Source organism: Leptodactylus fuscus, chromosome 2 (assembly GCF_031893055.1).
Source record: "Leptodactylus fuscus isolate aLepFus1 chromosome 2, aLepFus1.hap2, whole genome shotgun sequence".
Taxonomy (NCBI): domain Eukaryota; kingdom Metazoa; phylum Chordata; class Amphibia; order Anura; family Leptodactylidae; genus Leptodactylus; species Leptodactylus fuscus.
Genome location: NC_134266.1, coordinates 258,615,071 through 258,687,159, shown reverse-complemented (window position 1 = coordinate 258,687,159; position 72,089 = coordinate 258,615,071). Strand labels below are relative to the sequence as shown.

Here is a 72,089-nt window from a genome sequence, read left to right as displayed (position 1 = left end):
ATGTTTGACTGTAGGGACCATGTGGGTAAGAAGTGGGGTCTTCCTGGGTCTCCTACCATACAGTCCCTTTACATTCAGACGCTGACGGATAGTACGGGGTGACACTGTTGTACCCTCGGACTGCAGGGCAGCTTGAACTTGTTTGGATGTTAGTCGAGGTTCTTTATCCACCATCCGCACAATCTTGCGTTGAAATCTCTCAATTTTTCTTTTCCATCCACATCTAGGGAGGTTAGCCACAGTGCAATGGCCTTTAAACTTCTTGATGACACTGCGCACGGTAGACACAGGAACATTCAGGTCTTTGGAGATGGACTTGTAGCCTTGAGATTGCTCATGCTTCCTCACAATTTTGCTTCTCAAGTCCTCAGACAGTTCTTTGGTCTTCTTTCTTTTCTCTATGCTCAATGTGGTACACACAAGGACACAGGACAGAGGTTGAGTCAACTTTAATCCATTTCAACTGGCTGCAAGTGTGATTTAGTTATTGCCACCACCTGTTAGGTGCCTCATGTAAGTAACAGGTGCTGTTAATTACACAAATTAGAGAAGCATCACATGATTTTTCAAACAGTGCCAATACTTATGTCCACCGCCCTTTTTTTATGTTTGCTGTGGAATTATATCCAATTTGGCTTTTTGACAATTCTTTTTGTGGTTTTCCATTGAAGACAAATTAAATGAAGATAATAATACCAAAGAATTTGTGATTGGAAGAAATTGAGTATTATCTGACAGAATTGCAGGGGTGCCAATACTTTTGGCCAACACTGTATAACTTCTTTCCAGTCTCCTCTCCTGTATTACTTCCCTATAGATACAATTCCCTATTCCGCCATACATTACACTTTTGGTGGCGGTGTTATTTCATCCCCGGAGCTATTGTTTATTTGCTCTGTCTTGGTCAGATTTCACAGATGGATAAATATAAACCACAAAAATGTTTCACTAACTAAAAAATAACAAAAAAGTCCAGGCAGCGAGTGAGATGTGCTGACTCCTGATAATGTGACTCTCCATGAATAGTGACTTCAGCAAAACGGACGGATGAATCTGAAGCGGAACCCACGTTTAGTACATAATGTACTCCATAAAAGAGTGTAGGATGTAAAGTCCGCCATGTTGTGAGTGGAGACAATAATCTTACTATAGACTATGGGATAGTGGTAACTAGCAGGGCTCAGATAATGGCTAAATATAGTAAGGGCTAGTTCACATGGGGCACGGAATGGTGTATTTTGGTCCTGACTGATGCGGCAAGCCGCATCAGAATTGGACCAAAATGTGACTGTTGCGGCCTCCTACAATCGCGGCTTCCCACTCTGGAGTAGGCTCAAATGAATGGGCCTAGTCCAGAGGGTGCGGTCGCGAGATGGACGCCAGGGCTGACTCAGCCACAGAAAAAAGAAAGCTAGCAGTCTATATAGAGCTCTATTGTGAGGGGGCAGATTCTGAGGTGGATTTGGCGTCAGAACGAGCCCTGTGTGAGCCCAGAACCCTGAGTGAACAAGCCCTTAGAGCGTCAGACTGAAGTTCCCTGGGCCCATCCTGCAACAAACTGTAGGAAATAGACAAAACAATCCAGTTCTCTTGACTGGTGGGGGTCCCAGTGATGGGGCTGATCAGCAAATTACAGGTTACCCCTGTAGCCTTGCAGCGCTGGAGTCCTGGATTCTAATCCAACCAAGGACAACATCTGCAAGGAGTTTGTATGTTCTCCCCGTGTTTGCATGGGTTTCCTCTGGGTACTCCGGTTTCCTCTCACATTCCAAAGACATACCGATAGGGGATTTAGATTGTGAGCCCTATATGGGACAGTGTTGGCAATATCTGTAAATCGCTGCAGAATATGATGGCGCTATATAAGTGAGCAAAAGAATTATTTGGATGATGGCTGAGGCATTTTCTTCAGACTTTGGTAAACATGATACAGAAAACCTTCCCACAGCTAAACAAAAAGGTTCCTTAAAAATCAGAGGAACTTCTCTTGTAGGATTTGCCCCGGAATGAGTGAGAGTCATAAATCACATGTTGAGTCTGCCCTGTCCAGACAGCCAATACACATGTGTGAGACGGAACAGTTTACATGTGCAAAGGAGAAGGACCTGGCCACACAGGGTTGGGAAAACAACAACATAGCGAGACCTATATATAGGGCATTATTTTTGTGTGTTTTCACGTGTTTTTGTTTGTGTGAAAATTTTCTAAACATTACAATTCAATTTAAATTTTTTCAAAAAAATGTCCAGAAATGTTATCTAAAATCTTATCTAAAATGACAATAAAACTTGACAGAAAAGAAAGACATCATTGTGTTTAAATGGCAATAAATTTGAAACCTGTGATTTTCTATCCAAAAATACTTATAAATATCTATAAAAACTTATTAGTGCATATTGAAATTCATCATACCTTGGTCATATTTAGAGATGAGTGAACCTCTAAGGATTTGTTTCCATTCGGGTTCGGATGGCTCAGGTCCAAGATTTGTTTTGGGTTGAACAAGTTTAATAGGAACTACACCGTAAGTTACCGGTGGTTTAAAACATAGTGTAGAACACTGTCAGGGCTCCTAGGAACCTATCTATAAAACATAGTGTATAACACTGTCAGGGCTCCTAGGAACCTATCTATAAAACATAGTGTAGAATACTGTCAGGGCTCCTAGGAACCTGTCTATAAAATATAGTCCTGAACACTGTCAGGACTCCTAGGAACCTATCTATAAAACATAGTGTATAACACTGTCAGGGCTCCTAGGAACCTATCTATAAAACATAGTGTAGAACACTGTCAGGGCTCCTAGGACCCTATCTATAAAACATAGTGTAGAACACTGTCAGGACTCCTAGGAACCTGTCTATAAAATATAGTCCTGAACACTGTCAGGACTCCTAGGAACCTATCTATAAAACATAGTGTAGAACACTGTCAGGGCTCCTGAGAACCTATCTATAAAGCATAGTGTAGTACACTGTCAGGGCTCCTAGGAACCTATCTATAAAACACAGTGTAGAACACTGTCAGGACTCCTAGGAACCTATCTATAAAACATAGTGTAGAACACTGTCAGGGCTCCTAGGAACCTATCTATAAAACATAGTGTAGAACACTGTCAGGGCTCCTAGGAACCTATCTATAAAACATAGTGTAGAACACTGTCAGGGCTCCTAGGAACCTATCTATAAAACACAGTGTAGAACACTGTCAGGGCTCCCAGGAACCCATCTATAAAACATAGTGTAGAACACTGTCAGGGCTCCTAGGAACCTATCTATAAAACATAGTGTAGAACACTGTCAGGGCTCCTAGGAACCTATCTATAAAACATAGTGTAGACCACTGTCAGGGCTCCTAGGAACCTATCTATAAAACATAGTGTAGAACACTGTCAGGGCTCCTAGGAACCTATCTATAAAACATAGTGTAGAATACTGTCAGGACTCCTAGGAACCTATCTATAAAACATAGTGTATAACACTGTCAGGACTCCTAGGAACCTATCTATAAAACATAGTGTATAACACTGTCAGGGCTCCTAGGAACCTATCTATAAAACATAGTGTAGAACACTGTCAGGGCTCCTAGGAACCTATCTATAAAACACAGTGTAGAACACTGTCAGGGCTCCCAGGAACCCATCTATAAAACATAGTGTAGAACACTGTCAGGGCTCCTAGGAACCTATCTATAAAACATAGTGTAGAACACTGTCAGGGCTCCTAGGAACCTATCTATAAAACACAGTGTAGAACACTGTCAGGGCTCCCAGGAACCCATCTATAAAACATAGTGTAGAACACTGTCAGGGCTCCTAGGAACCTATCTATAAAACATAGTGTAGAACACTGTCAGGGCTCCTAGGAACCTATCTATAAAACATAGTGTAGACCACTGTCAGGGCTCCTAGGAACCTATCTATAAAACATAGTGTAGAACACTGTCAGGGCTCCTAGGAACCTATCTATAAAACATAGTGTAGAATACTGTCAGGACTCCTAGGAACCTATCTATAAAACATAGTGTATAACACTGTCAGGACTCCTAGGAACCTATCTATAAAACATAGTGTAGACCACTGTCAGGGCTCCTAGGAACCTATCTATAAAACATAGTGTAGAACACTGTCAGGGCTCCTAGGAACCTATCTATAAAACATAGTGTAGAATACTGTCAGGACTCCTAGGAACCTATCTATAAAACATAGTGTAGAATACTGTCAGGACTCCTAGGAACCTATCTATAAAACATAGTGTAGAACACTGTCAGGGCTCCTAGGAACCTATCTACAAAACATAGTGTAGAACACTGTCAGGGCTCCTGGGAACCTATCTATAAAACATAGTGTAGAACACTGTCAGGGCTCCTAGGAACCTATCTATAAAACATAGTGTAGAATACTGTCAGGACTCCTAGGAACCTATCTATAAAACATAGTGTAGAATACTGTCAGGACTCCTAGGAACCTATCTACAAAACATAGTGTAGAACACTGTCAGGGCTCCTAGGAACCTATCTATAAAACATAGTGTAGAATACTGTCAGGACTCCTAGGAACCTATCTATAAAACATAGTGTAGTACACTGTCAGGGCTCCTGGGAACCTATCTATAAAACATAGTGTATAATACTGTCAGGGCTCCGAAAATGAAGGCCCAGGGGAATTAAAAAAAAACAATCGGGGATCCTCTTTACTGCATCACTGCATCACTGTGCTGTAATTCTCCATGGAGACACCACAAGGAGCCCCAAAGCAGATGAGGGAACTTGAGTATGAATGTTTTTCTTTATTTTTTTATTTTTTTTCATCTCTCCTTGGCCTCCAACTCAGAGTATAATGCAGCAGCCATTTTAGTTTGCTTAGGACAAATCTCCATTTGTTCAGTTATGTAATAAAAAAAACCAAAAAAAAAAACACCAAAATTATTTGGAATATTTGGGTCGAACTTGTCTAGGTACAAGTCAGTTTGCCCATCTCTAGCCATAGAAAAAATTCATAAAACTAAACAATATCTGCTGTAAAATTTAGATAAATATTTTGTTCTTTGGTTGTCATTCCTGGTTTTCTCGATGTAAGCATTTATGGCCTATCCACAGGATATCTAGGCATTCCTTGACCAAATTAATTTAGGTAGCTTCTATCTAGATCTCATAGTCAAGGTAGAGCGGCTTGTTGGCACCATCTTGGCATTCTGCACACAGGACACAAGCAGCAGGAGTCCCAATAAGCCGGTCACCAAAGTCATGGATTGAACTTTTCTCTCCGCATGATTCGTGCGGATACTGTGCGGGAAAAGTCACAGACCCCATTATAGTCTATGGGGCCCGTGTGCTTTCATCGCTCACCGCTTTATAATGCGTTCTGTATTCCGTTCAAGGGGTTCTCTGAATGGAATACCGAACGCAGATGTGAATCGGGTTGTCTTGGTGATGTGTTGATGGATAACTTAACGATATCTTAGTAGGATCTTCTAAACTCATGGGCTCAAGTTATCCCAAGTAAATAAATTATAAGGTGTGCGCCTTTATTGTGGTGTTGACTCAGCTTGGAGAAGATCACAGTTTTCAGTGTTTATCTACCAGTCATCTTTTCCTGTTTCCTTCACCAGGACTCCAGAACCAGACAAGGGCCTGAGATTTGAGGGGAAAGGCAACAGGAGATCACTATCTGTTTATCTTTCCCAGGTTCTTTACCTCCTCTCACACAATATATAACCCATTAAATCAACATGATGTTTGTGGAGAAGTCTAATCTCCTGGAGTGAGATTCAACATTTACTCGAATACTTCTCCAATGTCTTCTGAGATGTCCTCAATGCCACATTAGTGGGACAGCAACCTGGTGGGAACAGAGTTTAGTTCTGTCAATACACATAATGGTGCAGGATTTTACTGCCAGGAACCAGATGTTCTTTTGAGGACTTAGATTTTTTTAGACCCTGAATGTTGACCACAGGGAAGGTTGGCGTTATGTTAGCCATGTCTCCCAATTTCCAAGTTGATGATGTTTTAATGAAGATTACAACCCCACTGACTTCAGTGGAAGACAAAAATTATATGATGGGAAGATATAATGGATCACAAAACCATAGATACATTTTAGGGAACACTACGTGGACTATAGAGGGCAAGGTTGGCCTAGTGCACCAGTGGATGCTCTGGTTCTAACACAATAATCTAAGGTCCAGCAGAAGACAACCTTAGTTGAAGCTGATCTGGAGCCATTACTTGTTGATAAGGACCATTCTTAGGGCACTTGGATTTCCTACAAAAACATACAGGGAGGTTAATATGAAATTTATAACCCCAGTGGGGAAAGGGACCCAAGTGAATGATGACAATCTCTGTACACCCCAGCAGAATGTACTAGAGGTACAAGCAATGTCAGACCGGCCCACCAGAGTACCAGAGAATCCTCCAGTAGGCCCAGGCTCCAACATAACAATCTAGGGTGGACACCCAGAATCATTATGTCTAGTGGTCCCAAGGATACTCAGGGACGTAAAGTGAATAGTTTAAGAGGCAGCTAAAACTGAACAAGAATGTTTTCTACAAATTGATGATGGGTCCTCAGGATAAGGCTCAGGATGGGAGTCCACAATGGAGAATGACCAAGAGGGAGATCTTATAGTGATTTTGCTTTGGCTCCTCTGTTTAGAAAAATTCTGGTAGAAATCTATGAAGTTTGACATTAAACACAGGACCTAATATTAGATGGCAACTTGGTTATTATTTTTTATTGGACATCTTGCCCAAAGAGTCACAGATAGACATTTATTTTTGTAGAAGCATTGAAAACCCAGAATGAGTTGTAAGGATTCATCTCTGATATGAGCCCAAGTAAGGAAGATGACTGTTTGTCCCAGGGCCATTATAAAGTATTGATGTGCCCAATAAGGATGAAGATAGAGTTAAATTTGCTACCTGCTGTCCAGATTAGTGGGACAGCACCCAAAATGTGGAACTGTCCTGCTTGATCTGCGTCAGCTGAGGGGTCCCCACTACTATATGGCCCAATGGTTAAAGCAGCCCTGGTCTGTCCAACCCAATGATTTCATTGGGAATGGTGTATCTAATGTGAATGATGGTGTTCCACTTCCATCCGTATGTGACAAGAGACATGTTGGATTTCCCTTATAGGATAGAACTTGGACCGGACTTTCAACCTTAACAAGAAAGCCACACACAGGGTAGGATTAAAGGAAGCACAAGAAGGGCAATGGACTGGGGGCCGCCATCTGTCAGCTCCCTATGTCTATATTCCCAAGCAGTTAGTCATGGAAATGGAAGGTACCATTGTCATACAGACTGGGTCATCATATGGAGCCGCTGGGTGGTTGGATATTAGGCTGTCAATCAGCAGTCAGGTAGATGCGGCCCCAAACCATGAGAAGAGCATAGACCGATCCACAGTACAAAGCATGAGACAAGGCTGAGGTCAAGTCGGGTCAGAACGTAGGGCAACGATTACGTGAGATGGTTCTCCACACCATGAGTTAATGCTATAACTGGAACCATATTATTGGTGATTTTGTCAGCGTGCACATTATGTTTTCCATGCCGAGTATACTGAACCCCCCATTATTTATTAACCTTTTATTCACCATGTATATCATTTATTAACCCATAGATGATTGATACAATAACCTCTTTCCCTCCAGGGATATTATACTTTAACCCAGAGATCATAGGTTTATTAACCTCTTATAATCCCAGGATTTTATTTATTATCCCCCCCCCCCAATTAGATTTATTAACCTCTTATGTACCAGGCATATTCATTAGGAAATATATCAACAATACATTCATTCACCTCTTATCAGGAATATCTTTTATTCCATAGATTTAATAACGTTTCAACCATCATGGATATTGCCTTTCAACTTACACAGTATACAGTATATACTTACTAACCTACGAATTTAACCCTATATCACCAGAGATCATGTTCGCTTGCCCCTAGACCACCAGTGATAATCAGAAGCGATGACTGGATGTGACATCCATGTTAACACATACAACTCAATGCAGAGAATACCAAATCATGGCTTTATAAGTCACTATCTTATCTTATGTGTTTCTTGCAGGATAAGAATAATATGAAAGTAAAAGTGTTCCTGTTTGTTATGGACCAGATCCAAGAGTTTTATGTTTATTGTATGACTCACCGCAATATATCTTGGCAAAACCGTGTTCCTTCTTTGCTCTCAAGAGAGATTATCATCTTAGCACTAGTAATGCTAATTTGGTGCGGCATGGGAAAACTTTCTGCAAGTTCGCACTTTACCGCTCAACAAAAACCCAGAGATCTGAGCAATGACAGGCTAGACGCGGCCGGATCTCCCTTCTCTTGTGATTAACTAATCATTACCTGTGTACATGATGTAGAATTTTCGTAGAATTTTCGGTAGAATATTGTGACATCTATCTATCTATCTATCTATCTATCTATCTATCTATCTATCTATCTATCTGTGTTTCTCATCTATCTATCTCCTATCTATCTATCTATCTATCTATCTATCTATCTATCTATCTATCTATCTATCTATAATCTATCTATCTATCTATCTATCTATCTATCTATCTGTGTTTCTCTTCTATCTATCTATCTATCTATCTATCTATCTATCTATCTCCTATCTATCTATCTATCTATCTATCTATCTATAATCTATCTATCTATCTATCTATCTATCTATCTGTGTTTCTCTTCTATCTATCTATCTATCTATCTATCTATCTATCTATCTATCTATCTATCTATCTATCTATCTCTCTGTGTTTCTCTTCTATCTATCTATCTATCTATCTATCTAATATCTATCTAATATCTATCTATCTATCTATCTATCTATCTATCTATCTATCTATCTATCTATCTGTGTTTCTCATCTATCTATCTATCTATCTATCTATCTATCTATCTATCTATCTATCTATCTGTGTTTCTCTTCAATCTATCTATCTATCTATCTATCTATCTATCTATCTATCTATCTATCTATCTATCTATCTATCTATCTATCTGTGTTTCTCTTCAATCTATCTATCTATCTATCTATCTATCTATCTATCTATCTATCTATCTATCAATAATCTATCTATCTGTGTTTCTCTTCAATCTATCTATCTATCTATCTATCTATCTATCTATCTATCTATCTATCTATCTATCTATCTATCTATCTGTGTTTCTCTTCAATCTATCTATCTATCTATCTATCTATCTATCTATCTATCTATCTATCTATCTATCTATCTATCTATCTATCTATCTGTGTTTCTCATCTATCTATCTATCTATCTATCTATCTATCTATCTATCTATCTATCTATCTATCTATCTATCTATCTATCTGTGTTTCTCATCTATCTATCTATCTATCTATCTATCTATCTATCTATCTATCTATCTATCTATCTAATATCTATCTATCTGTCTGTCTATCTAATATCTCCTATCTATCCATCCATCTATCTATCTACCTATCCAGTCTTCAGTAGGTGATACCTTTTTTAATGGCTAACTCATAATGATGACATTATAACGTTTCGAAGCTCTCGGCTTCTTCTTCAGATATAACATCTGAAGAAGAAGCCAAGAGCTTCGAAACGTTATAATCTGTCATCATTATGAGTTAGCGATCAAAAAAAGGTATCATCTGCTGAAGACTCTCAAGTTTTTAGTTTTTTATATTTCCTACATCTAACACGGTACAAAAACAACATTTTCCTTATCCAGAGAAGAAAATTCAGACAGCACCTCCCAATGTGAACAGGTGCAAGCTACCGTGGTAAAATACATAAAAACAAAAAAATATAGCAGCCCTCTGACACAGCACAAAGGCTATATGGAACAAAGAAAAAAAAACTATAAAAATACTATAAACTAAATACATAAATAATAAATAAATACATTTGAGGTTCTTCGTTGTACATATTTGATCAAACAGTAGGACGCCCTGTACCTGCCCCGACAAGGCGACCTCATTAAGGTAGGACCCTACACTAATACCTCTCCTGGACCCAAGTATGGGTCTGCAGTGTGAACACAGGGCAATGAACATACCTCTCCCGGAACAGAATAAGTCTACAGTGTGAACACAAGGGAAGTAAGGTCCAGAGAACACTCACCTTAATTGGCCTTGGGGAGACGGGTTCTCTGTTCCAAATAAATAGGCCTGTGCAATTAAATGGGAGTGCAAGTCCTACTAAAGGGAACCACACCCCTCTTACTATATACATAGAAGAAAATTCAGACAGCACCTTCCAATGTTTTTTTTTAAAAACATTAAAATTAAAATTTTAATTTTGATCCCATCGGTGAGGTGAAGGGAACACCTTGTAAACAGGGTTGTAGAGGTTCCTATAGGCAGGACAATGGAAAAAAATTCAAGATTCAGGAATTTGAGTAAACTATTTTTCATTTTTTATCAGTTTTTTCCCGTCTGCCCTGGGGTATATGGATGGGTGGGCTAACAGGAATTTCCATATATATGATGTAATATTGATCTCATGCATGAAATATTTATTGTGTTGTCTATTGGGTTGTATCCTAGAGATACCAGTCAACCTTCTGTGTGGGCCGAAGTGCCAAAGCTGAACAATCCCTTTAATTTACACTTCCATGGGCCGCTATCTATGGGTAGAGGCCTACTGAGTCGAATGATGAATGTGAGGTCTGAAATTCTAATATGTGTGTCTTTGCTGACCTCCTCTTCTCTGAATGTAAGATAACATGGATGAGTAATGTCTTCTACAGCTCTGATCCCAGGTGTAGATACTCCTCTGCGATACATATCTGACATGATGGGAAGTAGATAGACTTCTGGAGAAGAAGGATGCATGTGATGGGTGATAGAGTAGCGCTATCCCAACCAGTGGCGTAACTAGGAATGGCGGGGCCCCGTGGCGAACTTTTGACATGCCCCCCCCCCCCCCCGACGACCTCAACCGACCCCCTCCCCCGCATTCCTGCGCGCTCTATTATGTCCCTTAGTGGCTCCTGCACACATTATTATGCCCGTTAGTGGCCCCTGCACACAGTATTATGCCCCTTATTGGCCCCTGCACACACTATTATGCCCCATAGTTGCCCCTGCACACAGTATTATGTCCCATAGTGGCCCCTGCACACAGTATTAATACCTTGGCCCCTGCACACAGTATTATGTCCCTTAATGGCCCCTGCACACAGTATTATGTCTCTTAGTGGCCCCTGCACACAGTATTATCCCCATAGTGGCCCCTGCACACAGTATTATGTCTCTTAGTGGCCCCTGCACACAGTATTATCCCCATAGTGGCCCCTGCACACAGTATTATCTCCCATAGTGGCCCCTGCACACAGTATTATCCCCATAGTGGCCCCTGCACACAGTATTATCCCCCATAGTGGCCCCTGCACACAGTATTATCCCCATAGTGGCCACTGCACACAGTATTATGTCTCTTAGTGGCCCCTGCACACAGTATTATCCCCATAGTGGCCCCTGCACACAGTATTATAGCCTATAGTGGACACCCATAAACAATTATTATACTGTGGGGTCTTTTCAGGCCCCAGAGTATAATAATCGGAGACCCGGGGGAATAAAAACATAAAAAACTACTGTTTCTTACCTGTCCCCCAGCTCCTACGCTGTCGGCCTCCGCTGCCGTCCTTCTTCAATGACGTCGGACATCACATGACCTGGGACGCAGGCCGGGTTCATGTGACGTCAGAGACGTCAGACAACTAGGAAGGAGGCCTGGCCAGGATCGTGGAGAGGTAAGTAACAGTGTTTTTTATGTTTCTTACCTCTCCCGGACCTCCAATCATTATACTCGGGGGTTTGCAAAGACCCCCGAGTATAATGATAGTGTTTGTGGGGCCCGTGGTGTCACTTGCCGATCCCGGCCCAGCCAGGATCGGTAAGTAAATAGGGCCCGTAACGGCCTATTGAAAAAAAAACAAAAAACGCAGCGTTAGTGGCTGTCACCGGGCCCCCTAATGTCCTGGGCCCTGTGGCAACTGCCTCTGCTGCTATGGCGGTAGTTACACCACTGATCCCAACCATCGTAACACACGTTCCAAAGGTCAACTCTCTTATTGGATCACCCGCTGGTTATCACTAATTTATAGATATATTCTATGTCATTGGAAGCAATGAGTCACGTATATCACAAAGACGTTTGACATAAACAAGTGATGTTCACTTCAGTTCATCCCGAGTATGCCCATATATGTTGTATCTATAGAGCGCTGAACTTAAAGAGAGCAAAATATCCCCTATCCATAGGATCAGTGAAGCAGTGGTCGGGCTGTGTGCGCACTGTTCTGTTCAGTTCAATGAATGCGCCGGAGATACAGTCAAAAGTACAGTGCTCGACTATCTCAGACTCTCACACTGAAGTGAATGGAGCGGTGTCTGGCCACCGCTCCATTTACAACGGTGGACGAACGATCCTATGGATAGGGTGTAACTTATTTTGTGGGAAAACTCCTTTTGAACTAATGGCACGTTGGAATAGCCCCTAAAAAGGAACACTGCTACCTACCATTCTCCTCGCCGTTTCTGTAAAAATCTGTTTATTGCAATATGCAAATTATGCTCAGGGACCACAGGGGGCGTTCCTTCTGCGCTCCGAGCACACCCCGCGTCATAATCTCTCACTGCCCCTTAGTTAATTCTGTTCACGTCCCTCTTCATTTTCTCCTGATCTTCTGTCTTGCGTAGACATATGATGATGAAATCTTGCACATGCGCAGTTTGCTCTGCCACTTCGGGTTAGTGCAGAGCTGACTGCACATTCTCGGTTCGCCATTTTGCAGTGGTCTGTTACACGAGCGTACTGCACCTGTAATAGACCACCGCAAAATGGCGGACTAAGCATGTGTAGTCGGTTCTGCCTGAACACGAAGTGGAAGAGACAACTGCACATGCGCAAGATTTCATCCCAGTATGTCTACGCAAGGCAATTCAAAAGGCGATTTTCTAATGATAGACTCCCTTTAAAGGGGTTTTCCGGACCCAGATCAAAGATTCATATTGACGACTTATCCACAGAATAGGTCATCAGTATGGGATCTGTGGGGGTCCAACAGATGGACCCCACACAGATCATCTATTTTAACAGCTTTCAGCACCTCTCCTATTCACGTAGGAGAAGCTGTCCCCTGTGCAGTTTTGCCAGGGATTAGGAAACCCGGCTGCTAGAACAGACCTGAACCCCAACAGATCAGATAATGATGACCTTCCTCTAGATAGGTCATTAGTATGACAACTCAATTTGGGGCCGGAGAACCCCTTTAATAGCTATTAGACAAATGCATGTCCAACTGACATCTAATATCCCAGCTTTTTTATACAAAGGCACACTTGGCTAGGCTGAGCATGCAGGTGCTGTCGATGTGGAGAGAGGAGTATACTGGTGACAATGCCTTAACTCCCCTGACAACAACAAAAACTGGATGTTGATCCTTCTTTTCCCTGACATCATTTGCCGGATAGTGTCAGCACCCCTTAAGCTAGTTGGCCGGTGCTGCCGAAAATATTTATGTGTCTTATTTTTTAGATGCTTCAAAGTGATTATCTCAAGCTTGTAAGTAGATAACACAAGATCTCCGGCCAAGTCTCAGCATCATCTCTTTTATTGGAATATGTAAGCACTGAGCCAGCTGGCTTTCGTGTCATTAGCCTATATTTTAGCTCATTGCTGCCTTATATGGGCAATAAAGTATATGAAACGCGTGAGCCTAGTGTAGTGCCCCATCACTGATAGAGTAAGGGCCACAATGGTGCCCAATAGATGACTTCCGAGGTCCTCACTCCTATGACATCATGAGAGAGAAGATGGGCTGCTCAGGATTACAAAAACCTGGTAGCAAAGTTGTGAGCAGCTGCCAATTTCAGCCTGACCTCCTACAGGAGGGCGCTATTATTTATAAGGGGTATTATATCTGATAGGAGGGCACTATTATTTATAAGGGGTATTATATCTGATAGGAGGAGGGCGCTATTATTTATAAGGGGTATTATATCTGATAGGAGGAGGGCGCTATTATTTATAAGGGGTATTATATCTGATAGGAGGAGGGCACTATTATATGTAAGGGGTATTATATCTGATAGGAGGAGGGCGCTATTATTTATAAGGGGTATTATATCTGATAGGAGGAGGGCACTATTATATGTAAGGGGTATTATATCTGATAGGAGGGCACTATTATTTATAAAGGGTATTATATCTGATAGGAGGAGGGCACTATTATTTATAAGGGATATTATATCTGATCAGAGGAGGGCACTATTATTTATAAAGGGTATTATATCTGATAGGAGGAGGGCACTATTATTTATAAAGGGTATTATATCTGATCAGAGGAGGGCACTATTATTTATAAGGGGTATTATATTGGATAGGAGGGCACTATTATTTATAAGGGGTATTATATCTGATTGGGAAGGGCACTATTATTTATAAGGGATATTATATCTGATAGGAGGAGGGCACCATTATTTATAAGGGATATTATATCTGATCAGAGGAGGGCACTATTATTTATAAGGGGTATTATATTGGATAGGAGGGCACTATTATTTATAAGGGGTATTATATCTGATTGGGAAGGGCACTATTATTTATAAAGGGCATTATATCTGATAGGAGGAGGGCACCATTATTTATAAGGGATATTATATCTGATCAGAGGAGGGCATTATTATTTATAACGGGTATTATATCTGATACGAGGGCACTATTATTTATAAGGGGTATTATATCCGATAGTAGGAGGGCGCTATTATTTATAAGGGGTATTATATCTGATAGAGGAGGGCGCTATTATTTATAAGGGGTATTATATCCGATAGTAGGAGGGCGCTATTATTTATAAGGGGTATTATATCCGATAGTAGGAGGGCGCTATTATTTATAAGGGGTATTATATCTGATAGTAGGAGGGCGCTATTATTTATAAGGGGTATTATATCTGATAGTAGGAGGGCGCTATTATTTATAAGGGGTATTATATCCGATAGGAGGAGGGCGCTATTATTTATAAGGAGTATTATATCTGATAGGAGGAGGGCGCTATTATTTATAAGGAGTATTATATCTGATAGTAGGAGGGCGCTATTATTTATAAGGGGTATTATATCCGATAGTAGGAGGGCGCTATTATTTATAAGGGGTATTATATCTGATAGTAGGAGGGCGCTATTATTTATAAGGGGTATTATATCTGATAGTAGGAGGGCGCTATTATTTATAAGGGGTATTATATCCGATAGGAGGAGGGCGCTATTATTTATAAGGAGTATTATATCTGATAGGAGGAGGGCGCTATTATTTATAAGCGGCACTAGGACAGATGAAGGGCCACTAAACTCTGTTATGGGACACTATTACCTATTATGCTGAACAATGGTTGGGGGAATAGGGTGTTGTTATTACCATTTTTTTTTTTGGGGGGGGGGGTAGATAAGGGGTTTGGTTATATTACTAATCCAACTAATCTGTCAGGTCACTGCTATGTATACTCTGCAGTGTACTATTATCACTATATAGAGGTATTATTATCTAGTATGGCGTTATTGGATTATTACAAGTCTTTCCTACAGACTCTTCCTTTGCCCTGTAACGCATCTGGAAGGCGCCCCGTGTGCACTGCAGCCTGCTCCCTGCTCGGTGACTTCCAGCTCTTCTACTATACAGGAGTGTGAGGGGCGTGGCTAACAGCAGAGTCTCCGCCCCCGGCCGGGACTTATCCCTATGCTGGGCGTGGCCTGTGGTTGATCACGTGTCCAGGGAAAAAGTTTTGCGGTCCCAGCGGGATGTGAGGAAAGTTTTTCTCGTTGTTGGAGCAGAAGCGGGAGCTGCGGCCGCGGAGAGCCGGGAGGACCGAGCGGGGCCCCGGGACTGGAGCTAGCAGGACGCGCTGCCCGTGTCAGTGACATGCCCGGACTGTGAGCCCGGAGCCCCCATACACTTACCCGGCTTTACCCCCCTCCCCCCTTCGTCACAACCATGGATACCGGAGCCCCGCAGCAGAACTCCTCGTCCGCCCCGCAGCCTCCTCCGGCCGGCCACCAGATCGTGCATGTGCGGGGGGACTCGGAGACCGACCTGGAGGCGCTCTTTAATGCGGTGATGAACCCCAAAACGGCCAACGTGCCCCAGACCCTCCCCATGAGGATGAGGAAGTTACCCGACTCCTTCTTCAAGCAGCCCGAGCCCAAGTCCCACTCCCGGCAGGTACTGGATTTAGAGGGCAGGAAGCTGGGGGGCGCTAGTGAGCCTGAACGGGGAGAGGGGGGACCATGGGGGAGGGGCGAGGGAGTCACCTAATAGTGCAATAGGGGGCGCTGTGTTCTAGTCATAGTGGGGTGAGGATTGGATTGTACAGATTGGGGGGGTAATAAGTTGTTGCCCCCCTTTTGCTATCTCCAGGAGCCCTGTCAGGTGGGGGATGGTGGTGTAATAAGTTTGTGCCCCCCCCCCTATCCATTTGTTCCCACACTAAACCCTATACATTATAGTGGCCCCTATGGCACTGGTCTATGGCTCAGGTCTATATAGAGTCGCCTTGCACTGCCCCTATAGCGCTATATAGTACAGGGCAGCGTATACACCAGGTATACGGTGACGTTATGGTGCACTGGTCGCAGCGATGGCGGTGACGTCTATGGCCTGTGCTGTGCAATCTCTGCTTTCCTCTGGGGTCAGTGCAACTTTTTTAACTTTGGGGGGAGGGTGGAGAAGTTACATGTAGAGTCCTGTTCACTCCCACATGTGAGAGTCAGGGTGTGGGGGAGGAGAGCGCCTCCGCTGTACACTGTGGGTCCTGTGTAGTAATGGTGATCTGGAAGTCATTTATTAATAGCTTTATATGGTTGTTCTCCAGCTGCCTCTGATCTTTTAGCTCAGCCTTGAAGACGTAACCCCTTGAGTGCCGGGACTCTTCCACAGCCACAACTCTCACCCCCCTCCTTTTTTTATTTAATACGTTTCATATGTCGCCAGGTCAGGACTTGTTTGTGCACTTTTTGGGTGCGCTTCTAAATTGGGCGAGCAGGCTGTGCTGGAAACGCGTCAAAAATTTGCAAAAATTCTATAAAGTTGCACTAAAGCCCCCCTGTACTTATGACGACCGGCCGTATCCTAGTAGGGGATATCGTACAACTAGGGGTCTGACTGCTGTAGGTATAGGGATATCGGTCACACCCGGTGCCCATAGGGGCCCCCAGCCACATAAGAAGACTCCCATACTATAAATAGCCTGTCGTCACTTAGGGAGGGGGGTAAGTAGAGATTTTTTTAGCAGGGCCCAGGAGCAGTTCTAGGAAACGTTCCTGGAAATGCTTCTATAGAAACCCTTGTTGTGGTGCGGGGGGCAATCCTTTGACGTCAATAGGAAATTCAGATGTGCTGATATTGCCAGGAGAGGGAATGCAATGGTGCAAAAAAAACTTTGGCGTGGATGAGACCCTTTATAGATTCTGGATTTTGTTGCCGCACCATGACCTGCGATCCTGCATTGCATTGCATGATGACCTATTGTCCATACTGACATGGTGGCGCCGGTCAGCCATTGCCTACCACAGTCATGTGACCAAGGCATAAACTGATTATCACTGCGGCCTCAGTCACTACCTGTTTTTCAGGTTACGTGTAGGTAACATCTGGATGTTACAGTCAAGTACTACAGGAGTAGCAACTATCTCCCCTGCTGTGTAAGGAGCTATTCAGACCTGCACGGAAATCTGCATTCTGTGCATGTGAATGGGGTTTGTGCAAGCCTGTTTGCATGCTATATGGGAAATTTGCAAGCAGGATAAATCTGCATCATAGGATGCATTGGATAGGGTTAATCCTTGCAGATTGGCACGATTGCAGCAAAAATTGGATTCTGTATTCGATACAAGTCTGATCTGCAATATGCAGATGTGTGTGCTATGCATTAGTAATATGGCATCCATAGGTCCTTGCTGTAGTGTTTTTACAAGGCTGCGGTGTGATAGATTACCGGTATGTAGGTATTTCCTCCTAAAGCATTGCCTGTAGTGGTTTAATACAGGGATCCTAGGTGGCAGTACATCTAAAGTCTATGGGAGAATAACACAGCCCTGTAGGGACTCTCTGCCGCCATATAGAGCCATGCACGTGACTTTACCATAATAGCAGACCCTGTTTTTGGTGCAGTTTTTGAGCCAGTCAAAAAGGGATCCAGCAGGGATAAGTATTCAGATATAAGGGCGACACGGTGGCTCAGTGGTTAGCACTGCAGCCTTGCAGCGCTGGAGTCCTGGGTTTGAATCCCACCAGGAGCAACCTGTACAGGGAGTTTGGATGTTCTCCCCGTGTTTGTGTGGATTTCCTCCCATTCTACAAAGACATACTGATAGGGAAATAAATGTACATTATGATTCCTATATGGGGCTCACAATCTACATTAAAAAAAGTATTGAGATATAAGACCTTATTCACACAACAGTGGAAAGTCTCATTGATGAAATGGATTGGCGTTCCAGTTGCTTCCTTTATAAACCAGTGGATCCAAAAAAAAACAACTAATATTCATCCCATTCAACCCATATACAACCAGGTCAAGAGCAAATTAAACCTAAAGGAAGGGCTTGGGCTACATTCACACAGCCGTGACAAATGGATATGTTTTTCAAGGCCTAGAACCTGGACACAGTTGTGTGAATATAGCCCAAGCCCTTACTTTCTATTCACTTTGCTTTTGGAGTCCACGTTTAGCTTCGGCCAAAGACTGCACCGAGACGGATTCTGCCTCAAATTCGGCTCTAAGTTCTGCCAATTTTGGAGGCAGACACCTATTGTTTTTTTTTTCCATCATTTACTTTTTTTAGGTTGCAGGAAAATAAATAAGTGTCATACTCAATCTTCAGGGGGATTCTACCCCATCACTCCTATTGAAGTAAGGCTGAGGCCCCACGTTGCGGAAACACAGCTTTTTTTGTTGCAGATTTTGTTGTGGTTTTTTGAGCCAAAACCGGGAGTGGATTGAGCAGAAGGGAGAAGTATAAGAACTTCTTATATATTTCCCATTCCTTTTGTAGCCATTCTTGGCTTTGGCTCAAAAAAACACAACAAGAAAAGCTGCGTTTCCACAATGTGGGGCCTAAATGGCAAAAACGCCACTTGGCAGGTGCAGAAATTGATCAAGTGGTAAAGTGTAGCCTTAGGCTGCGTTCATACAGTGCAGTTAAAAGTGTATTGGGGGGGGGGGGAGATGCAGTTTCTTAATTTTGTAAGTGAAACATTTTTAAGGCTTGGTTCACACCTGCGTAGGAGACTTTTCGCAGAGTCCACCTAAAAACGGTTGGAGAGAAAAGTTCTGCAGTATAAAATTGACAGAAATCCAGTCGGACCCCATTCTAGTCTAGGTTGGTAGAGGCCCGGTTCACATCTGCGTTCCGGGGGTTCGCTTGGGGACCTCTGAATGGAAACCTAATCTGTCCACAGACCCCATAGACTATAGTGGTGTCCACATGGTTCCCACACAAAAAATGCAGAGCGAAAAGTGCTGCTTAGGGTAAGTTCATACAGGGTTTTTTTGGACCGGAACCTGAGGCAGAGGCCGCCTCATGTTCCGGACCAAAATACGGATAGCCGTGACTGGATGCCGGTGCAGTTGTGCACTCCGCTACAGATTAGGCCCAAATGAATGGTCCTAGTCAGGAGGGAGTGTCTTCAGCCGGATGTTGCGAGGCGAATCCTCCTGATAGAATGAGCATGTCCGTTTTTTTTCCAGGTGCCGGAAGAGAGAACTGACCGGCTCCCATTGATTTCAATGGGAGCCATCTTTTTGGTCAGGATTTTGAGGCGGATACGGCCTCAAAATCCTGACCTAAAAACCCCATGTGAACTTACCCTTACAGGACTTTTCGTTTTGGAGGCAGGATCCTTGAAACGCAAATGTGAACCGGGCCTTAGCGAAGAGACTCTCCATCTTTCAGGTCCCCATGTGGACCCCGACGTTAGTGTAAACCTAGTACAACATATTCACCTCTCACATCAGAAAGCTGTATCAAAATCTCATGCAGTTTGTTTTTTTTTCTCTGCAATTTTAAAGGGATTCTACCATTAAAACCTCTTTTTTTGTGGATAAGACGTCGGAATAACCTTTAGAAAGGCTATTCGTCTCTTACCTTTAGATGTGATCTCTGCCGCGCCGTTCCTTAGAAATACCGTTTTTTCCTGGTATGTAAATTAGTTCTCTGGCAGCGATGGGGGCGGGCCTCAGCTCTGGAAATGCAATGGGGGCGTCCTCACTGCTGCTCAAGAACACGATCCTGCGACATCTCTATCTTCGGCTGGATCCTCCCCTTCTCTGTCGTCTTCCTCCTGTGTCACCTCTGACGCCTGCGCTGTTGGCTCTGCCAGTGACACACCAGCAGAGCCGAGTGCGAACGCTGGCCAGTGGCTATTTTTGGGAGGCCGCTCTTGCTCTTGTAGTTTAATGCAGGAGCGGTCTCCCAAAAATGGCTGCCAGCCGGCATTCGCATTCGGCTCTGCTGGTGTCTCACTGGCAGAGCCAACTGCGCAGGCGTCGGAGGAAGACAACAGAGAAGGGGAGGATCCAGCCGAAGATAGAGGCGTCGCAGGATCGTGTTCTCGAGCAGTGGGGGACGCCCCCATCTCATTTTCAGCGCTGGGGCCCGCCCCCATCGCTGCCAGAGAACTAATTTGCATACCGGTAAAAACCGGTATTTCTAAGGAACGGCGCGGCGGAGATCACATCTGAAGGTAAGAGATGAATAGCCTTTCTAAAGACTATTCCAACGTCTTATCCACAAAAAAAGAGGTTTTAATGGTAGAATCCCTTTAACCACAGTGTGTGACTACAGACTTAGTGACTGTCCCTTTAAGTATAATAGAAAGTGCTACAGTGTGGCCAGATACTAAATATTGACTTGTTACGTTACTTTGTATCACACGCGCAATGTCTTTGTTACTTTGTATCTTTTCCAAGCGAATTGACAAAGTGATTGAAATAAGAACCAATAATAATAAAAAGAAATCTTGCAATTGCTTTGCACAAGGCTCGTCGGCGCTGGCTGCTGGTTTTCCCCCCCAGTTGTTGGCCCCAGGGTGGAACGCAGGAGGGAACATATCCAGGGGGAGGGGCCGGCCCTTTAAAAGAACATGGAAGTATAGGAATGTTTCCAGAACCAGAAGGGAAGTGCTAGGCTGGGATCAGACTTCTCTAGTGTCACGGCCAGACTGCGAAATAAAGGCAGGGATCTTCCCGTATGTTATGGCGTCTGTAGTAGCAGAGCTGACTTTGTCGTTTAACCTTTTCCTTGATAGGAGTCGTTCTGCAAAGAAATACATTAACATTGAGCGGAGTGACCGACTCGGCTCTGCTGCATCTGTGTTTGTACTGGGACTCCTACACTAAGTTCTGGAGGTTGTGGATGGAGGAGGGAATGTTCCCTTCCCCCAATTCAGATCATCACACAAAACTTTTTTCCTCTCCCCCGGCCACCCAGGCTTCAGTCCTACAAAAGCAGAGCTGTGATTTGTCATCGCCCCCCCAGCCCCTTGTTAAAGCCCCCTCTCACGGATAAATACAACTTTAATCTGGGGCAGGACATTTCCATAACTATTCACACTATCCTAAATGGCAGAACTTCCAGGTTTATTGTTCGGGGTTTATTTCCCAAGCTGGATTTTTTTTTTTAGTCTAACTTGTAATGTAAAACTTTTTTGAAGCTGGAGATGGTCACTGACTAAATGTGACGGGAGTTTCACCGGATTTAAAGGGAGGAATATCCATCCCGATTATGGCACGGATCAGTCAGAAGTCCAGGATGGAAATAGTCTTGGAAGCCTGACCAATGATTTGGGGGAGGGAAACAGGCGCCCTACAGACCCAGTTATAGTCAGTGGGGGTCCTTGGGATCTGTTGTGTCTATAAGGCCGGGGCCCCCACTGGCTAGAAATGAAAAATCGCAACGTTTTACAGTAGCTGCAAAGTGGAAAACAAGTCTCCTACTTCAATGGCTTGCTTAAAGGGGCTCTATCAGCAAAATTATGCTGTATGAGCCCACCATAGGCGTGTAATTTAATATAACATTAGCAATGCCTGAATGGCCTATTCCTGCATATGTGGGGCTCATACAGCATAATTTTGCTGATAGAGCCCCTTTAAAAGGAACTCATTGAAGTCAATGGGAAGCTTTTTTTCCACACGGATTCAGTGCCAAAGAACTCCTTGTGAATTGACCCTCACGTTTTGGAACACTGAAAGAAATCGTAACAGAAATGCAAAGTTGTTTTTTTTTTTTTTTTGTCTTCCCTTAATAAATCTATAGGGAAACAGTAGAAATGACCGCATCGTTTTTCACAGAGTTTTCCTCTGCGGACTTTCTACTCCTAATATACCTATATAGAGGCCACAAGTGTTTCCGTAGGTATCATTGACTTGTTGTGATTTGCAAAAAATGGTAGCGTTTCTGAAATCGCTGCAATTCTACTTCTTTTTTTTTTTTCCGCATTGTATAGACTGGATTAGCCAGAGTCCCATGCAGGTAATGTAGAACGCAGCATGTTCGCAACGTGGGGCTGGCCACATTGAAGGGCATTTCCAGGGCTATACTGATTACCTCGTCACATGACCCTATTATATGGGGCTGTTACCAGCAATGAGTGTATATAGGCACGCGCCGCCGATCTGCTGACCAATGAGCGAACGTTCTGGTCAGCAGGTAATAGATGACGATTATCACCAGCACATCACCGGCGTTGGGGACCTGGAGAATGTCGTGTAGTGGCCGTGACATGATGTTAGAGCTCGGCTCCCATTCACTTGAATGGAGACCTATAATGCGACTTTTCATTTATTTTTAAAAGGGGGGGGGGGAAATCCCGTGTTGATCCCTATGATACTGTGCCGCCATATAGAGCCCCATCCAGTGGTTTACGGCGTTCTATATAAAATCTACTCTAGGTGAGAATACCGACCTAATGCTATATACAGTGGAGACGTCCACCATCTTATCCCTATGGGTGCTGAGATAATATCCTCCATAGGAAGACTATTTCATACGGAACCTAAATAGAACCGCATGCGTGATCCTTCAGTATATGCCACTCGGGTTATATAGGCCGTCACTTTGGACATGCCAGTGGCTAATACTTTGCATTGTACAGTAGCAGCAAATCTTGTCCACATGCAATGCAAAAAAACAAAGAAAAACTGCATTGCAAATTGACCCCGGTGTGAAGTTTATTCTTATATAATGTCAATTCAGACTTCATGACTTTAGCGTGCTGTCTGCGTTTTTCCACAGACCCCCATCATTAGAATAGACTGAGTGACCTGCAAAAACAGAATAGGGCCGGCTACGGTGTTTGCAACTTGTTCCTGCGGTGCCTGCGCAGATCTGTAAAAAAAAAAAAAAAAAAAAAAAACTACACGTGTGTATGTATTCAGATTTTTTTTATATTTTGCTGTTACCCAAACTTGGGCAACAGAAAATCAGCAGCGGACCCACACTCACATCCCGTGTCCCCTCAAAGGGGTGCTCCTACTAAGAGTCTTTAGGCTCGGGTCTATCAGGTTAGAGGAGTCCTGTGCCTACCCCTTTAATTCCCCGCAGCTATTTACATGAGTAAATTAGGAAATCATCACCTAAGTCCACAAGTAGGTGGCCACCATGGCTAGTAATCTCTCACTTTGTGTAACCAGCTGTATTTGATATTGACCTGTGAGCTCCAGAGCAGACCCCTGTAGTGCAGACTTGTATCTGTAGTGTGTCGTGTGGTCGCAGCGTATATTAAATACTCTCGAACTCTTCACAAGGACGGAACAGATCTCCTCCATATCCCGATCACCAATGGCCATAGAACCTGGCAGCTGGCTAACCTAATCTAACCTAAATTGTGATCTGAGCCTATTATTGGTCCATACATTAGACTTTTTCCTTGGTAGTACCCATACGCCATGGCTCTGGAGTCAGTAGGCCCAACTCTAACTCTTCTATATTTTTTACACCCTGCCTCCGACTCCATCACAAATGACTGTCAGCCATTATTAGATCCTAAACAAACTAGACTCAACGCGTAATTGCAATGGGTTGACTATAGCGAGCTCTCGGACAGGTAACCCACTGCACATTACAGTATCGACATTGTGGGTGAGATCAACACCCGCAACGCAGTGACCTATCGTGGGAGACCTGCAGAATTTTTTTTTTTTTTTTGAGGGACATGCTGCTGAATTTCTCCACCATGTTTGCCAGATTTAGGGGTGACACCATCTTGGTTGTGTTGTACAGGCGGTACCATCACGGCAGATAGCCAGGCTCCTTACAGAAGTAGACGAGGTGCGAGACACGTAGGGAGACATCTGAGATGAGCGCTTGTTCTAACATCGAAAAACCTAAACTAAACAGGCTGCAGGAAAGAAAAGAAGCAAGTCAGGACCTGTTGCCACCATCTTAGCGAGGCCTGCAGAATCATAGTGTTTGCCTACCCTGTATTAGAGCTGCTAAGATCCTTCTTCAGGCTGAAAACAAAGCCAGGTATAGGTTCTCCTTTAGCGCACGCGCTGCCATCCTTGAAGAACCCGATGCCGCCACTTTGGTGGGATTATGTGTAGTTTATTTGCAACAAGTCTATCTCTCTCTTGATTTTTTTAATTTTTTTTTAAGGGTCTGCACATCTGACCTACAACTTATAGGGCTATACCCATGAACATAACCAGATTAAATTTGCAGGAAAAATTGTAAATGTACGCATTTATGTATACATAAACCGTATCCTCTTTTATCTCGGATCGGTTGCCAATTGATACGACCAGGAATAACAGGGAATTTCTATGATCTGGGACTTGTCAGAAACCCACCCAGTGAACCTAGCCTTACCAGTAGGATTGAGCGATCGGGAAAGATCGGATCCCGATCGGCTGGAAAATGATCGGAAATCAGATTTTGAAAAATCAAAATCAGCTCAATCCCACTGTATATATAATATACAATGAGGGTTGAGTAATCAGGAAAGATCAGATCTCGATCAGCGATCGAGTAAATCTCACGATCGGGGATCGGCTGAAAAATGATCGGATTTTAAAATCAATCCAGCTCAACCCTACTTACCAGTTTAGTTAAAAATGCAGGATGACGCAGAGCGACCATCGTGTGTGATGATCACACGTGACACCCTCTTTCCCTTCTCAATAAGTACACCTTTAGTTTTCCGCAGTTCTGTAACTTGCAGTTATCACCCCGGGGCCCGGGCCTGTTGCAGAGTTCCAGATTTGCTACCTTTCATTACGTAAATTTTTATTTTTTTGCATAATCCATTTGTGAATCATTATATTCTCCCAGATGGCGGCAGGATTTGATGTCCCGCTGGTACTTTTAACTTGCTTCCTTCCCTTTGGTGCGATTTCCTGTTTGACGGTGTAGCTTGGATTGTGTTGAGTACTGCCGAAGCTATCGGGGGTTGTCCAGAACACTGGTAACTCTGTCAGCGAGGCGACTGTATGTGGACTCTTAATATGGGCTGGAATCCTTATTACTAGCACTTTCTGTTGTGTTCTAGGTGACCTAGGAATAGTCTTGGTCACCCCTAAATCCTTATGAGTAATCTACCGTACATACTCAAGTATAAGCCAAGTTTTTCAGCCTCCCTCGGCTTATACTCGAGTCAATAAGTTTTCCCAGTTTGTTGTGGTAAAATTAGGGGCCTCGGCTTATATTCGGGTCGGCTTATACTCGAGTATGTAAGGTAATTCCTCCCCAGTGTCTCCTCCATGGAGCCACATTTCCCATTTCTTGCCCCAATGAAGCCCGGACCAGCCTTATAAATGCCACTACCTCTGCTTTTTGAAGGCCACCCTGATGTGGACATCCTCTTTAGAATATTTTTGGATAAAGAGATTTTAGGAACGTTTTTTTGACCTCCCCATTAGCCAATGTCTTATTGTGAGCGATGGATATTCCTTGGAATACTTCTGTTTTCTTGACGGGGTCTAGATCACACTTGAGAGCCACAAAAATGTCTTAATGTACAGTAGACATCTTTGATGATAAAGGTCGATGACAGAGTTTGGCCTATTCCTCTCTCTCTAATGCAGTAACCTCAGTCAGTCCAAGTGTCCATGTTTCCGAGTTGTCAGATTCGGCGAGTGAATGAATCTATCGCCTATCTGGCCTTACAATCTGTATTGTACTCTGGAGCTGCATTCACAATTCTGCACTGATGACATTTCACAGTATTCCTTGGAGGAGGATAGTCTATACTTTCTTTGAAGTTGTCCTCTTCTCTTGCATCTTTCCATTCCTGCTTCAGTTTTATCACTTAAAGGGAACTAGTCGCGGTCCAGCCTACCGACAGCATGTTATAGAGCAGGAGGAGCTGAGCAGATTGATATATAGGTTTGTGGGAAAAGATTCAGTATAACTTGTCATTATTCCATTGAAACCTCTGATCTTTCTAGGCTGAGAAGTCTTGGGGGCGGTCCGATCAGTTTTAGGACCGCCCTCTAGACTTTTCAGCCTAGAAAGAGAAGCGATTGGAGAAATGACAAGTTATACCAAATTTTTTCCCACAAACCTATATATCAATCTGCTCAGCTCCTCCTGCTCTATAACATGCTGCTGACAGAGTTTCCATTTGATAGGTTCCCTTAGAGGGGAACCTTCCCGTACCAAGTGAGAGCATATTGGTAGAATATGACCGCTGCACAAGGTAAAACAGTGACTATACACTGAATCAGTGTTGCGACCCCTTTTATTTTATTTCTGTCTGATTGGGCAGACCCCACCAATCACAAAATAATGGCCTATACCCGTGATGGCCAACCTATGACACGGGTGCTAGAGGTGGCACTCAGAGCCCTCTCTTTGGGCACCCATCCGTGGAACAGTTAATACTGTGTGGGGGCCAACGTGGATCAGATTATACTTTTTTGGGGCCACCGTGGATCAAATTCTACTGTGTGGGGGCCACTGTGCAGCAGATTATACTGTGTGGGGACCACTGTGGTGCTGATTGTACTGTGTGGGGACCACTGTGCAGCAGATTATACTGTATGGGGGCCACTGTGGGGCTGATTGTACTGTGTGTGGGCCACTGTGCAGCAGATTGTACTGTGTGGGGGCCACTGTGGAGCTGATTGTACTGTGTGGGGACCACTGTGCAGCAGATTATATTGAGTGGGGACCACTGTGCAGCAGATTATATTGAGTGGGGACCACTGTGCAGCAGATTATACTGTGTGGGGGCCACTGTGCTGCAGATTATACTATGTGGGGGCCGCTGTGAAGCAGATTGGACTGTGTGGGGGTCACTGTGAAGCAGATTGGACTGTGTGGGGGTCACAGTGGAACAGAAATCTCTATAAAGCCCCATTCGTATGACCATATTTTGCAGGTCTGTAATTGTGTGCAATTGTGGATTTTCAAATTATTAAGGACAAATTGCCGTTTCGGCACTTTGTGATAAATTAGTGGGTTTTGGGTTGCAGTTTGGGCACTCGGTCTCTAAAAGGTTCGACATCACTGACCTATACTATCAATATGCTATAATTGTATACCCTTTTAATTAGAAGATGTCTTCCATTTCCTGGTCATTGGGGTTTGATTGTTGACAGTCATGATAATATCAGTATTGGGTTGGGGATGAGTGTCAGGTAGTCTACATATGGGACTTGATAATTTAATGACTAGGAATATATTTTATTCATTCTTATATTTCACTGTCATTTATTTCTTATGGGATTAGGAACAAAAAAAAGCTGCTTTCTACCAGAAACAGCGCCTTTCTGGTCCATAGGCAGTATCTGGTACTGCATCTTAGGCCAATCCACAATAGAGGTCTTTCTAATCTCATACGACCTCTTTAAAGTTTACCATATGTTTCATTGGACCTTTTGTAGAACATGTCAAGTCTTTCCCATTTGGTATGTTGAGGTTGGTAGAGCCACCTAATGGAAGCCTTCACCTAACCCAAGCTATGACTAAGAAACGAACTGTTTCGAAACGCGTCAGCTGGTCAGTCTAAGTCTGTCGTTGACATCTGTTGTGTCTCCCAGCTATCCTTACACCTTGGAGATGCACATTCTATATGGAGATGTATGTACAAATTTTTAAAATGAACTAAATAAAGTCAAGAATTTTTATTCATGAGGATTTTGCTGGACTCCACATCTTTTCACATGTTCTATTCACCTAACCCTAGGCTATAGTCACAATCCTATGAAATGGTTAATCCGGGGTGATGTGTTTTTTGTAAGCTAAATAACCCAGTAGCCAATTTCTTAAGAAGAATAACACCTTTGCCTCCTCACAGGCCAGCACGGACGGTGGATCCGCGGGGGCGTTGACTCCTCAGCATGTTCGCGCTCACTCCTCTCCAGCCTCTCTGCAGCTCGGCGCCGTCTCCCCGGGTGCGCTTTCTCCACCAGGAGTGGTTTCTGCTCAAGGACAACCCGCACCAAATCCGCATCTTCGGCAGTCGTCTTTTGAGATTCCGGACGACGTCCCCCTGCCACCGGGATGGGAAATGGCCAAAACTCCGTCGGGACAAAGATACTTTCTGAAGTGAGTCACTATCTGTATGGTTTCCAGATGCATGGCGGTTTTTACGATTGTATTTTTGTATGTTATTTGCCTCTTTAGTAGTATAGGTTAGAAATTGAAGGTCCGTGATCGGGGGATTTGGAGATTGTAGCTGCCCCCGTGACCAAACTGGGTGGAGCAGAAGTGCAAAGGGTATCATTATGATAATACAATAATGTAACAATCCTATGTAAATATAAACCACAATGCTATTATAATCTATATAAAGATCCCGGACAGCGAAGAGTCCCTACCGGTGACAAATTAGGGCGGCCCTGATGTTGACTGGGCATCGGGCCTACGAGCCTCAGGCTTACCGCGCTGTCATTGATGCTACGGGTGGAGCCGTGACAATAACTTGTTTCATGAATGAAGGAAGTGGCCGCTGTGAAAATGTAATATGTTATTTTTGGAAGGTCCTGCTCCTTCTAAATTAGAACTTCAAGGTGCCCGACATGTAAGGATTAAGTAAAACGTAATTGTATGGATTTGCATGAAGTATTCACATAAAGGAAACCAGTTATGGGAATGCTGGGCTACTCGTATGTCTTTGTGCATTGACGTTCTAGTGTCCCAAATCTGCCTTTGCCAATTCCTTCTATCCTTGGGGTTCACATAAACATGTCGATACTGGGAGGGTGGTCTAGACGTGTGGGCTATGTGCCCATCCATTTGGGGTCTGTACACCTTGGATTCACCGCACATGCCTAGTGTGGTTCTGACGTTGGCTTCAATATGCTGGGAACACCATAAAGTAATCCGATGGGACTCCTCTCTTGATGGACGCACAGGCGGGTTTGGGACCACTCGCTGGTTGTTTAGTATCCCCTAAAACTGCTGACTGGTTCCCTTTGCGTTATCTGATGGTCATATCTCTTGGCCACTTGATGTATTATTATAGTCTTTTATCTGGTGTAGCTATTTGGTGGCTGTGGTCCCCACAGGGGTAAGCCTCGTGATTACTAGTTAAGGGCACAGCCTAGGTAAAGTCGTAAAAGGTCTTCGGTAAAGTTGGAGAATATTACAAGACCTCCCTTGACTATGTAGTTTCCCAGTGTACTGGTTTCCATTAAGGGAATGCAGCTTTGTGTGGCATCTTATTGCAATGCTCCTTGGGGAGAGATGGTATACCAATGAGCTCTCTTCTAGAAGGATCCATGCTAGTATCCCCTAGTATCAGAGGTAGTCTGGGTTCAACATTTTACCAAGCCTTGCAGCATGACTATGGATATTAGCCAAGTTAGACCCCCATTTGTAAACTGCTCCTTATAGGCACAGTTTTGGTTGGTTGGTTGGATGACCTCCCCTTTTAGTACTGGTTTCCGTTTAAAGGGGTATTCTCGTCTAGGACACTTGTCATACCCACATGTCCTAAATATTGGTTGGTGCAAGTCTCTACTCTTGGACCCACATCTATCCCAAAGAAGGGGGTTCATGGTCCCCTGTCTATAGTATATACGGCTCTTGCCATTCATTGCTATGGGGCTTCTGGCCGTTTTTAGAGCTCCGATAGGATTGAATTGAGTGTGGCCACCTTCCTCCATGCCTGTTGAGTCGGAACCAATTTTGGGAAATCTGAAAAAAGTCTGCGACTTCAAAATGATTTTTTAATAATTTTTTACTACTCAACTCCTTATGAACCAAGACTGTTTTTGTTTTTACCTTCCTGTTTTCCACCCCCTCCCATTCCTAGTCTTATTTTTTTTTTTTTTTCCCCAGCTCCAAGTCACATAATGGCTTATAGTTTGGCGGACAAATAGTGGCACCATTCAATCTCTTTTGCAAAGTCCTGGGACAGCCAGTCAGATATTTATCCTAAGGATAATCCATAAAATTATATATTCTTCTCCTACCTTTAGATGTCTTCTCCGCGCCACCATTCGGTAGAAATCCCGGTTTTCTTCGGTCAGCAAATTGAGTTCTCTCGCAGCACTGGGGGCGTCCCCAATGCTGCGAGAGAACTCTCCAGTCCCGCCTCCATCTTCTTCTGGAACGCTCTTTTCCTGTGTCTTCTTCCGTCCTTGGTTTTCAATTTACTAGGTCTCGGGCAGAGCCGACTGCGCTTGGGCCACAAGAAAATGGCTGCTTACACTGTAAGCTGGTGTAAGTGGCCATTTTCTTGAGGCACAGGCATTCGCAGTCGGCTCTGCTCGAGGCCTAGAAAATGGAAAACCCAGGACGGAATTAGACACAGGGAGAGGGCGTTCCAATGCTGTTTGAGCGCTGAGGACCGCCCCCAGTGCTGCATACTGAAGAAAACCTGGATTTCTACCGAAAGGCGGCGTGGAGAAGACATCTAGAGGTAGGAGAAGAATAGCCTTTCTTAAGTCTATTCCTATGTTTTATCGAGGAAAAAAAAAATCCCTTTAAGGAGTAGCAGACAGATCAGCCGTCATTGGTTTAGGACTAGTTTCTTCCATCTGAAGATCTACTTTGCATACACTTTCCCATGAAGCATTGCCACGGTCACTGAAGTCTCCATAACCCAGTTGGATCTCTACGCTGAGAACCAGTTACCTCTCCCCAAAAGTATTGCAGAAAATCTAAAAACTTTATCAAATTGTGTTGTTTTTTTTTTAGTCCTAAAGTTGCAGAATATTCAGTCTCTGTAAGCGAGATGATTCGCTGAATCACTTTATAGGTATCCTGTGACTTCTGGTTCAGCCCCCTCTCTGTAGACTTATGGCCGTCTGTCTTGAGCTTTTGGTTATAAATCTCCTCCTCTCTCGCCTCACAGCCCTCTCTCTCTTTGCCCCCCTTTAAATACCTGTAAAAGTGCACATATTGATCTTTTCCTCTCTGTATCTTCTCGCACTGCCCTGGTTTCCTTATTAAGGGCTCATGTTTCACCCCGAACAATGAGGAGCCTTAGACTGTAAAGTACACACAAGTCTGGCAAAGTCGTATGCATGAGCGAGAGCGTTTGTTCCCCAGCAGACATCCTAAGTAAATGATTGAATGGGCCGCTGGCTGTGAGGGATCAGACCTGATGGAGAAAAGGCCTGGCCATAAACTAGGTTGTTAAGCAAAATAAAGGCTGCTTTCTAAATCTCTCCCTGCTGGGATCACATGCTGACCTGCCCAGCGGATTAACCCTTCCTTGGCTTGGAGAGAAGTTTGCGGGCCCTGATGCAATTAAAGGGGTAAGTTATCCGGGACAATAGGAAATTAGCTCGTTGCTGTCCGGTGTCATTGAAACGTAATCTCAGCAGTGAGCGGCCTGGGGCATATACTGAAGGAATGTGGCGCGGCTTTATAATCTGCACAGTACGCCTGCAGGCAACTTTAGCATGCGTCCATAGGTGTATGTGCCTTTGTACACCATTCCTATGGATTCAATGGAGTGGCATCATTACCCCGTGCCATTGTATCCTGCTACAAGTGGCAAAAATGGCTCAAGATTTCCTTATTGGATTGAATTGTGTTTTTTTTAATTTTGTTTTTATGACAAGGGTGCAAATGGGAAGAGTCTTGGGATTAGCTATTTGGGTAATGGACACAATACACTCTGCCTAAAGCCATGGTTACATTATACAGACTTCTGGTGTGGAACTAAAGTACAACAGAGTGCATGTGGAGTGGGATTAAAGGGGTATTCCGGGATTTGCAAAAACCTTGGAATAAATTTAAAAAAAAAAATAAAAAAAATGGAAAATATATATGACTAATGTATATGTTTAATATATACATAGTGACCAGCCCCAGCAGTATGTATGGACATGCAATGACATGAATCACATGCAATTTTTTTATACTGTTTTTCCCATACCCTTCTCACAGCCTTTTTTTTTTTTTTTTGTCAATCCCAGACAAGCCCTTTCCCCAGGCCCCATACACACATGCTGTGGTCAACTACGCATGGTTTTCCAAATGTTCCATGTCCACTTGGATTTGTTTTCCAGACTTGCAGCGTACTCGCGCATTGCTACGCACATGTATTTTCCAAGGATTTCAGGCCACTTCAAGGAGTCGCTCCTTCCTTTTTGGATCATATTAATATTTTGCTTAAAAAGCCTGCACACTTCAGTCCCTAATACAACACATATCTGCACTGCATTGTGTCTTACATGACCGTATTGGTTTTACGGTCCACAAGTTTCAGATCAGCAACACTACTAATAGACATTGGACGTAGACATCGCAGACGCCCGTGTCCTGCTGCACGTGCCTAGAGAGTTCTAAGGGCGAGTCTGTGCAGTGCCGTGAATTCACGGCCTTTGCGGTCCTGCTGTATTCGACGCAGACCTCGGTCACGGCAAGGCACACCATGGATAAAATATCCGGTGGTGTGAGAGGCCGCACTGAATATAATGTGTCCGTAATTGCGGACCTTCTTCTTTCCCAGTGACAACAATCTTTCTAGACTATATAACACAATACTACTTTTTCTTGAGCAGCCTGCAATTTTTTTGCAGTTACGTTTGCACCCCCAAGGGACCCCAACTATCGTAGCCATATACTGGAGCTGTGAAGTAAGGGTCCTCATTGTGGTCATCTGCCTGAGCCGGTTACTACAGCGGCTTCTTAAGCTACAGCCTTTTGTACCAGGCCTCTTGCATAGAGAATATTTTTTGATATTTTTGCAGATTTTGATGCATAGTCAGGAAAAAGGAATAGGAAATATATTTTATATATATATATATATATATATATATATATATATATATATATGAAGGACATCTTCTCCATTCTACTAAATTGCAACAAGAAAGATGCAACCTTTCCACCATGTGTGGTCTCAGTCATAAAAGGCTTTCCTTCCCTGACTGATAGGCTATCAATAGGATCAGGGCAGAAGTGCCCTGCATTGCTTGGCTGACTTGTCGAGGAGGCCCTGTGACCTAAATCTGGTCAGTGACCTATTGGGAAGCCATTATACAGCAGGCTTGGTGACGTCTTTGTATTGCCCGCTGCACGTCCACAATTGCTGCTTTTCCCAGGATATAGAAGTCGTTGCGTTGTGACAACTCATTTCCTGACCTGAAATCAGTAAATCTGCTCAGATGTCAGGGTGACCACAATCCTCACTTGTTTGTATCTCTGTAATGGTCGGGAAGTTGTGGATTTATAAAGTACTTCCTGTTTGACATGATACAAACTAAAGAGAAAAAAAAAATTCCCGGTTACCTGCGGCGTTGGAAAAAGTTCTCCGGGCCCGTTTCACATCTGCGCTCGGGCCGTTCCATCGAGCCTATGGTTACACGCTGCAATTTTCAAAACTGCGCCGGTTTTGGAAATGGCAGTATGTCAACCTTTGCGGTTTCTGTATAGGTACATAGTCCGCAATGCATTGCTGCTGCAGCTTTTCCTGCACCATTTTCTTTTGCATCCCGCTATGTCGGGCCTTGGACTAAAGGTCATTTGCAAATTTTTGTTTTTTCGTTGTATAATATGGGAGCGATGGAGAGGAGAGGTTTGTGGGTGCGATGTACATGTGGGTGAGATCCGCTAATCCTGGGGCCACAGCTGTGTTATTCTAAGTATATGGAGGAAATATAATGGGAGGCCATTTCTCAGATCTCATTTGTTGGAGTATTTTTGATGCACTTGAATTTTTTTTATTACGTTTAATTATATGCAGTAATTTATACAAATAAAATTGTGTCCTGTAATAAATTAGACATATCCTTTTTTTGGCTATTGCTGTAGGATTCCTCGTCCCATCACCCGGAAGTTGTGGGTGTGTAAAATCAGGACGGGGAAAGCAATATCGTGTTAGATCTTCTAAACTTTGCAAAAAATCTGAATGGCAGAATTTATTCACCGTCGTTTGGTCACCTGAGAATTTGTCCTATAAGGTGACCATGATGGCGTGACTTGACTGCAACCAAAAGATCACAGTGGCCATAACCTAAATTTGGCTTGTTCCATCCTTGTCTATGTGAGAATGTAAGAGATGGGACAAGGTTATAACCCCTAGATAACACTGATAGACGGCCCGACCACAGATAAGCCCTTTGGCTAATGGACTTCTTGAGCTCTGTCTTTTTATGTGACAAGTTGCAGGTTCCAGTGTCAAAAAGATCTGGTTTTCCCACTTTCTGTTCTGCGGAAAGAAAAACTTTGAACAAGGACAGATAAGGGATTGTATTGATCCTGTAAACTCTGTTTATACCGATGTCAATCACTGTGTGGGTCCAGAGGTTAGGGCGCGTTCACATGGTGTACGTTTTACAGAGACGGTGGGAAAACTCTTGGTGTATAGTTCAGAGAGGCCAGAAGGACTGGCCTTTTGCCCTCAGTCGGGCCTGTTGGTCGAAACTTTAGTTTTATGGTCAACTACATTTGTCTAAACAGCTATAGGCGTTGGTGTCCTTCTTCGAAATTCCCCCAACGCATTCCTCTTCCAAGTGCCCCTTAAGTACGCCGAAAGAATCAATGCCCAAAGTGATCGACTGGCACTTAGTATGGACATACAACATTTTTTTCCGCTACCCTTGGGTCCGCCAATTTGTTCTAACCTTACCCAAATCTTTTGCTCCCATAGCAGATGAGCTTTGGACATAGGGTACCATCGGTAACTTTTAATTTTTAATTTTTTTTCAACCAATATCTCTTATGGCTCGTTCACACAGGGCAAGTGGGGACAGATTCTGACGCCGAATCCAGCTCAGAATCCGCCCCCTCACATTGGAGGTCTATGTAGACCGCGAGCTTCCATTTTTCCGTGAGTGGTATGTTCCGGCTCACAGACGAAGGAAGCGAGCTGCCTTTTCTTCAGGCGGATTCCTTGGCTGAGTCAGCCCTGGCGTCCATCTCGCGACAGCACTCTCCGAACTAGGCCCATTCATATGGGCCTACTCTGGAGCGGGAAGCCATGACAGTCGTGTTAGGCGCATTTTGGTCCAATTCTGATGCAGCTTCCCGCATCAGAATCAGGACCAAAATACACGTTCCCATGAACGAGGCCTAAGGTAGATGAGGTAATGTTGACCAATATGGCGTCACCCAACTGGCGGATCATCTCTCTACCAGACAAGCAAAAAAATTCTGCCTGGAAAAACTTAATTCCTGGCTCAATATCCCAAAATCTTCATGACTCCCAATCCATTTCCACTCGTCTGCAGCTTCTGATTTCCTTTCTTGGTCTGCCTTGTATAGATCTTCAGTACTTGCAGGACACGGATTAACCCCGGCTGGTATTTTGGGAAAGGTGGCTCTGCATTTTGTTTGCACGGTGTCCTTTTGATCTTATCTGGAGACCAGAGAGCACTTCCATTTCCAGGCTGAAATTGGCAGTAAAAGTGTCCATCAATCACCTTCCGAACTGCAAATATCCCCCCCAAGTTTGTTTATCCTGAAACGTGAGTCAAGCTGGAGTCATCCCCGGGGATCAGGCCTGTGGCACTTGATGATCCTTTAGTCAGTCGGTGACTCATCCAGAGCTGTTTTTCCTTCTTTCCAAACTCTCTGCCCTAATTCCCGACTTCTTGGAAGACGAATGTGAGCGGTCTGGAAGATGTAATTACATATGATCCATACTGTGTAAGCCTATGGATTTACAGACCACTTCAGCTAAACCAGCACATGTTGTGGGAGAGGTTCTTCTCCTTCCTTGGCTGTTCTGTTCTTATCGGGGTGTTCGGAGACGGTGTACTTGGCAGAGCTCTCCGAAACCTTGGATTGTAAAGCGAGTACTTTTTTGCAATAACTTAATGCAGGTGTAGCTTTCGATAAACTATAAATGTAGACCGTATCCCAAATCCTGGTCATCTATACCTACCATGGATGGTCATAGGAATAGTCGTCATAAGTCGGAGGACAATTTGCTTGTTACTGGTGAAAAGTATTGTATGGGACAGATGTATGACTCCTCCAATGAGAAGTTAAGAAGAACCATGTTGTAGTGTTAGACATGCCATACTCCTACCCTGACCACCATGGACTTGGTTCCACATGTTCTGGCGTCTGGGTTAACGTTCTCTCTAAGATGTCTTTTAGATGACCATCTAGTGTGTGGGTCTCCTAATGCTTATCAATAGCCGAAATGGAAGAAGAATGGGGAATTTGGTGAGAACAAAAACACATGCATGCTTGGCTGGTGTCAGGAGGAATAGCTGTTGGCTATAAGTGTGTCGACAACTGCTACCCCAAGCCTATCGAAGTGCTAGATCTTCTCAGGGATGCGGAAAGCATAGACTATCAGACATCCTATATGTTAACTGGTTTTATAAGGATTACTACTCCATACCAGGAAACTTCATATGACCTTTCATGGACTGCCTACACTTCTCTAGTCGGAGACTACTTCAATATAGCCTTCTTGGACACAACCTACATCTATCTTGTCTGACTTGCCTATACACATACTGTTTGGCCAAGCTGGGCATGCACGTGTACTGCCAGACCTGGGATCGGGCATTTGCAGTTTGAGGCTTGGTGAATGAGCTGGTTGGCCGAACTGTCGATATCAGTGGTTCTGGCTAAAGTCTAATAAATATGGGCTGCTTTATGGTGATGGGTACTAATAAGGAGCTATGGCGAGGAAATCCCGCTATAGCCTAGGACCGTGATGGTGAACCTATGGCATGGGTGCCAGAGGTGGCACTCAGAGCCCACTCTTTGGGCACCCATCTGTGGAGCTGATTGTATTGCGTGGGGACCACTGTGCAGCAGATTGTACTGTGTGGAGGCCACTGTGGAGCAGAGTGTACTGTGTGGGGACCACTGTGCAGCAGATTGTACTGTGTGGGGACCACTGTGCAGCAGATTGTACTGTGTGGGGACCACTGTGCAGCAGATTGTACTGTATGGGGGCCACTGTGCAGCAGATTGTACTGTATGGGGGCCACTGTGCAGCAGATTGTACTGTATGGGGGCCACTGTGCAGCAGATTGTACTGTATGGGGGCCACTGTGCAGCAGTTTATACTGTGTGGGGGCCACTGTGCAGTAGATTGTACTGTATGGGGGCCACTGTGCAGCAGTTTATACTGTGTGGAGGTCACAGTGAAGCAGAATGCTCTATAAAGCCCCATTCATATGTGGATCTGCACATTATTAACGTTAAAGTGCCACGTTGGCACTTTGTGATAAATTAGTGGGTTTTGGGTTGCAGTTTGGGCTCTCTGCCTCTAAAAGGTTCAACATCACTGGCCTAGGAGGTCTCCAAAGACCTGGGACATTAGGTTAGAGACCACTGACCTACAGAGGACTCTACAGTTTCCCCACTAAGGTCCGGTTCATATCTGCGTTTGTGGACCCCCGAACGGAAACCTGTACGCATAAAAAAGCGGTTACCTGAGAAACCTGCGAATCCCTATAGACTATAATGGAGTCCGTGTGGTTTCTGCACGATATATGCAGAGAGAAAAGTCATGCAAGCTGTACTCTTCCCTCTGCGGAAACCACACCGACCCCATTATAGTGTGCTGGTTAGGGTAGGCGCATATTTGCACTTTGTTGGTTCAGATGTCTGGCTATTGCAATTGGAGTTGCCGAGCTTCAACGTTGTTTGGTCCTTTTTGTTTTTCCACTGTGTCTTTGTTTCCATTTTCCAGATGGTTTTTGTTTTTTATTTTTTGAGGGTTTTGTCCTGCAGCCATTCCTTAGAGTAATTTAGGTGTCTCGGCTCCATTCTGTAGGACAATTGACCCCTTCGTCCACTCTTAACTTCCCTTTTGTTCCACAAAAAGAAGAGGGAAAAAAAAGTCTCCTCTGGGCCATTTGTGTGCACAATAAATGGTAAACAGTAATGGCCCGTCCTGTTTCCATCAAAGGGAAGATTAAGCCAGTGGCGGGTCAGGGAGGTGAGCTTTTAATCTAGTTTGATAATGTGGTGTTGATGGAGGCCGGGTTACTTGTCTTGTTGAAATAATCTTTGATGGGAACTTCTTATGCTACAGGCGGATCATTATTAACCGAGGAAGAATCGCCGGATTGACTCTCTCAGGAATTTCTCGGACCTTGTAGATATTGGGTCTCTTGTCAGCCAAGAAATAAAATTAAACAGAGATTCTTTAAAAATTTAAAATTTTTAATCCTTAGACAAATAGCCATTGTGCAAAAATTATTTAAAAAAAATAAAATATATAGGGTGCAAAAAGTACATTTATTTTCCGATTAGTATTTAGAATGGAGGGAAATCCACGCAAACACGGGGAGAACATACAAACTCCTTGCCGATGTTGTTCCTGGCGGGATTTGAACTCAGGACTCTAGCGCTGCAAGGGTGCAGTGCTAACCACTGAGCCACCGTGTTGCTCCCCAGATTTCCTGTTTTCTCTACATTTGTTCTCAGCATCCCCTTCACTTACCTTTCAGTCACTGCTATATGTAGATAAGACACAGAATCCAGTTACAATAGGTGATGTCACATCTTATCCCCTTTCCTCCATACAGGTCACAGAGCATCCCTAGAAAACACTCTAGTAGGGTCTACTCTAGAGCCTTGTGTCTATGGCTCACGGTCAGTCTGCAGAAAACGGGAATTGGCAGGCTATATTTAGGCTTGGTGGCAAGAGTTGGAATTGTAAGATTTTTAGGATTGTTTTTAGATATAAATAATAAATTAGTAATTTTTATATTAAAAAAAAAAAAATTACCGTATATACTCGAGTATAAACTGACCTGAATATAAACCGAGGCCCCTAATTTTACCACAAAAAAATTGGGAAAACTTATTGACTCGAGTATAAGCCGAGGGGGGGAAATGCAGCAGCTACTGGAAAATTTCAAAAATTAAAATGGTCGGCGTTTTTGGGTACAGTAGATGCTGGGGAAGGGGAGGGGGTGTTTTGGTTGTCTGTCTGCCCCTTCCCTGAGCCTGAGGACTGAGTTTTTTTCCCCCCATTTGGAATTCAGTCTGGCTGACTATAGGGGATCTGCAGTGCTCCTATTAATCCCTTCCCTACACAAACATAATGTGTATGTGTCTCATAGTCATTTCCTACTTTTATATGTATTCTAGGGAAAGGAGGGATTTACAACTTTTATTTTTTTTTTATTATTTTATTAAAGCTTCTTTCTTTTTTCAATATTTTATGAGAGATTCTATACATTACTCCAAAAAAAAAAAAAAAATTATTATTTTTGCTTGACTCGAGTATAAGCCGAGGGGGGCTTTTTCAGCACAAAAACTGTGCTGAAAAACTCGGCTTATACTCGAGTATATACGGTAATAAATAAAAAATTTAAAAAAAAAAAAAAATTCATTTAAAAAAAACAAAAAAAACAACCTGTTTTAATATAAATGTGATTTAAACAATAGGTTTTTTTTTTTATCTTCCCCTGCTCGGCCCCCCCGCACAGACAGGCCTCAACATATTTTCACAGCACTAATTTTTATTATAAGGGAATGTCCCTTCTTGCGAAAAGGTAAAACAATAGGCTATATTCATAGGTTTCGCGTCCCCGTCCCCCCCACCTCTGGTTGATCTGTTACGGCAGTGACCAGGGGCATGACTGTATGTTTACATCACTAGTACATAGTACAATTTGCTCGGGGTTTTGTGATTCTTAGGACATCGGCCTTTGCCAGGATTAAAGCAAACAATGCAGCGCGATGTGCGGAGTCAATAAAGCATGGAGGTTTTTACAAACTTGAGTATCCCATTGCATGTGACACTGTAAATATCCCCAACACAATAACGTGGGATTTGTCAATGGGATATAAATCCCATCTGCCAACCTGTTTTCAATGAGTGTCGGTGCCGGCCGTGCTGTTCTAGCATTTTAATGTCGCGTAGATTAATCTTTGTTTGCAGACAATGCCGCACGTCTAAGGCTGAAATCAGTAAAATTGATGCCGAATGGAACAGGAAAAAAATAGTGCAGGGACATATCGGTGATAGACGTAGCCTATACCCTGACTCGGGCAAACCTGGCCATAGGCAACAAAGCAACCGACTACACATTTTGGCTACTTGGTTCCTCATATTTTTTTTTATAGTGAGGGGCCCAGTAGAGATGAGCGAGTAGGTGTTCGATCAAGTACTACGGTATTCGAAATACTCGTACTCGGTCGGATACCACGCGGTAAAGGCGTTTATCGCCTGGTATTCGACCAAGTACCAGTATTTCGAATACCGTAGTATTCGATTGAATACCTACTTGATCAAATACTACTCACTCATCTCTAGTACCCAGGTCTATACTCGAAGCAGCCACAGCCATTTTCATGGTGGTTCCCATCAGATGACATCTACTCTTTGACCAGTTTCCACCAAGACGTTTTCAGGAAAACCTGTTAATAGGATGTCCCTATGAACGTGTTGGAAGGGGGACGGTCGATTTTGCAGGTTCAGTGGATGGGCAAAAGGGTTAGTCAAACAAAGTGCTAGATAGGTAACTTTTGGGGGTTTAGGCTCATCCTTTGTGTCTGCCGTGGAGTCCAAGCAAGCTCCATATTTCTCAACCAGAGATGGTCGAACACCCAACGTTGTTGGCTTTTGTTTCCAAGAGTTTGCAGAAAGTCTTGTAGACCATCCTTGGAGGTTTGTGGGTTAACTTTGTAAAAGAAGTGACTAACCCGCCGGTCGCCATGACTGCTAATTTGTTTGGAACCGTTTCAAAGCAACTAAAGTGATTACCTGGTTATGGTCTCCGTGTAAAGTCACTTACTGGGTAATTTAGCCATGACTGATATTGATGTCAGCACATGACGCTCGTGACCTTACACGTTCATGTGTGATTAAAACTTGCCAAAAAACTGGTCCTAACTGCAGGATATGGATATGTCTTAAATGTCGTAGGAGTGCGGATATGTATTACTTGTCTGGTTTATACACCTACGTGGGGATTACAAGTTTATAGAGGGCGGTCCTCATTTTGGACCTTTCTGTATCGGCCTACCTGGTGGCTATAATGAGTGTCTCTCATTCTTGAGGACTCTTCGCATCCCTGTATTATGCAGACAGTTATTGCTTGTAATGTGCACCATGTACTACTTCATTTCTCCTTTGGGGGAGCTGTTAGGAAATTGAACACTGGCTTCCAGCTAAAGAGGACAACTCCTTTTTGTCTTTAAGTATTTTGTCTAAAAAACTTGAACAACATTTAGGCTGGAGGTGCACACGGTGAACGTGTCACGGTATGTTTCTGCTATGGCGACTTTCAGAAAAACAATCATTGCATTTTTTTTATGGCATGGCTCAAGCACCTGACCGTATTGATCCGTATAAAATGGAATGGATGGCACACAAATTGGCATTCATGTGTCGTCCATGCTTTGTAAACTTGAATGAATGGACTCATCCACAAAAGTAGGACTTGGTTAGTGGCGAACGGGTATGTGGTAGCCAAACCGCTGCCAGTACAGAGTAGGGTTAGACCCAACATGGTGCATGGACTGCCCTTATATTCATTTGAATGTGGCCATCTTGGTCTACACCAGTAAGGAACCTGTCTATGCAAAAAAAAAGGTCTCACGCGTTCAGGGATTTTGGAAGTCCCAATATTTAGACCCCTTCCCATCGGTGATGTAATGAATATGCCATTATTCGCTACGTGATCAAAACATTGGGAAATTCTATTCCGATGCAAAACTCCGGTAATCGACTTGATAATATAAGGACATGACACTTTGGTATTGTGCGGCCCCTTTAATTAGCCTAATCTGTAGTCATTGCTCGCTATGATGTGCCCTCCCAGTAAATGTACAACGGCAGAGCTCATTGTGGACTGTAAGATGAAGCCTTGTCAGTGGTGGTGTGCGGAGAGCAGATTATCTCATCCCAGATTTTCCCACCCCTTTGCCTAAAGGGTCTTTTGTCTCTTTCCACGAGCAGCCCCACTATTGGCAGGGAAGAGTAGTGGGAGTTCTGTTAAACCGCAGGGAATCCATAGACTGGCGTCACGAGGAAGTCAGGCATCAAGGCTTTGGGAGTTAGTCTATATGACCTTCACAGGGGGCCTCTCAAAAGGAGAGCTGTTCCTCTTGTGCTCGGAGAGCAGCAGGGAGGTCGGCACAGCCTTTGTTCAACAAAGCAGAAAAGAAAGCAACAAGGAGCAAATGGTTAGCTTTATGTAAGCAATTGCTGAGTCAGTGCCTCTGGGGAAATGCTCTTAGTGAGTGCAGGAATGACCAGCAACATGTGGGATTCCCTAACTTGGTTGCTTTTTTTTTTTTTTTTTTTCCCCTCCCCTTCGGCTCTGCTACTTTTGCAATCGTAGTGACGCAATTCATGGGGACGTATAAATAAGCCACACAACCTTTTCTATGTGGGGAGAAAACCACGGCCTCCTATTATGTAATTGGTCTTTGCCTTGAAGCCCTGAGGTTCCGATCAACAGGTTTTTGGAGTTTCCACGTTCTCCCAATGTTTCTTGAGAAGTTGGAAGTATTACGTAAATGGCCACAGGGAATGGGGATATTTTGTGGGAACAGAGTCGGGGACTTTTGTCCCATGTGCACAACCATTTTATGGATCCATTCCTTAATTTTATCTTCCCCCTCAACATGGATTTATGCAAACATTTTAGACTATTTCAAGCCATTTGGCTTCAGATATAGGACCTAATGTACATGGGCTCCTTTAATACATTCAAAATTTACAAAAATTTTGTCCAGCAGACCAATATATAAAATTATTATTATTATTGTTTATTTATATATATAGCACCATTAATTCCATGGTGCTTTACATTTGGGGGTTACATACAATACACAGAATATACAGGTACATATCATACTAACAGTGATCGGCTGGCACAGTGGGGTAGAGGGCCCTGCCCGCGAGGGCTTACAATCTATGAGGGAAGGGGGTAGAGACAGAAGGAGAGGGGGAGACTGTACAGATGGCGGTGCGGTGATAGTGTTATTGGGGGGTGTAGGCCTTCCTGAATAGGGGAGTCTTCAGGGCCTTCTTGAAGCCTGTGATTGTGGGGGTCAGTCTTATGTGTCGTGGTAAGGAGTTCCAGAGTATGGGGGATGCACGGGAGAAGTCTTGGAGACGGTTGTGTGAGGAGCGGATGAGAGCAGAGCGGAGTAGGAGGTCGTTGGAGGATCTGAGGTTACGTGTGCGCAGGTAGCGGGAGATGAGGTCAGAGATATATGGAGGGGACAGGTTGTGGATGGCTTTGTATGTTAGCGTTAGTAGCTTGAACTCAATTCGCTGGGCTATGGGTAGCCAGTGGAGGGACTGGCAGAGGGGAGCAGCCGATGAAGATCGGGGGGTGAGGTGGATTAAGCAAGCAGCGCAGTTTAAGGTGGACTGGAGGGGGGCGAGGGTGTTTGCCGGGAGTCCATGCAGAAGGGTGTTGCAGTAGTCTAAGTGGGAGATTATGAGGGCCTGGACGAGCATCTTGGTAGTTTCTGGGGTGAGGAAGGAGCGGATTCGGTGGATGTTCTTGAGCTGGAGGCGACAAGAGGTGTTGAGGGTTTGAATATGTGGTTTGAAGGATAAGTCGGAGTCCAGGGTTACCCCAAGGCATCGGGCCTGTGGGACGGGTAATTGTGGTTCCATTAACTTTGATAGATGGGTCAGGTGGAGGGGCCATACAGGATGGGCTGAAGATGATAAACTCTGTTTTCTCCATGTTGAGTTTGAGAAAGAGGAAGGAGAGGAAGGAGGCTACGGCCGCTAAACAATCTGGAATTCTGGCCAGCAGGGAGGTAATGTCTGGTCCAGAGATGTAGATTTGGGTGTCGTCGGCATAGCAATGGTACTGAAAGTCATGAGATTCTCTGAGTTGGCCCAGGCCAAGGGTGTAGATGGAGAACAGGAGGGGTCCTAGGACGGAGCCTTGGGGGACACCTACAGAGAGAGGGCGAGGTGAGGAGGTGGTGTGCGAGTGGGAGACGCTGAATGTGCGGTCAGAGAGGTATGAGGAGATCCAGGAATGGGCCAGGTCTGAGATACCAAGGGATGAGAGAATTTCTAACAGGAGGGAGTGGTCAACTGTGTCAGAGGGAGAGGAGAGGTCAAGGAGGAGGAGGACAGAGTAATGGCGCTTGGCTTTGGCGGTTAGCAGGTCGTTAGTGACTTTTGTTAGGGCAGTTTCAGTGCCGGGGTCTGAAGCCTGACTGAAGTCTGTCAAAGAGCAGGTTGGACGAGAGATAGGAGGAGAGTTCTGAGTGGACATGTTGCTCGAGAAGTTTTGAGGCGAACGGGAGCAGTGAGATGGGGCGATAGTTGGCAGGAGAGGACGGGTCGAGGGACGGTTTCTTAAGTATAGGAGTGACAGTGGCGTGTTTGAAGGCTGAGGGGAAGGATCCATTGGTTAGGGATAGATTGAAGAGATGGATTAGGGCTGGTGTGATAACTTCAGTGAGCTTGGGGATGAGATGTTATTGAATCGGGTCGAGCGCACATTATAACTTCATTATTGGATGAAAAGAAACCTCGTACATGTTCCAGGAACCAGAAAAAAGAAGATACCACAGCTTACGCGTTTCAGGACATGTTGAATAGCTATGAGTAAGGGACGCAACAACATGTCCTGAAACGCGTGAGCTGTGGTATCCTCTTTTTTCTTGTTCCTGGAACATGTAAGAGGTTTCTTTTTATCCAATAATGAAGTAAAAGTTATATTTTATATATTGGTCTGCTGGACATAATTTTTGTGAATTTTGGATGTTACTAGCCCTATTCAGTCCTGGACTTGTCCTGTGCAGCCATACAAAGTTTATGCTTGAGCTAGATGCAGCGGCTACCATTTGCATGATTACCTTTAATACATTGGCTGGACCCACCGATTTCGGGAGACTAGCTGACAGTCTAGTGGTGTTCTATAAGAGCTCGTTCACACGGGGCAAGAGAGGGCGGATTTTGATGCCGAATCCACCTCAGAATCCGCCCTCTCACAATAGAGGTCTATGTAGACCGCTAGCTTCCTTTTTTTCTGTGTGCGGTATGTTCTGGCTCACGGTAAAAAGAAGCGAGCTGCCCTTTCTTCAGGCAGATTCCGCGGCTGATTCAGCCCCGGAGTCCGCCTTGCATCAGCACCCTCCGGACTAGGCCGGGAATCCGCAACAGTCGCGGCAGGCGCATTTTGGTCCTATTCTGATGCGGCTTCCCGCATCAAAATCTGGGCCAAAATACGTGGTCACTAGCCCCGTGTGAACAAGGCCTAACAATTCTCCTCCAGCAGATTGAGGTAGGACGATTGGACATGCTAGGTTTCAGTATGTCCATTCCTTTCTAGTGCCTTCTTATTTCCCTTCTCCTATTAAGATCACAAACCTGTTTAGATGAGGCTTCCTTGCATTTATGAGGTGCTTGGAATGGATAACAGACACCTGAAGGAGTCTCTGATCACTAAGCTTATAATTGGGGTGAGAGACGCAAGAAGGGCGGCACGAGTGGGCAATAAAAGTTTTGCAAATGTTTGTCATGGATCCTATTGCTTGTATGGAAGCTCACAGACACAAAAGGGTCATTATTTTTGGATTCCAACATGCCCGATGCTCGTTCCTGTCGTAGATGAGTTGCTGGTAGAGCGCACTGATCATTGCTTATTACCCATTAGTTGGCTGGATCCATCGATTTCTACCAAGCATGGACAAGGGTTTGTAGAAGAGCTCAGTCAACGAACGGAATACATGACTAATCTATTATATGGCATTAGTCTGTGACTTTGTCTCAAACCACCTTCTTCATGAAATGTCCCCAGCATTTCTTTACAGCTGGTGGTTCTCCAGATGGTCTACAAGTACACCACCATGTTGTGAGCAGAACCCAAAATCTACAACACTGCTTGTTCTTAAGAGGACCTTTTACCATCTCCCTTCTTCAGTAGACACTCCATTGATTCTGGTGCACTTGGCTAAGGTCTATTGCGTCTTACTGTTCCTGTGTAGCATGGCTATAAATTTTCAGGAATGGTGCAGGTTGTTGTGCCTTACTTTGGGGTAAAAGAACTTCTACTTCTCAAGCCAACCTGTCCCGAGCTCGGTTGATGTGTCCTGCCAGAAGACTCCATTGTAGACGCCAGGATCTCGTACAGCCTGGAGATCCTATGGTCAGCGGTGGTGGTTTATGAGCACACTGAGCTTCTTCTATGACCCGTGTTTACTCCATAGGTTTAGTTATACATCTCCACAGTGCGGCTTTGTCCCACAAGCGATGACAGGGATAAGCAAGCCTTTATTTACTAAGCAAATATTGCCAGTTTTAGTGTGCCTTCCAATATAGAGGCCTCGCTCTTCTCTCCTCCAACAAGGAGGCTGTTTGACTCGACATGGCCTTTATGACTCACGGCTCCATAAGATTCGCTTACACGGCTGTTACTTGATGTCATTTCCAGTGAAATCACAATTTTGTAATTACCTGCAATGTTTTCGTAACCTTGGGAAGGAAAGTTAGGAAAGCAAAATGAACAAGACAGGGAGTGGACGGGGTGTTACATCTCTACTATCCGTATCCTCCTACTAGAGTGTACAGAGATGGTCACTATTTATACCCCTTCACTTGTGCCCCCTGTCATGGAGGAGGTTTCCCTGCAGATGGGAACCACAGATGTGGAATGACGTCAAGTGGCAACCTCGGCTCTGCTACATCCGAATATACAGACTGAGCCGGTGTGTAGAGTGCTAATACTTGGTTGAAACAACGTCAATAATTTGTATTTTTGGCTATGGCCAAGGAAAAATTTAACGTAGCCCAATATTGTCATCCCCAGAAGAACTTTTAATAACTTTCTGCCAAGTGCATGTTCCAGTTTGTATAGTGGATTAAGCTGGCGACACATTGCATGGCTGGCTGACTTCTGCAGAACCAGCTGACTATCTAATGGGGGTGTCTTCACTCAGGTCGGCCATGTTGAATTCTGGCTAGGGTTGAGCCGATCTTGAGATTTCAGGGTCGATTTTAAAATCCGATTTCCGATCATTTTCCAGACGATCGTGAAATTTGCGGTATCCAATCTTTCCCGATCGCTCAACCCTCGGTTGAGCCGAACTTGAGATAACCTCGGACCTCAATCCCGCTGGAAAAGATCGGGACCGGAATTCCGATCGTGAAATTTACATGATCGCTGATCGGAATCCGATCCTTTCCGATCCCGATCGCTCAACCCTAATTCTAGCATGATCCTTTTGTTATCAAGGAAGATGATCCAGAAGTGTCGGTCTGCAATCCCGCTGTCTACGGAGGACATGTGCATTCTCAGATGAGCATTTATGTTACTCAGTTTTGGATGTGTGTTTATTTTTTTTTTTGGGGGGGGGGGGGATGGAGCCAAAGCCAAAGAGTGGATTCACAAAGAATGAGTAATATAAAGGAAGGACTTGTACTTTTCTTCCTCACCGATCTACTTCTATGGTTGCACCAAACTCCACACAAGTCTTCAGCCTTCAAGGTGTTCCAAAAGAAGTTGTGACGATTGAGGCTGAGCAACAAAAAACACACAATACGTAGATACGAGTGGCCATGATCCTTCATGGGGGTAGATCCTTTTTTCTATTTTTGGACAACCCTTTATTGCACAGTTTGTACTCCATCCCTGGAACCTGTACGGTGCGCCGGGTGGTACAGGAACATAATCTACTGTCAGTGTTTATAATCCTGTGCTGATGTAACTGTGACGACACGAGAGACTTGTCTTACAAGAATCTTTACATAACCTAGGCATGCAGTTTGCAAGTCTTGAAGCTAATATTCACAGTACAAAGCAAAATGGTGACCTCTCCTTGGCGGCAAGGCTGGGCAGCTGCTTGGACAGCTAGATGTCACCAGTAGACCTTGGCCAGTCCTCTCCATCCATTGGGTTTACAGCGCTTGTAAAGATAAAATTCCATTCTGACCCCTGACCTTGGACCTTAAAGCAGTGTATACTGTATAATGTGTACATCGATGAATGACCGGCTCCAATAGTCTTGTCAACTCCAGAACCCCTTGTCTCCGTAAATTCTAGATTTTGACGGCCTAATGTGAGAAGTCATAAGACCTTGTTGTGTAGGATTAGATAAGCGTGGCTCCCGCGTTCCAAAAATATCTACCTCTGTCCACAGGCTTTATGTGGTGGTGCGATTCAGTCTGATTTTATTATAGCGTACCTAAGTTGCATTACCGGACACGACCCAAAAAAGTGGGTGGCGCTGTTGTCTTTGTGCCTTGACTCAAAAATATATTTGGTGGTATCCCATATTATAACGATAAGGCAGTCAAGGTTTATATGCTTTATTTTTGAGGGTTTGTTTTGGTTTTAACCATGTGTTTTTTGTTTTTCTTTCTTCCTTTCAGCCATATTGAACAAACCACCACATGGCAGGATCCAAGGAAGGCTATGCTTTCTCAGATGAATGTCACTGCTCCTACCAGTCCTGCGGTGCAGCAGAACCTCATGAACCCAACAGGTATGCTGCCATTTGCCAAGCCCATGTATAGTTGGTAGTGGGTTGGTTGTAACGCTGTTAGGGTTAGTCGCCAGCTCTTCAGTCTACTTCTTTGTAAAATGAAGTGGAATTTTTTTTCAGTGAAGGGGTTTGTCGATATCCTGCTAAACCATAAGACCCTGAAAGTGAAGGAACTCTAACAGTAATAGTATAGATGTATTGTTAAAGGGATTGCGGTATTAAGAACACTTATATGGGCAAGATCTCCAGCGATCAGAAGAAAAGTGGACCAAAAGTCCCCCCCCATGCCACGTTGTGAACGGGAAGGGGGGTTGACAAATGGTTCTCCTGGACAACCCTTTCATTCATGGTAGAATGGTGTGAGGTTGGGGTCTCCTATGGTACTAATCAGCATTGAGTGTGTAGCGGCTAACCTGGTGCGATGTATAGTAGAAACCTAGGCAAGATTTGTCCAGATCATCCATGAGCAAACCTAAATAGTAAAGTGACCTGAAATGCGGAGGTTGACTGGAGGGTTTGGGTGGTTTCGGAGCTTTTTAGGACAATGCCCTCAGTAGTGTGTCCGCCCAGTGTGACCCGGACTTTAAACTGCCATTAGTGTCATTTCGGGCGGTATCAGATGGTTAGGTTGGTCATCTGTCTTGGTCCTCATGTCCATGTTCTTGCCTCCTGTATGGTTTCGTATGTGCAATTCCATATTGTGTGCATGCTCCATCTGATATAGGGCTGTCCTGTTGATGGGATTGTTTGTACCAGCCATCCCTCCATTGTTATCCACTAAACTTCATGGTCAGGGGCAGTTTTAGGCCTCCTCTGTATTTGCAGATCTGCAATAAAAATTTTTAAAAACACCATAAATTTCACTTGCTTGTCCCTATAACTAGAAATGGTCACCTGATCGCTCTGATGCCATTTTTCTTTCATGAATACTCACGAGGCCATGCGTAATGGGTTCTTTGGTGCCCTTTGCTGCAAAAAAGGTGTTGCGCCAAACTCCCTTCTGCTAGGCCTCAGTTCCACAAAAACGTTCCATAGACTTCTATGGGCTAGTCCATTCACCAAACATTGAGCAGAATAGGACATGCCCTGACCCATGGAAAACCCATGGCAAACATGGTAGTGTGTGTGGGCCCATTGACATGAATGGGTCAGGGAGCTATTCAGCAAAAACCAGGATAGCCCATTGAACTAACACATGGTTGTGTGTATGGGGCCTTAGTGTGGGGTGGATTTTTTTTATTTTATTTTTTTATAAAACACTACATTGATATCCAGCGTGGCCAGTTTGTTTTCATAGGCAGCTGAGTTATGGCCACCTGAATGGGGCCTGTGCAGCGGCGATGGGGGGGGGAATAACTTCTTGTTCTGCCTTTGGACTGTGAAGCGGACTCCTTTTTATTTATTATGCCAGATATTACTTTGGGTTTTTTTACAAGAAAAAAAAAATTGTGTTCTTGGACACAGCAATAATAACCTAAGGAGAATGGGCCACAGCAAGATTTGTCTGTCCATACAGCAATCCGTTGTACTGCAGTCACAACCCTAAGGTGTAGGGTTCACACGAACGTTGGTGTCCGCTCAGAAGGTGTCTTTTAAAAAAACAAACAAAAAACCAAAAACAGACACCTATCATAACAGACACAAAATGACAGTAACTGATGGCTATAAGTTACTGTCCGTTATATGTCCGGTGCCCATAGACCTCAATATTAAAAATAATAAAAAAAAAAATTAAAAAAACGGACACTTGCTGTTTGTTTTTGTTTGTTTTTTTTCGCAAACGGACAGAGAAGTTCTGTATGTAGGATTTTTTTTTTTTTTTTTGTCCACTTGAAAAAAGTGACATGGTTGTAAACGGACATTGAGGGTAAGTTCACACAGGGATTTTAGGTCAGTATTTTAAGGCCGTATCCGCCTCAAAATCCAGACCAAAAAGACTGCTCAAGAGTTTTTTCCGGGAGCCCTTTCTTTCGGCTCCCAGAAAAAAGAAGCGAGGTGCTCACTCTACAGGCCGAAGACACTCCCTTCTCCCAACTAGGTCCATTCATTGGGCCTAATCCGGAGCAGAGTGCGCGGTTGGATGCCAGTGCAGTGCACCAGCTTTCAGTCGCGGTGACCCGGCTTTTGGACCAGATCAAAACTCCATCTGGACTTACCCTAAAGGACACAAGATAAAATCCCATTGAATTGAATGGAAATTGCAAACGGACTAACTAGTGTCCATTACTAAAATCTTGTACGGACAATAGCCGCGGACACCAAGGGTAGTGTGAACACCCCCTAACTTTTGCAATATTCTATGGTGGGGTGGTGCGGGGCACTGAAATACTTATTCCATGACAGTTTTGGTCAATGACTTTGCTACTACTGGGCTCTTAAATGGTTTCGGGTAAGTGTTACATAAGCAGCAGACAACTTTTATGGGAGGACCACTGTTGCCTGACAGTTAAGGTCTTGTTTTTTTTGTGACTTGGGTGCATTTTTTGCAGACCAGTTTTTTTTTTTGTTTTTTTTTTGCCCGGCAATATGAATTATAGTCAATGGGGTCCCTCAAATTCATTGTTGTCCATCTTTAGACACATTTTTATCATTCTTTTTCTGTTCCTATTATGGACCGGAAGAACTGAAAGAATGAATGCAGGTGTGAACTTACCACTATTCTTCAGTACTGGACCAGCCTCAAGCCTTAGTGTTCTGTAGCTCTAGTAACAAGCCATCGGCACCATTGTCCAAAAATTCTTGAACCACTGGAAACTGCGGGTGCAGTTTTCGCCAAATACACAAACAATAGCTGCCAAAGAACTGCTGTGAATATCCTTCCTCAGGTTTCAGTAGTGATCTTTTGGACCTCCCTCCTTGAAATCCTTGAAAAATCTTTTTGATTCTGGGCTTCTCTGTAGGCTTTAGTGGCATCAAGAAGTTTCAAGTGTGATGGAACTTTTCTTATTACGGATTAGTAGTTATTGTTCGTCCACCATCCCGATATTAATATAAGTTAAGTTTTTAAAAATCTATTTTAAAATTTTTGTTGTAGGTCCACTTCCAGATGGGTGGGAGCAATCCCTTACTCCTGAAGGGGAAGTCTACTACATAAATCATAAAAACAAGACCACATCGTGGCTAGACCCTCGTTTTGGTAAGAAATTTTAAATATTAGTTTTTATCATCAACGTTTTTAGTAGACTTGACAAAAAATTTTTTAGGAGAACTACTAATCTTGTGGTGGTGTAAGCGTTGATGTGTTGAATGAATAAGGTGCACCTAAAGTCCTCCTCATAGTCCCTAGTTTATCACATGCTCAAAGTTCTCTCCAGTTTCCAACTGGTCATGATCTGGACCTTAAGTCCACCCACCCGACAGCTCAACTTGGTGGTGACTGGTGCACAGACCATAGTTATAGACCATATTTATAGACCATATTTATACCGTCTTCACAATCTTTAAGACATTCTGTTCGAGGTTCTTGAGGGCCAAAGATAATCAATGGAGAGAGAGATGATGTCCTCGGCCACCAAGGATGTAGACAAATTGTTCTCCCCCCATGACCGCCTAATCTAGACCACCAGAAATGTAGAGTAAACAGTTCCTGGGTCACGGACTGCCTAATGTTCACACATATCTCCATACCCTCATATTCCTGATGGACCCCATTGACTTACAATATGGCCTACCCGATTCTAGAATCCAGTCTGCAGTCTTCTCTGTCAAAAATGACCAAATTTTCACATTGGCTCCTTAGGCATATCTTAACAGAGGCTTACTGGTTCTAGTGATTGTGTGTCCATTCAAATAATGCCTTGTGTAGGAAATCTTAAAACAAGACGGTTTGGGTGATATTTGGTGATATTGCCCTTGATCATTGCGATCATCTTGCGTTTGCTACCTAGTCCTCACTTTTTTGTTTTTGACTTGGTAGATGTTTAAGCTGGTCATACCGGTGCAATAACTATTGGGCACAAGGCTGGTTTGGCCATAAGCTATTTTGACCCCTTCCACGATGGACGCTCACCAAATCCCAGGGGTATCTTCTGTACTACAGGATCCTATAGAGTTTGCCGTATTGTTGCTCCACAATGCCATGGACATGGTCATGTTCATGGACAGTAAGAGAGTTTTTGTACTTGTGTAGGTTCGTCAGAAGATATTTTTCCCATACAGATCATCCCACCTCTATAGTATACAGGGACGTATAGCTAGATCCCTGTAGATGATCTGGGTCTGGTCATTGCTCGGGACATTGCACGGTTTATACTTTCTCCGCCGCTCTGAACTCAGATTTTTTTTTTTTGTCTAATCCTGTTTTGAAACCTCATCTGCGATGAATGAAAGGGCGATTGTCCTCCAGAATGCCAGGGCTTCAGTCACTCCAAATATGAAAGGCATTTGGCTATGGTGTTTGAACAGCAAGTGAAGTGAAGATCTCACGACGGATCCTAGTAGTAATGGCGATTCTCTCAGCGTAGTGTTTACTGTAGCTTGTTTGGGGCCGTTCTTCTTGGGCTTCATGTATGGTAAAGCTTTGGTGTCGGTTTCCTTTTACAAAATTGGTGGATTGGTGAAAATTCACCTTCAGGATATGTCATTTTTAGCTGCACATGCTCACGGAAAATAGAGGCCAAGTATTGGTCATATTTCCTGGCGACCTGGTCGTCTCCCTGTAATGGTTTCCATATGGCACAGTAGGGTCTTGCTTGCCAAGAGATGTTGATCCCCAGCGTCATGGCTGGCAACGATGCCGGAAGTCAGGTGTCTGGATAGAATCAGCTTGAGAAATACAGACAATATATGGTCCGTATTTAACGTACAGAATTTGCCCATATTCGGGTAGCCCTATATAGATTCTTTCTATAGTACCCAAAAACTTGGATGGAGAGGGTAATGTGACTTCAGAATCAGAGGGCCTTGGTTCTGGGAACTTGGGTCACTACTCCGCTCACCCCTCTTTCTCTTTGATGGTAATGGTTAAACCTATAAGACACCCCCACCGGGTATTTATGGCTTAGATGGCATATGGTAATCGATGCATAAAATTGGAATAACCCTTTATGCTGGGGCCATGATCACCTTTGTCACCCTACTACACAAACTGGGTCGCAACCAAAATCTGTGTAGGCCAAGCCTTAAAGGGCTGTTCCCATCTAGATTATGCCCTACTTTGTTCGATGCACCTCTATCTCAAGAGCAGCTGCGCATGCGCACACCTCCACTTACTTTCAGAAACGTACGACACCCACCTTGATAGGGTAGGAATAACCTTTTCAAAATTATTAATAGATATAGATAGATAGAGATAGATATGCTGGTTTCAACCATTGCGCATGAAGATGAACACCAAGCGTATGGTGTGATGTCCTCTGCCGTTGACCAGAAATGGGCTTCACTTCTAGCCACCAATGCTCCGTTAAAGGCCTGATGGCCATCACTGACTACAGACTACCATAAATGGCACCCATTTTACACAGATGGACAAAAAATTGGGTTCTTGCATAATTTAGTGTAGTTTTACAGCTTTTGGCCTATTTTTCCAGTTTGGTGAAACTTGAGGACCCCGGCCGCCTATTGTGTGTTCCTGTAACATCTCATTATCTTGTGATCTTAATTACTGTTTGCCATACTGTAAGCCTTCATTACCACTTTGCACCCCCTCCCCTTCCATTCTTTTGTCTAGGTGCAGTATGTTTGCTATGAGGTGGATGTTTTAATTGGGGGGTTGTCTTTATTTTGTATATTTTGCTCTAGAAAATGTAATCCCCTCCTCCTCCTCCCCCTCCTACCCCCATATCCTGATTTCCCCTCTTTACCAGAACAAAGCATTTTTTTGTCTGTCTGCCTGTGAGGTCTCGGCGGCCCGGGTACGGCCTCGTATGCCAATCAAATGCTTTCCAGATTTTGCTGGGGTATGGGAATCTGACAGGAAACAGACTAAACCCCGGCTTATAATAATAGGAATATGGCTTATTTGCTTTGTAACGTGTTTGAAGACTCGCTGTCCTGGGTAGAAGAAGGCAGGAGGTTTTCCAGGAAACGGGAACTTCTAGTAACTTTTTGTACACTGTTTATGAGCGCCTCCCGCGCTACGGGCAGCGAGCCGAATATATTTAGCAATCTATAGCATAAATAATGGAGGATCCTGAACTTTTTTTTTTTTTCTGTCCCTGCATGTTTAAGCGTTACGAAATTGTGGAAAAACAAGGCATCACATCTTTTATGGGAACTGGCGCAATGTCTGGTCTCTTAAAGGGAAAACGTAATAAAAAGGCTGGATTACAATGGAAGATAACACCTCTGTAGGGAACCATTGACCCATCGTTACATTCACTGATGATAGATGATGTCGTCGCTACTCTATCCCTCTCCCTGTACAGAACATGTCTAGAAAACTGTCCCATAGACCTGCAGGAAAAAAAGCGAAGTGTTCCCGCTGTTGTGTTTTTGTTTTCTTTTTGGCTGCGACCTGCTACGTGGGGCCTTAGCCTGAAGGAGTTTTCCACTATAAATTGGTTTTTAGGATCAGTGAGGGTCCTGGAAGCCAGACACCCACCTATCGTGATGCAAAGGCATGTCTTTTCGACGGGTGGAAATACCCCATTCGTTTCATTTGCACAAGTTTTTGAAGTCTTGTCCCAACTTGCTGCGAGCCTCTGACGTCACCGCAGCCTCCTCGCCCACTTTGTAGCACATCCGCGTAGAAGAACACAGATGAAAAGGTCTTGACTTAATGTTATCATAAAAAGCCTCTTAAAATGAGATGTTTGCCGAGCCGGAGATTGCCAAGTTAGACAGCTGTTTACCTCTTGGCGTGAGTTCAGGCCGCTGATGTCACCGTGACCCGGTGAGAATAAAAGTGCAAGGGAGAAACCAGGCTGACCCACCTCATGAAACGGAGCATTGTTTTATGGAAAGAGATTTCTTTCTCGGCCTTTATAAGTGGAGGGGGAGGGCGAGGTGATCCCTTTAATACGTGACTGGAGTCCCTTGATTCCGAAAAACAGTTGTGTTAACGAGAAATTGATGAGTAACATTGGATTCTGTAGGAGGAGAGGAATGAGATAAGGGATGAGGCAGCGGTATTGGTTTGAGTTGGTGGAAAAAATCATCCTAAAAGTATAACTGTGTGTTTCGGTATCATGTCTATATCGCAACAGATTACCATAAACTTCTTCGTGTTCCTGGGCCTGTGACTCTCCAGCTTGTACAGAACTACGACTCCCATAATACATTGACTTCCATGAGAGGGTTTTAAGCCATTATCATGGGGTTTTTTGCCTTCCCCTGGATCAACACTGTAGGGACTGTAGGGTTATAGGTTGGACTTGATGGACTAATGTCTTTATCCAACCTCATCAACTATGTAACTATGTAACCAGTCACATCTGGTAGTGCCTTATCTTCCATAGGAATGGAGGATTGGGCGTGTTGAAATTCAGTATGTCCAATCATTCCTCAAGAACAATTGGAGAGGGGGGTTGGAAGGCGCATCAGGTTGCACAAATAGGCAAGTTGGACCAACTTTTATGTCTAGTGTATGGCCGCCTAAGAGGCTCTTGGAGTATCGACTTTCCTACAGTTGGGGTTGTGATTCTGTTGCGTTGTCCACCATTCTTGTATAGTATTGTGGCATTGTGTAGCAGATCATGGTTAGTTCCATGTTATGGCCCTATTTGGTCTTTGAAACATGGGCTGTATGGACTGAACACTATGAGGGTTCAGCTATAGTGCCAGGTTGTCCTCCCTCCCCACGGGTCTGCTATCCTTTACTAAAAACATCATTACAGTGTAGGACAGCAGACCTGCGGGGAAGAGGAGATTCCACCATAAATGACCACTGTGCTTGAAATTAGGTCCCTGCTCTATGTTAAGTTCATGAAATATGGCCGATATTCTGCATTTCATAGATCCAATGAAGTCAGCCTATGGCATAGTCATGGCGAACGTTGTTTGTGGGATACATCACCCATGTATGATGCCTTTTTTACATCTGTAACCTTTGGCTTCTACCATTTTAAGTTAGACTTTTTCTTCTCTTCCCTTACAGCCATGAACCAACAGAGGCTAAGTCAGAGTGCACCAGTGAAAAGCCCCCCGCCGCTAGCCCCTCAGAGCCCCCAGAGCGGCGTCATGGGAGGAGGCGGAAATCAGCAGCAGCTAAGACTCCAACAGCTTCAGATGGAGAAAGAACGTCTACGACTCAAGCACCAAGAACTGCTTCGGCAGGTGAGGCCACAGGTTAGAAAAAGCCCTTTTTTTTTGTTACTCTCTATATGTTTGTCCTGTCTCTGTGTCATTTAGTAGGGAATCTAAGTGGGATTTTGGGCTAGTCTTCATGGTAAACTAGTAGCCTAGGTCCAGGGGGTGTAGATTACGGCACAAGTATAGACTCGCCTTTCCCAATAATACATAAAAATTCTACAAGGAGCTACCTCCATCCTGCACCATGACAGGTGCAACCTTCACCCAATATGGCAGTGTATCCCAATACAACAAACAATTGATAAACTCAGACACAAGACCGTATTAAGGTCTCTGAGAACCAAACCCATCCTAGCCATTACATATGAGGGTGGAAGCCATATTTAAATGTGACCATTCCCACTAAAACGTTGGTTATGGAGAAACCAAATAACACTACATCTACATCTACTACTAATTCCATGGTGCTCTACTTTAGTAGGGGGTTTACATACATAATGCAAACACAAGTACGATGGACTAACTTGGTGGCCAAATGGTACATGGGAGACCAGAACCCTGCCCATAAGGAATTACAGTCTATAAGGAAGGGGGTAGAGAGACAGTAGGTGACGGTAGGTGATCAGATGGTGGTGTGATGGTGGGATCATGGGAGGTTGTAGACTTGAACCTGTAGTGGTGGGTCTTCAGGGTCCTCCTGTAGGCTGTGATTATGAGAGACTGTCTTGTAGATTATGGTAATGCATTCTAGGGTTTAGGGGATGGACAGGAGAAATCTTGTAGACACTTATGTGAAGAGTGTTTAAGTGAAAAAGGTCTTGTGAGGAGGTCTCCGGAGATTAGACCAGAGATCTATGAAGGGGACATTAGTGGATGGTCTTGTAAGTCAATTTTAGCATCTCTTGACTGGCAATGGGTAACCGGTAAAGGGACTGGCAAATGGGAGGAACCAATGGAAAAACTAGGAGGGTGAACTGGAGGGGTGCAGGAACATGACAGGTGTCTAAAGTGGATTGGACAGGTTGAAATTCAACAACCAATCCCTTTCTGAAGCGTAGCGAGAACCCCGTTAGATTTCCATTTTCTTCCAGTTCACATCTAATGCATATAGGCTCCTCTAGATTTTAAGAGTGTGCGTCCCATTCAGTAGAGTATTGGCGAGGGGTATGGTGGAGTTGTGTTTTTCAGATCCTAAATTGTTCCACATCATTACCATGAAGACCATGTCTTCTCACTCTCATTCTCCAACCCCTAAGGCACCTCGGCCTTGTGGCTGAAGCTGTGAGTCTTACTTTTATGAATGCACCCCCCCCACACCCGCCTGCCCTCCTATGGTCTGCTGGCTTTCTGTAGTTTACTTATAGAATACATATGCAGCAAGACCAAAAATAACATTGTCCAGTCTGACAAGTTTCTGGCTGAAAAACCAGTCTTGCCTTGAGTTTTTATAGGTTGGTTAGGGTGAATGTTTAGCATGTGAGTGCAGATTTATCTCCGTACTGCCTGTAAGATCAGGAGATCAAGGCCAGATCTCTGCAGATTTTGTAGCTTTTTACAGTAAATTAATATTAAAAACTTGAAGCTAGAGAATTGTTTGTGCCTCAAAAATATCCATGGCCAAGGTGGCCGTATGGAGGCCTGTATTTCCCGATTACAACGCCCTTTGAGGTCCATGATATATTTGGTGACTAGTATCTCGTGTTTGGCCAGCCTTAGCGTTCCAACCCTCTTCCCCCTTTTAATTTTTTTAAATTTTTTTTTCGGGATTGCCAACCTTCAATTCTCATGAAGATTATGTAGATGAGATAAGGAACGAGAACATCCTGTAATGCGTTTATAGGTGTTGTCGTCTCTATGTCGGACTCGGTGCAGGTTATTCTTGTTGTGGTTGAATTTAATAGTACACAGGTTTATTCTCCTTTGCAGGAGCTAGCTCTTCGTAGTCAGCTGCCGACCATGGAGCAAGATGGCGGAAATCCCAATCCAGTGTGTTCTTCTGGAATCACTCAAGAGCTCAGAACAATGACCATGAACAGCTCAGATCCTTTCCTCAACAGGTACATTCGGGACAGCCGTCTCCCCAGGAACAAGGGCCTGGATATGAGACTTTGATCGAGCGAAAAAATTGTGAATTTCTAATTATTTTTTAAGGTTTTTTTTAAAATAATTTTTTAATAATTTAATTTTATTTTTATTCTATATTTTTTCCATTTTTATATAGAATTATCGGACTTGTTTTTGTGTTAAAAATAAAAAAAATCTTTAAATGGTGACACAAGTTCTTCTTTTTTTATACAGTGGCACGTATCACTCCAGAGATGAGAGTACGGACAGTGGTCTGAGCATGAGCAGTTACAGTGTTCCCCGCACGCCTGATGATTTCCTTAACAGTGTTGATGAAATGGACACAGGTCAGTTGGTTTTTGGGGCAACTTGGGAATTTTTGACACATTGCTTATAATTGCATGGGCTTGCCGTGTTGGCCAACAAAATTATAATCAGTCCCCCACCTTCCTTAAAGGTATTGTCAAGGGGTGTTGTCTGGTATCGAAGCATAGTTCTCTTCAAATTGAATTTGGTTAAAGGGAGTCTTATCATTAGAAAAACACCTTGGACGTTGGAATTACCTTTAACAAGGCTGTCCTACTCCTACCTTCCATTCTTTTCTTCTCCCCGCCGTTTCTGATAAATCAGTTTATTCTGTTATGCAAATTATAATCACAGAGCACCAGGGGCGTTCCCTCTGTGCTCCGAGCACCCCCGGGTCATAACCTTCTACCACCCTTTAGATAATTGTATTCACTCCCATCTTCCTCTTCTCTGGATCTTCTGCCTTTCTCAGGCGCCGGCTGCAGCACTGTACAGATGTCAAATCTCGTGCATGCGCAGTTGGCTCTGCCACTTCGGGTTCGGGCAGAGTCAACTGTGCATGCCCAGGCCGCCATTTTGCAGTGGTCTGCTACATGAGCTTGTGTAGTTCTTTGGAAAACTGAGCGTACCAATGCCTGCAAAAGGCAGAAGATCTGGAGAAGAGGAGGGGAATGAACACGGTCAATTAAGGGGCGGTGGAAGGTTATGACCCGGGGGTGCTCGGAGCACAGGGGAAACGCCCCTAGTGCTCCGTGATCGTAATTTGCAGAGAAGAAATGGATTTTATTAGAAACGGCAGGGAGAAGAAAAGAGTGGAACGTGCCATTAGTTAAAAAGGTGTTTATTTTGTAAGAAAGTGGAGATGTCTCTAACCCCAGAGGACCCCTGTAAAAGAAAAAAAAATTACTATTTGAGCATTTTCTTTTTTAAAATATTTTAAAAAATTTAAAAATTTCTATTTTTAATGCTTAGGTGATGCCATCAACCAAAGCAGTATACCCTCCCAACCGAACCGGTTCCCAGACTATTTGGAAGCCCTTCCAGGAACTAATGTGGACCTTGGTACGCTCGAGGGGGAAGCCATGAACGTAGAAGGAGAGGAACTAATGCCCAGTCTACAGGAAGCTTTGAGTTCTGACATCCTTAATGACATGGAGTCTGTTCTCGCAGGCACCAAACTGGATAAAGAGAGTTTCCTCACATGGTTATAGAAGGCGCTCGAAAACTGCTTCCAAAATCTCCGAAGGATTTTGTCAATCAAGCATGCCTGTAACTTTACGAGCCTGAGCGGCCACGTAGCAGACTATCGCGCTTGTGCTCCAGTCATACAACAAAAACTTTTAAAAGACTTCTGCAATTTTTTTTTATTTTATTTTTCTCGTTCTAGTATTTTCTTCTCACCCATTGCTGCTTTTTATTACACCTTTTTTTTTTTTCTCCCCTCCCCCACCATTTGAGAGCCTGAGATATCAACGTTGAACTTCCTAGCTGCCTCTCCAAGTATTTTTGTGTAAAGTGAATGGGAAGAGTTGGGCGATCCATACTACAAGTAGATACTCCATTTTGTAAATATGCAGTAACTCTTTGCTTCCCGATCTACTGACATTATTCGCTACCCTACTGGGGATGAACGAGATATTTACCCATCTATGTAACTTCTTGTATGGTGTCGCCACCCTTCTACCCCCGACGGGCCCTTCTAATAAGTCGTCTCTCTTCTCAATGGGGCCGAGGAACCGTTCAAGACTCGTATTGGCTTTTACAAGCCCCTTGCGTTTTTATTTCCTATACACCAGTGTTAAATTTCTTTGTCTTGGGATATGCTGTGTCCAAAGAACTGCTACTTCTGACCCATAAGCATTGGTTGGAGGCCTTCGTAAAACCCGAAGCCAAGAAAGTGGTGTCAAGCTATTCATGGCCCAACCAGTTTTAGGTCAGGACGATTCCTTACCGGGAGTCATCTGCCTCGTCTATGGTTGGCTTGACACACGTCACCTATATGATCACTTTATTTTATATTTTTTCCAGCCATACCAGTTCTCCTCTAAAAAGTTGGAAGCCATAAATCTACTCTAGTATACGTATTGGGAGGGAGCATGTGTAATCCAGTAGACTCAAGTCAAATCTAGACAGTGTCAATCAAGGTTGAAGTATCGAGCTTTATTATGGTCTGTACTTGATGTGTAAAGTTGCTCTTTTTTGGTCTAAGTTTTTTGTTGGGTCTGTGCAAGGTTGTGAACACTACATTGAGCGGCTCCATCATGTAGTACGTGTTTCTAAACGCTGATGTAGAGGACGCCGGCGGGTGCCAGTCTACGCTCTGATGTTTTTATACTTTCATGTGGATCGGAGGTGGTACCAAGAGAGAATTTTTAGGATGTGTTTTTATTACGGATGAGAAGAGAATAAGGTTTTGACAAATCGAACAAATCATTCCACCTACCTCCTGTCTTTTTATAGCTAAAAAATGTCTTTTTACATGAACTTCAGACGTCTACTATATATTGCCCGTCTCCAGGGCCTATTTTATATATTTTTTTGTGTGTGTGTTCTCGCCAGCAAATTGCTCTGATGGCTTTTTCTTTTTTTTTTTTTCTTTTTATCCGATGAGGGTCCCATAGCTATACAAATGATTGATCGACATGTAGAATTGCTTTGTCCAATAAAGCAAATTGTGTTGTATCTTCTTAATCCGGTTTATCACCATCTGTGCCCTTGAATATGGGGGATCATTGCCCACTTTTTTTTTTTTTGTATGACTATTAAATGATTTGTCTTATTGTACACCTAATTGTTTTATTAGAAAATTAAACCAATAGTTAATTGTAAGAATTATTGTCTTTTAAAAATTTTCTTATGTTCATTCTAAAGTCAAAATTTCCCTTAGAGACGTTCTCCAGGGGATTAAAAAATATATATAAAAATTACTAAATATGGACGGGAGAAGGTAGTGCCTAAAGTATCAATGCAATGCTCCTGACCCCCTGCTTCTATCGAGTTCCTGATGTCTGTCATACTGGAAATACTTGGAGATACCAGCTCATACCATTAGTGGCAGAGGACAGTGATGCCGTCTCGTACCATTACTAGCAGAGGCGGAGTCACTTCTTAGGACAGTGATTGGCTGAGCAGGCATCTACAAGCACTTCCTGTGTGTTGAGAGGGAGGAGAGGCACCAGTCAGTGAAGAGTATTGGAAGGGGGTAAGTGAGAGGTAATTATCCTCGTTTAGCTGCTTTCACTGACAAACGGCTTTGGCCGAGTGTGCCAAGTAGCCCCGTGGTTATGCGGTTTGTGGGGAACTGCAGCATGTCATTTATAGCCTGGCCTTAAAAACCTGACCGTTTCAGCTGTGGTTTTGTTTTTTGCCAAGGCCAGATCTGCGTTCGGTGTTTCACCAAGGACATCCCACTTTGGACCCTTCCTTTGTGTCTCTACCTTAAGGAGTTGTCCAGTAATTTCAGGTTTCTGCAAGGAGGTCGGGGAAGGTGTGGGGGCCCATACTCGCCTGTCCCCAGTGCTCTAGTGTCTCCCAGCTCTCTCCTGTCGTGCGGCTTGTTCTGATGGAAGGCGGAAGTACTCGCCACATGTGACCGCTGAGGCCTATCAGCAGCCTAAAAAAATGAACCGGGATGTCACTGGTTTCATGGGCCTTCTTGCCTTTAGGCTGCTTATTGGCCTTGACGGTCACGTGCGATGAGTACTTCCGCCATAACAAGCCCTGGGGTGGTGGGAGACACTGGAGACAGGTGAGTATGGGTTTGTTTTTGTTTCCTCCACCTTCTCTGGCCTCTTGGTAGAAACCTAAATCCTGGACAACCTCTTTAAGGTGCTACTACAGGGTGCAGAATTGTCAGGTACTGTAACTTTGGGCTATATCCATACTTGTCACAGTGCCAGGACCGTTTGTGGTGAATCGGTATACGGTGAAATTCTGTGTCTTCATGCTGAGTACAGATGAAGCATAGAATTCAGTAACCTCAGGCTAAGTTCACACAGAGTTTTTTTTTTTGGTCAGTATTTTGAGGCTGTATCTGCTTCAAAATCCTGACCAAAAAGAAGCGAGATGCTCATTCTTCAGGCCGTTTCGCCTCACGATTCGGCCTGAAGACATTCCCGACTATGCCCATTCATTGGGCCTGATCTGGAGCGGAGTGCATGGCTGGATGCCGGTGCAGTACACTGGCTTTGTCATGGCTACCCGGTTTTTGGTCCGGAACCTGAGGCGACCTTTTAGGGCCCCTTCACACGGAGTAAACGCACGTGTATTTTGGCAAAATACACGTGTAAAAATCAGACTCCCATTGACTTCAATGGCATTTTCTTTTACACGTGTAAAAAAAACACGTCAAAATACACGTGTAAAATGTCATTGAAGTCAATGGGAGTCTTATTTTTACACGTGTATTTTTACACGTGTATTTTGGCAAAATACACGTGCGTTTACTCCGTGTGAAGGGGCCCTAAGAATTAAAAATCTGAGAATCGGGTGAAATTTTTGCTGCTACAGTTTTTGTTTTTTTTTATATTATGTAAATTTGTATTCACCTGAATTTGTTTTATTCATCACATTTTCAAAGTACAAGCCTATCTGGAATTCACACAGTATATGGCGGTGATTTTTGTGTCTGTCATGTTTACGTTAGTCACAGTGGGTACAGACACAGATATTGGGAGCTTCATCTGCGTCCATTGCTCTCACCCATTGATGGATGAGAGCAATGGACATTCCTAATGGTAGTGTGAAACTCTTCTTAACAAACCAGTGGGAAAACATTGCTGTGTTGACCTCCATGTGATGTCATAGGATTATGCAAGCTATAAAAACTGGGTCGAGACACCGGGAAGAGGTCTCGCTGTAACTTTGGAAGGAGGGAACGTCTAGATTTAGTTTCATTGGTATATTGGTCTAGTTTAGACAAATAGAAAATGTGATTAAAGATATCGGGCAATTCTCCCCAAGGAAGAGGGTGGCATCAAGTGACCTAAAGCCAACCTTGGGCTCTATAACTATAATTGGTATAGTAGTTTGCCCTATTTGCCACCCTGTACAGTCGGACTTGATCCCTTCTGTATTGCCTATCTAAAGCAGTGCTCCCAGGGGTGTAGGCCCTGCCCCAGTGCACCAACTGGCAGCGGCTGAATATTTTTGGGGGTGGAAGGTGGTAGACTGCCTTCAAATATCGATCTGGTAATGCAACACTTGGGACTTCTACCCAGTTTGAGAACTTTGACCAGATCAGGATGTTCTGGGGGTTAACACTTTCACCAAAATAATGGAGAAAGGATCGCTACCCTACTGTGCTGGTGGTACAGGCAAGCCTAGATATATCTAGCCATGTGTGGCCAGCCTTTCTGCTTTAGGTTTGAGAACATGACTGCACCTTATTGAAGACACTACAAATCAGTTTGCTCTTCTATAGGGTTCTTGTTCTCTAGTGATACTAGTGTCAAGTTCTAAGACTCCTCCTATAGGGAAGTTTTGCACGGTTGTCTTTGAGGACTGTTTTTCCCATGGTTGCCACCTATAGAATATTGTCTTTGTCATGTTCTCAACTAAATTTGATATTCTAAACTGTGCGGACCAGACACCATAGACAATTTTTTTTTTTTTTAAATGTAGATTGTGAGCCTCATATAGGGCTCACAATATACACTTTTCTTATCGGTGTGTCTTTGGAGTATGGGCGGAAATCCACGCAAACACGGGGAGAACATACAAACTCCTTGCAGATGTTGTACTTGGCAGGATTTGAACCCAGGACTCCAGCGCTGCAAGGCTGCAGTGCTAACCACTGAGCCACCATGTTGCCCCTCACAGACTGGAAAATGTGTCCATACACTTAACGCTCCTGAGGTGTCCACCAAATGTTTATCTCCCTGATAGCTAAGGGATACAGCATGTTTCCCCTGCCAATGCGGATAGTCTATACACCCTGGTATAACTTAGATGGGAAGGTGGGAAATCTGAATTAGGTGGCTACTCCCAACCATCTCTCTATCGGGCCAGTTTCTGTGGGGCACTATATAATGCTTTATATCCCCTATACCAGTGATGTAAGTACTTGAATAGGTTCCTGGGAAGTACACAGAGGTCTTATATTGTGAACTTGTTTTCAAACTGCTCTTCTATTAAAAATATATTTGTAAAAAGTTGAGCTGAGACTTCCAGTACATTCAAAAATTTTCCAAATTAAAAGTTAAAGAGGACCTTTCATGGTTTAGGGCACAGGCAGTTCTATATACTGCTGGAAAGCCGACAGTGCGCTGAATTCAGCGCACTGTTGGCTTTCGCAGTCTGTGCCCCAGGTAAAGAGCTTTCGGGCCCGGTACTGTAGCTCTTCACAGTCAGAAGGGCGTTTCTGACAGTCAGTCAGGAACGTCCTTCTCCACAGCAGCGTCAATAGCGCAGTACAGTGTGAGCGGGGAGAAACGCCCCCTCCCTCTGCTCACAGTGCCCGTCCATAGACGTGTATTATCAGGTACTGGGACTGATAGCGCTTTACCCCGGGCACAGATCGGGGAAGCTGACAGTGCGCTGAATTCAGCACAGTGTCGGCTTTCCAGCAGTATATAGAACTGCCTGTGCCCCAAACCATGAAAGGTGCTATTAAAAAAAAAAAAAAAAGTTTGTGTGTTGTCGCCTACCCGTGGAATTAGATCAAATTAGTAAAACTGTGTTGAATCAGAACGTTTTTTAGCAACTTTTTGTTCTTGACCAACATATTAAACAGGTAGTAAGGAAGACCGCCTCTTTATTAAAGATGGCCATACATATGAGATGACGGCTGAACCCACCAGTTACTGTGTGTGGACTCTCCCCTCACTGCAGGTGTTGGAAGAAAGAAGGGTCTGACACTATTTTTATTCCAATCTCCCTATTGATCACACATGCATGCTTGTTTAAATAACTGATAATAAGGGACATGGCGGGGCTATAAGTCTACTGAACCCCAGCCACCCTATGGTCTGAATAGGGTCTATACACTAAAGAATACAGTATGGGCCCCTTATTCTGCGTGGGGCTTGGGACTCCTAATACCATAGATGACCATGATGGTTGTGACAGACATCAGGAAATACGGCCAAAGTACTGACCGGATTTTGTGGACTGTATCCGGCCGTGTGTCATATATGGACAATTGGGTCAACCAGAGCGAAAACTACTCTCTCAGAGATGGCCTTGTAGGTAGCCATGTGCTGTAATGCTTCAACTTTTTGATAACCCCCCCCCCCCTCTCCTCTTGAGAGTAAAGACACATGTATACCATATATATATATATACTACTGTTATATGGCAACTATCACTGCTCATACATACTCGGTACACTTACACACTCACGACCTCTCGGATATTTTTGTCTTTATGACTCCTCTTAGATCAAGGAAATTTTTTGGGAGTGGTATATAAAACTAATAAAAAAAAAAAAAAATACTATCTTCTACTCTCTCTTTAATTTACTTTTTTTGGCAAATTTTTATACCTTGATATCTTATTGTCTTTAGGCCTCACTCTTATGTGTATTAAATCCAGCCATAACACCAATGGAATATTCCAAATTGGTCAACGCTTTCTCCCCCATTGGTCCAATGCAAACCCGACAGTCTTTAACATTGTGTCTTGTTTGTTTTATGTTTCTGAGATTTTTATTTTTTTGTATTTCTGGACTTGCAATATGGCGGCTCATTTTTAGATTTGTTAGATTTATATATAGACATTTTTTAATTTTTTTTTAATGAGCTGAACAATTTGCAGAATATTTTTAGAACTGTTACCCAAAATATGTAAATATATTAAGTCTAGAAGCAAAAAAAATTGAATCTTGAATGTTGATATTGAATGAATGAGATTTCCATTCGGAATTTATTCTACACGATACATTTTACCAGTTGTTGAAGATATCAGCTTCGATCTTCCATCTGTTCGATCTGAAATTGTCCCAGTTATGTTGTGTGTGATTTATCACCGACTAGAGCGTAGTTGTATTATAATTTTTTTTGTATTGTAATTTTTTTTTGCTTTACATTAGTATGTTTTATTTTCGGCATGCCATTGTATAAGTAGCGTATCTTCGGTTACATTGTATCTTTTCTAAATGAATCCTTTCTCCGTAAGATGTTCCGTATTTGTATGGTTCACAAAAATATCCTTTGAATGTTTCAAATTTTTGGGATTTTTTTTGTTTTTCTTTGTTACAATTGTCAGACTGAAACATTACAAATCATGTCTCCCCCCCCCATCACCTCCCAAAATGTACAGACCAAATATTTGTCATGATTCAATGTTTTTTGACAATCTCTTTTTTTTTTTTTTTTGTACTTTGGTTTCACATAAGGAAATCACAAGACACTGATACGTACTGAATATATTATTCTCAGCTTAATAAAACAAGGTGTATATATTGAGAGGTGTTTTCTATTTTCTTGGTGTGTGGATTGGTGACATTTTTATTGATGGCACGTAGTTGTGGGGGGAGGGGCGTTTGGTGATTTTTTTTTATTTTTTTTTCTCACTTTTCCCTGGCCTAGTACCGGTATTTAAAAATTAAATATATTACCGTATATACTCGAGTATAAGCCGAATTTTTCAGCCCAGTTTTTGAGCTGAAAAAGCCCCCCTCGGCTTATACTTGAGTCAGCAAAAAAAAAAATTTTTTTTTTTTTTTTTTTAGGAGGGGGGGTCTATGATCAGCCGCAATATTAATGGATAGAATCTCCCATAAAATAGTGCAAAAAAAATAAAATAAAAGTTCTAAATCCCTCCTTTGGCCAGAGTACGGAATTCGACCAATCAGCGCTGGCTCTGCTGGAGGAGGCGGAGTCTAAGATCGCTCCACACCAGTCTCCATTCAGGTCCGACCTTAGACTCCGCCTCCTCCGGCAGAGCCAGCGCTGATTGGCCGAAGGCTGGCCAATGCATTCCTATGCGAATGCAGAGACTTAGCAGTGCTGAGCCAGTTCTGCTCAACTACACATCTGATGCACACTCGGCTCTGCTACATCAGCGCTGGCCAATGCATTTCTATTGGAAAAAGTTTGTCACAAAAATCACAATTACACACCCGATAGAGCCCCAAAAAGTTATTTTTAATAACATTCCTACCTAAATAAAGGTTATCCCTAGCTATCCCTGCCTGTACAGCTATCCCTGTCTCTTAGTCACAAAGTTCACATTCTCATATGACCCGGATTTGAAATCCACTATTCGTCTAAAATGGAGGTCACCTGATTTTGGCAGCCAATGACTTTTTCCGATTTTTTTCGATGCCTCCGGTGTCGTAGTTCCTGTCCCACCTCCCCTGCGCTGTTATTGGTGCAAAAAAAGCGCCAGGGAAGGTGGGAGGGGAATCGAATTTTTTTGGAGTTTGCCACGTGATGTTCGATTCGAATCGAACACATCGAACAGCCTGATATCCGATCGAACATGTGTTCGATAGAACACTGTTCGCTCATCTCTAATTATTACTGATCTCTGCTGGTGCAAATGATCGGGGCTTGGAGAGGGACAGTGGGCAGGATATTAAGGTTTCTCCAGGCCCCTAGCTTAATGAAACTGCTAGGAGACAAGGTTCAAGCGTTTGGACCATGGTCCACCAGTTGGATATCCCTGGAATAAGCCAAGGGTCAAGAGGGATGGATAATACACGCTCACTTAAAGAGGTCCTTTTCACCAGCTCTGACAAGTCCAGCTCTTTTCATCAAAAGTTTCTGCTCCACTGATTCTGGCACAGTTGGATTTTTTTTCCCTAGCCCCCGCCATTCTTGAGCAACCAATGTTGATAGTTTTGATGCCTGATATAATATTTAGGATCTGTACTGTCAGGAGGGCGGTGTCAGGCAGAAGCTGACCAGGGGTGTGACTCTGAGCTCTGACACTGGCTGCCTCCGATTGGATCTCTGAATCACACCCCCTGCCTGACACCGCCCACCTGATCTGACATAGTTCAGTAGCACATCAGGCACCAAAACTAACTGCGCTTGTTTCTCAGGAACGGTGGGGGCTAGAGAGAAAATTCCAACTGTGCTGGAAACAGTGGAGCAGCGACTATTAACACAAGTGGTGGAGGTGGTGAAAGGCCCTGTTTAAAGAAGGTTTCCCTGACTATGATACCGAGCTCCTTCTCAGGAAATCACATGAAGTCTTTTGATCACGACATCATGTGACCAGCGGCCTTGATGTGATTTGCTAAGTAGAGGAAGTGGATCTGAGTATCACAGTCAGGGATATCTTCTTTAAGGAGAAGAATAAATACTAGAGATGAGCGAACACTAAAATGTTCGAGGTTCGAAATTCGATTCGAACAGCCGCTCACTGTTCGAGTGTTCGAATGGGTTTCGAACCCCATTATAGTCTATGGGGAACATAAACTCGTTAAGGGGGAAACCCAAATTCGTGTCTGGAGGGTCACCAAGTCCACTATGACACCCCAGGAAATGATACCAACACCCTGGAATGACACTGGGACAGCAGGGGAAGCATGTCTGGGGGCATAAAAGTCACTTTATTTCATGGAAATCCCTGTCAGTTTGCGATTTTCGCAAGCTAACTTTTCCCCATAGAAATGCATTGGCCAGTGCTGATTGGCCAGAGTACGGAACTCGACCAATCAGCGCTGGCTCTGCTGGAGGAGGCGGAGTCTAAGATCGCTCCACACCAGTCTCCATTCAGGTCCGACCTTAGACTCCGCCTCCTCCAGCAGAGCCAGCGCTGATTGGCCGAATTCCGTACTCTGGCCAATCAGCACTGGCTAATGCATTGTATTGGCGTGATGAAGCAGTGCTGAATGTGTGTGCTTAGCACACACATTCAGCTCTACTTCATCGGGCTAATAGAATGCATTGGCCAGCGCTGATTGGCCGAATTCCGTACTCTGGCCAATCAGCACTGGCTAATGCATTGTATTGGCGTGATGAAGCAGTGCTGAATGTGTGTGCTTAGCACACACATTCAGCTCTACTTCATCGGGCTAATAGAATGCATTGGCCAATCAGCGCTGGCCAATGCATTCTATTAGCGTGAACTGAGTTTGCACAGGGGTGCCGAGGGTGCACTAGAACCCCTGTGCAAACTCAGTTCACGCTAATAGAATGCATTGGCCAGCGCTGATTGGCCAATGCATTCTATTAGCCCGATGAAGTAGAGCTGAATGTGTGTGCTAAGCACACACATTCAGCACTGCTTCATCAAGCCAATACAATGCATTAGCCAGTGCTGATTGGCCAGAGTACGGAATTCGGCCAATCAGCGCTGGCTCTGCTGGAGGAGGCGGAGTCTAAGATCGCTCCACACCAGTCTCCATTCAGGTCCGACCTTAGACTCCGCCTCCTCCGGCAGAGCCAGCGCTGATTGGCCGAAGGCTGGCCAATGCATTCCTATGCGAATGCAGACTTAGCAGTGCTGAGTCAGTTTTGCTCAACTACACATCTGATGCACACTCGGCACTGCTACATCAGATGTAGCAATCTGATGTAGCAGAGCCGAGGGTGCACTAGAACCCCTGTGCAAACTCAGTTCACGCTAATAGAATGCATTGGCCAGCGCTGATTGGCCAATGCATTCTATTAGCCCGATGAAGTAGAGCTGAATGTGTGTGCTAAGCACACACATTCAGCACTGCTTCATCAAGCCAATACAATGCATTAGCCAGTGCTGATTGGCCAGAGTACGGAATTCGGCCAATCAGCGCTGGCTCTGCTGGAGGAGGCGGAGTCTAAGGTCGGACCTGAATGGAGACTGGTGTGGAGCGATCTTAGACTCCGCCTCCTCCAGCAGAGCCAGCGCTGATTGGCCGAATTCCGTACTCTGGCCAATCAGCACTGGCTAATGCATTGTATTGGCGTGATGAAGCAGTGCTGAATGTGTGTGCTTAGCACACACATTCAGCTCTACTTCATCGGGCTAATAGAATGCATTGGCCAATCAGCGCTGGCCAATGCATTCTATTAGCGTGAACTGAGTTTGCACAGGGGTTCTAGTGCACCCTCGGCTCTGCTACATCAGATTGCTACATCTGATGTAGCAGTGCCGAGTGTGCATCAGATGTGTAGTTGAGCAAAACTGACTCAGCACTGCTAAGTCTCTGCATTCGCATAGGAATGCATTGGCCAGCCTTCGGCCAATCAGCGCTGGCTCTGCCGGAGGAGGCGGAGTCTAAGGTCGGACCTGAATGGAGACTAGTGTGGAGCGATCTTAGACTCCGCCTCCTCCAGCAGAGCCAGCGCTGATTGGTCGAGTTCCGTACTCTGGCCAATCAGCGCTGGCCAATGCATTCTATTAGCCCGATGAAGTAGAGCTGAATGTGTGTGCTTAGCACACACATTCAGCTCTACTTCATCAGGCTAATAGAATACATTGGCCAATCAGCGCTGGCCAATGCATTCTATTAGCTTGATGAAGCAGAGTGTGCACAAGGGTTCAAGCGCACCCTCGGCTCTGATGTAGCAGAGCTGAGGGTGCACAAGGGTTCAAGTGCACCCTCGGCTCTCCTACATCAGAGCCGAGGGTGCGCTTGAACCCTTGTGCAGCCTCAGCTCTGCTACATCAGAGCCGAGGGTGCGCTTGAACCCTTGTGCACACTCTGCTTCATCAAGCTAATAGAATGCATTGGCCAGCACTGATTGGCCAGAGTACGGAATTCGGCCAATCAGCGCTGGCCAATGCATCCCTATGGGAAAAAGTTTATCTCACAAAAATCACAATTACACACCC

The 72,089-nt window shown here is 44.0% G+C and overlaps 1 protein-coding gene across 6 annotated transcripts; it reads left to right on the top strand.

The window, feature by feature from the left end:
* Positions 1–15,822: 15,822 nt before the first annotated feature.
* On the top strand, positions 15,823–62,160 carry YAP1 (Yes1 associated transcriptional regulator). Of its 6 annotated transcripts, none has more exons than XM_075266089.1 (8): positions 15,823–16,242; positions 28,318–28,568; positions 48,709–48,821; positions 51,856–51,957; positions 56,857–57,035; positions 58,920–59,068; positions 59,310–59,422; positions 60,354–62,160. In XM_075266089.1, exons 1-8 carry the CDS (start codon positions 16,015–16,017, stop codon positions 60,590–60,592), a joined length of 1,374 nt encoding a protein of 457 aa, XP_075122190.1. In that variant the 5' UTR covers positions 15,823–16,014; the 3' UTR covers positions 60,593–62,160. The 6 variants fall into 6 exon arrangements, with proteins under 6 accessions (XP_075122190.1, XP_075122195.1, XP_075122193.1 ...); XM_075266091.1 differs by having other exon boundaries at positions 15,824–16,242; positions 58,938–59,068; XM_075266090.1 differs by having other exon boundaries at positions 15,826–16,242; positions 56,857–57,047; positions 58,938–59,068.
* The last annotated feature ends 9,929 nt before the right edge of the window (positions 62,161–72,089 follow it).

What these genes read in the sequence shown, in the direction of transcription:
- YAP1 (XM_075266089.1), top strand. Translation starts at nt 16,015, where the DNA reads ATGGATACCGGAGCCCCGCAGCAGAACTCCTCGTCCGCCCCGCAGCCT. An exon ending in GAACCTCATGAACCCAACAG is followed by an intron (nt 48,822 to 51,855) that starts GTATGCTGCCAT and finishes TTTTTGTTGTAG; the next exon opens with GTCCACTTCCAGATGGGTGG. An exon ending in TCAGATCCTTTCCTCAACAG is followed by an intron (nt 59,069 to 59,309) that starts GTACATTCGGGA and finishes TTTTTTATACAG; the next exon opens with TGGCACGTATCACTCCAGAG.